This window comes from Babylonia areolata, chromosome 18, assembly GCF_041734735.1.
Source record: "Babylonia areolata isolate BAREFJ2019XMU chromosome 18, ASM4173473v1, whole genome shotgun sequence".
NCBI classification, from domain to species: Eukaryota; Metazoa; Mollusca; class Gastropoda; order Neogastropoda; family Buccinidae; genus Babylonia; species Babylonia areolata.
In genome coordinates this window covers 64,678,667-64,750,755 of record NC_134893.1, presented here as the reverse complement: position 1 = coordinate 64,750,755, position 72,089 = coordinate 64,678,667, and the positions used below count along the sequence as shown (strand labels likewise).

The 72,089-nt window shown below is 40.6% G+C and overlaps 5 protein-coding genes across 5 annotated transcripts in view; 2 read left to right on the top strand and 3 right to left on the bottom strand.

Annotated features, from left to right (window-relative positions):
- Positions 1–21,083: 21,083 nt before the first annotated feature.
- On the bottom strand, positions 21,084–29,136 carry LOC143292120 (ras-related protein Rab-40C-like). The gene is made up of 6 exons (XM_076602309.1): positions 28,904–29,136; positions 27,590–27,650; positions 25,672–25,732; positions 25,093–25,170; positions 22,801–23,023; positions 21,084–21,322 (listed from the first exon to the last, which is right to left on the bottom strand). The coding sequence occupies exons 1-6, from the start codon at positions 29,070–29,072 to the stop codon at positions 21,084–21,086; spliced, it is 831 nt and encodes a 276-aa protein (XP_076458424.1). The 5' UTR covers positions 29,073–29,136.
- A 182-nt stretch (positions 29,137–29,318) lies between these two features.
- On the top strand, positions 29,319–50,752 carry LOC143293007 (uncharacterized). The gene is made up of 10 exons (XM_076603787.1): positions 29,319–29,406; positions 30,095–30,159; positions 31,112–31,171; positions 31,836–34,388; positions 35,046–35,207; positions 36,230–36,420; positions 38,272–38,496; positions 41,648–41,738; positions 47,337–47,467; positions 49,984–50,752. The coding sequence occupies exons 2-10, from the start codon at positions 30,145–30,147 to the stop codon at positions 50,210–50,212; spliced, it is 3,657 nt and encodes a 1,218-aa protein (XP_076459902.1). The 5' UTR covers positions 29,319–29,406; positions 30,095–30,144; the 3' UTR covers positions 50,213–50,752.
- Positions 50,753–51,498: 746 nt separating this feature from the next.
- On the bottom strand, positions 51,499–59,006 carry LOC143293009 (uncharacterized). The gene is made up of 4 exons (XM_076603788.1): positions 58,598–59,006; positions 57,416–57,706; positions 55,250–55,399; positions 51,499–54,831 (listed from the first exon to the last, which is right to left on the bottom strand). Exons 2-4 carry the CDS (start codon positions 57,597–57,599, stop codon positions 54,089–54,091), a joined length of 1,077 nt encoding a protein of 358 aa, XP_076459903.1. The 5' UTR covers positions 57,600–57,706; positions 58,598–59,006; the 3' UTR covers positions 51,499–54,088.
- A 1,198-nt stretch (positions 59,007–60,204) lies between these two features.
- On the top strand, positions 60,205–63,348 carry LOC143292119 (NADH dehydrogenase [ubiquinone] 1 beta subcomplex subunit 3-like). The gene is made up of 2 exons (XM_076602308.1): positions 60,205–60,412; positions 62,278–63,348. Exons 1-2 carry the CDS (start codon positions 60,291–60,293, stop codon positions 62,441–62,443), a joined length of 288 nt encoding a protein of 95 aa, XP_076458423.1. The 5' UTR covers positions 60,205–60,290; the 3' UTR covers positions 62,444–63,348.
- Positions 63,349–71,088: 7,740 nt separating this feature from the next.
- Positions 71,089–72,089, bottom strand: part of LOC143292118 (uncharacterized) — a 22,716-nt gene continuing 21,715 nt past the window's right edge. The window contains exons 11-12 of the mRNA XM_076602307.1: positions 71,992–72,067; positions 71,089–71,464 (exon numbers count right to left, since the gene is read on the bottom strand). Coding sequence (XP_076458422.1) covers positions 71,396–71,464; positions 71,992–72,067 — 145 coding nt within the window. The 3' untranslated portion in view covers positions 71,089–71,395. The remainder of the gene's footprint in view (positions 71,465–71,991; positions 72,068–72,089) is intronic.

Here is a 72,089-nt window from a genome sequence, read left to right as displayed (position 1 = left end):
ATAGCCTCCCTCCCCTGCCTCTTCCCTGTCTTCAGTTTCTTCAGTTTTAGAGTTATGCATGCGTGTGAATGACTGGTGTGAAAGCGCTTAGATTTGTCTCTGCACAAAATTCAGCGCTATATAAATCTATCATTATTATTATAATAAGAACCATCCCAACGCCGACTGTCCTTAAACCCCCTTGGCCGAGAGAGTGGCGATGTAATATGGGCAAGACACTCGCCGCTATAATCAAAATCCGACTATGACCACCAGAACAGCAGAGGAGGCAACTGCTGTCCCAACTAACTGGCTGGAATTTGAGTGTAGTGGTGCAGCACTAATAGCCAGTGCAATCTTGCCTCCATGTTTGAGCGTCGTAGACCTTCACAGAAGACTAAGCTGCAAATGGCTTCCCACCGCAATAGAGACTCACTTTGCTGTGGGCACAGTTGTAAGGCTTATAATTATCAATGTGTGATATAAACTGAGCGTTGAACCGTGTTATTTGTGTGCACCTGTCCTAGCCCTTGCTACTGGTACCATGTAACCCAGTACTGCCTGTCGCATGTGAAGTCTCCCAACGACGGACCAGGTGGAGGAAACCTTTCCCAACGGCTGAACATGACAGTAATCCACTGTGTCCTCCAGTTTTTGAGGGGGTTGGGGGAGGTGAGGGGGCACCCCCTCCCCCCCCCCCCACACACACACACCGGGGCATCCCACCCCACCCCCTCTCCTATCCTGTTGTTGTTGTTATTGTTGTTTTTAATCCAGTGGCAGTATGCCCGTATCAGACTAGATATACACCAGTGGCAGACCAGATAAGATAGATGTATGCTATTGACAAGATATATCTACACCAGTGACAGACTAGATGAACGCCAGTGACAGACCAGATAAGATAGATGCATGCTATTGACAAGATATATCTACAGACTAGATGTACGCCAGTGACAGACCAGATAAGATAGATGTATGCTATTGACAAGATATATCTACACCAGTGACAGACTAGATGTACGCCAGTGACAAACAAGATAAGATAGATGTATGCTATTGACAAGATATATCTACAGACTAGATGTACGCCAGTGACAGACCAGATAAGATAGATGTATGCTATTGACAAGATATATCTACACCAGTGACAGACTAGATGTACGCCAGTGACAAACAAGATAAGATAGATGTATGCTATTGACAAGATATATCTACAGACTAGATGTACGCCAGTGACAGACCAGATAAGATAGATGTATGCTATTGACAAGATATATCTACAGACTAGATGCACGCCAGTGACAGACTAGATGCACGCCAGTGACAAACAAGATAAGATAGATGTATGCTATTGACAAGATATATCTACACCAGTGACAGACTAGATGTAGCCAGTGGCAGACTAGATAAGATAGATGTACGCTATTGACAAGATATATCTACACCAGTACAGGCTAGATGTACGCCAGTGACAAACAAGATAAGATAGATGTATGCTATTGACAAGATATATCTACACCAGTGACAGACTAGATGTAGCCAGTGGCAGACTAGATAAGATAGATGTACGCTATTGACAAGATATATCTACACCAGTACAGGCTAGATGTACGCCAGTGACAGACTAGATTAGGCCAGTGACAAGACAGATGTACGCTCTCCCCTCCCACCCCCCTCCAACCCATGCAAAGGTAAAAAGAAGAAAACACATGGTGGCTTGAGACGACAAGTGTCTGTTCGTCTTTATGGTATGGGTCATTTCTCTTCGAATTATGTGCCTTGCTCTGAATTAGAAGGATCGATTACACACACTTGGCATTTCTCATAGGCCTACGTTGCAAACAACACAATTTTTCTTTCTTTCTTTCTTTCTTTCTTTCTTCTTGTTCTTCGTTCGTGGGCTGCAACTCCCACGATCACTAGTATATACACGAGTGGGCTTTTAAGTGACCGTATGACCGTATTTACCCCCCCACCATGTAGGCAGCCATACTCCATTTTCTTTTTTCTTTTTTTTTTTTCTTTTTTTTGTGCTGCTCCATCGTCTTCACCGTTTCAGTGGCATTACTCCCACGCCGCTCATTTAGATTCCTCCATACACGGCCACAACCGGGTTCGTCCGTCACAGTTCCAGCATCGGCAGTCCGCAGGTCCGTTAGGTCGCCAGGAGGCCACACACCAGGGAAGACCCTGCACTGCTGCTGAGTGACTTCGGTGGTGTTCAGTGGTGTCTGTTCTGATTTAACGTACTTAGGACACCACCTACTAAGCCCCCTACTAACGACAACAATGGCTTAGTCGCGGAGCCAGACTGAGTGAGCGTCCCTCCCAGAGTGGAGACCGCCACCACGTCCCTCAACCAACAGCCCCCCATGAATCTGCCGACACTGAAGACATTGACAGGACTCACCCCAAGCACGGAAGTGGAAGGATATCGAAACTGAGGTCACCATAATAGCAGGACATGAGAGGCCACCCATACTCTGTTTTCGGGGGTAATTTTATTAATTTTGGTTCAAAATCGGTCGCAGACTGAAAATTATCTAATCATTGTGTCTGTTGGTTTGTTTGTTTGTTTTTAGCAGCCATACTCCGTTTTCGGGGGTGAATTTTTGGGGGTTAAAATCGGTCCCAGATTGTACGGGATTATTGACTCACTTGTGTAAACAAAGTGAGTCTATGTTTTAACCCGGTGTTCGGTTGTCTGTGTGTGTGTGTGTGTGTGTGTGTGTGTGTGTGTGTGTCTGTGTGTGTGTCTGTGTGTCTGTGTGTGTCTGTGTGTCCGTGATAAACTTTAACATTGACATTTTCTCTGCAAATACTTTGTCAGCTGACACGAAATTAGGCATAAAAATAGGAAAAATTCAGTTCTTTCCAGTCATCTTGTTTAAAACAATATTGCACCTCTGGGATGGGCACAAAAAAATTAAATATGAAGCCTAATTATATGAAAACTGCATTTACTGTTATATTTAGTATTTTTTGTATTCTGTAAACTTGGCACTTTGATCTGATATTCTGACCCAACAACAAGAGCAGTCATTATTATCATTTTTTGTTCAAACAGAAACTTCTTTTGCTAAGCATGGACGTTTTATTTATTTTGCAAACGTTTTGGTGCAGATAGTAAAAAAGGGAAAGTACTCTGTAATTAATGCTAGGGGACTTAATTCGAATCTGGTTGGGACTTTTTTTTCTTCTTTTTTTTTCTTTTATTTTTTTTTTAACGCGAAGCTTTATAATAACAAATACAGAACACATTTTAACGATTAGATTTTTTTTTTTTAAAGTGTATCACAAGTGAGTCTTGAAGGCCTTGCCTCTCTTGTTTTAATCATTGTGTCTGTCTGTTTTTTTCTCTCTGTTACAGCATCTGTTCTCTGACGTAACTGACCTACGCTATGACTCTAACGACTGTGGTCAACTGCCCGGTGTGACCTCAACCTTGCCAGAAGATGCCAGGCGGACGTGGACTCTGGACCCTGTTCGAGAGTCAGACGGACTTTACGTACAGAACTAGCCATGCATCGACGGGCTGTGACTGTGTCTTGAAGGATTGTAACAACATGTAAGCTATGATTCTGGCGGCTTCAGTGGTTCTCAGTCAGTTGAACGTGGTTATCTATTGACGTGTTCTGTGGTGGTCCGGAGGGTGGGTGGGGGTGGGTGGGGGGTTTGGTTTGTGTGTGTGTGTGTGTGTGTGTGTGTGTGTGTGTGTGTGTGTGTGTGTGTGTGTGAAAGAGAGAGAGAGAGAAAAGACAAGACAAAACAAGACAAAATCTTTATTATCGAGCGTAATAGATAAGCAAGTAACATGCTTTTTTATATCCAGCCCTCGCCCTAAAGAGGGAGAGAGAGACAGACAGACAGAGAGAGACACAGAGAGAGAGACAAGACAAGACAAGACGAGACAAAATCTTTATTATCGAGAGTAACAGATAAGCAAGTAACATGCTTTTTTTTATATCCAGCCCTCGCTCTAAAGAGAGAGAGAGAGAGAGAGAGAGAGAGAGAGAGAGAGAGAGAGAGCATGTTTATCGATTCCGGTTTGTTTGGCGTCAGAGCGTGCGTACAGATAAATTTGTGTACACGACATCTGCTGTTTAAAACAAAGTGAATAAGAAAAATAAAACAAAAATAAAAAGAAGCAGCAGGACCTGCCTGACCTTCGCATAAACCCGATAAATCGATTCAACAAGATTTATATTTGTATTTCTCTCTGTGAAATTCGGGCTGCTCACCCCAGGGAGAGTGCTTCGCTACACTACTGCGTCACCCTTGTTTTTGTTTTTTTTTCCTGCGTGCAGTTCTGTTTGTTTTTCCTATCGAAGTAGATTTTTTTTTTTTTTTTTTTTTTTTTTAACAGAATTTTGCCAGGAACAACCCTTTTGTTGCCGTGGGTTCTTTTACGTGCGCTAAGTGCATGCTGCACACGGGACCTCGGTTTATCGTCTCATCCGAATGACTAGTGAAATACGTGTGTGGACTGTCCACTGAGTGATATCCAAAGAAGCCTACACCACTCCCCATCCCCGCACCTCCCTTGTCAAATGCCGGTGGTGCCAAACTTTTCGCTGACGATTTGTTAATTAAAACCGGCCTCATTTTCCGCCGCCGAGTCAGCTAGGTCGTTTCGCCTACACACTCATATTCGTTTCAACTCATAATTTTTATGAATAAAATGGACCGACCCTTCCTGTAGTATGACTGCGTGTTAGCTTGAGGCGAGCGTGTGGCGAGCGTGGCAGCCATTGTACTCCCCAACTGCAGTGAACGAGAAAGCCGAAAGAGCATCATGCTGTATTGATAAGCGCTGACACAGACTTTGCATCTCTCCTTCATACACCTGTTGGAAAGTTTGGATGAAATCGTAATGGCCCAGAGGTAACGCGTCTGCCTAGGAAGCGAGAGAATCTGAGCGCGCTGGTTCGAATCACGGCTCAGGCGCCGATATTTTCTCCCCTTCCACTAGACCTTGAGTGGTGGTCTGGACGCTATTCATTTGGATGAGACGATAAAACGAGGACCCGTGTGCAGCATGCACTTAGCGCACGTAAAAGAACCCACGGCAACAAAACGGTTGTTCCTGGCAAAATTCTGTAGAAAAATCCACTTCGACAGGAAAAACAATTCTTTTCTGCCACGGTGCTTTACCTTAGCTATAAGCATGGAACAAATCATAATATTATATAATGTAATAACCCTCAGCTGTTGATGCTGTATGTATGTGTCGAGTGAAAGGTATGTAAACAGAGTTATTTTTTTGTAATTATGTGTTATGTGGTGATTATCTTCATTCCCATACCATTGTCATTTGTTGGATGTGGTAGTTGGTATTTTGTATATTTGTTCAGGGATGTGTGGGAAGAAGCTTTAAGGACATGCTGGGCAAGCATATCTGTGCTTTCTCATGTTATATATAAACTGGAAACTAAAAAAAAGGGCCACTGAAGTGCATGCGTCGGCATTCCTTCCGTCATTGGTTTTTCTGATTTGGTCCCAGTGTACCCTAACTGTTTTTTGTTGTTGTTTCCTCCATTAGTTTTTCTCTGTATCAGTATCCATCTCCTCTGTGTGTTTGTTTTCCCATGTAGTCTTGTCAGTATGTGCTGTATGTGTTTCCCCTTCTCTTTGTTAGTCTCCCTGTCTCCTCTTATCTCTCCCCTGTGTCTGTGGACGTCTCAGCTTCTCCCTGTCTCCTCTTTTCTCTCCCCTGTGTCTGTGGACGTCTCAGCGTCTCCCTGTCTCCTCTTATCTCTCCCCTGTGTCTGTGGACGTCTCAGCTTCTCCCTGTCGCCAACAGTCCCCCTCTGTCACATCAGTGTGTAGACTGTGTCTCTCGTTGTCTTTCTCAGTACCTTTTGTCTTTGCTTTCCACGTGTAGCCTGTCTCAGTCTGCCACAGTGTGTCTCAGTGTCTCCCGAAGTTCTCGTGTTGGTCTGTCACCTCACCTGTCTGAGTCTTCCTTGCCTCCTTCTTTTGCTGTGTGTGTGAGTCTGTGTACGTCTTTCTTGTCTTCCGTCTCTGCTTGTCTGTTTCTCGAAGTTCTCGTGTTTGTCTGTGTCACATGTCCTTTTCTCTGTCTTTCTCCCGAAGTTTTGTTTGTGTCTCCTGTCTCAGTCTCTTCTTGTCTGACGTGTCTGTCTGACTGTCTCAGTCTCCTGGTGTCTCCAGTCTTTCCCTGCGTGTGTTAGTGTGTGTGAACGTCTTGTGTCTAGTGCCTGTCTGTCTCTCGAAATTCTCATGTTTGTCTGTCACCTGTCTGAGTCTTCCTTGCCTCCGTCTTTTGCTGTGTGTGTGTCAGTGTCTGTACATCTTTCTTGTCTCCCGTATGTGTCTGCTCTCTCCTGTCTCAGTCTCCCGTTGTTCCCGTCTTTCCCTGTGTGTGTCAGTCTGTGAACGACTTTCTTAATTGTCTCCAGTGTCCGTCTTCTGGTGTTTCTCCCGAAGTTCTGTTTGTTTGTGTATCTTGTCTCAGTCCCCGTCTTTCCCTGTGTGTGTGTCAGTGTCCGTACGACTTTCTTGTCTCCAGCATCTGTCTGCTTGTGTGTTTTTGGAAGTTTGTGTGTGTCACCTGTGTCAGTCTTCGTTTTGTCTGTCTTTTTCTGTGTCAGTGTGTGTACGACTTCCTTGATTCGTGTGTCTGTGTGCTTGTCTGTCTATCTGAGTTCTCGTGTTTGTCTGTGTCACCAGTCTCAGTCTCTCGTTGTTCCCGTCCTTCCCTGTGTGGGTCAGTGTGTGTACGACTTTCTTAATTATCTCCCGTGTCTGTGTGTCTCCCGAAGTTATGTTTGTCTGTGTCACCTGTCTCAGTCTCCTGTTGTTTCCGTCTTTCCCCTGTGTGTGTCAGTCTGAATACAACTTAATTCCTCGTCCGCCGTTTCCTCTACTGCCCCTGAGGTTTCTGTCTCTCTGTCTACCCTCGATCCCAGTGTTTCCCCAGTCGCCGTCCCTGTCCACCATGTCTATCCCTGTCTCTGTATCCACGTTTTTTTCCCCCCTCTCAGTCCCTTTATTCGCCCATTTTTCCAGATGTGCATTTGTATAAGAGCATTTCTACTCGGTTTTTTGTTTTTTTGTTTTTGTTGTTGTTTGTTTTTTTGTTTTCACCCATTTGGGGGCTGGAATCGAACCCACAACTTTTTGATTGCGAACTCGGCGCTCAACCAACTGAGCCACGCAGACACCCTGTACGGTACAACCGGAAAAAAAAATTATATCTTCATGAACTGTGCTCACCAAAACTTGCAGTCACTGAAAACTTCCTTCCCTGAAACAGTACAGTGAAAAGGAAGAAGGTTTGGTGAAAATGCGAAAGAACAGAGAGAGAGAGGGTTAGAAGAGAGATAAATCAGAAGAAGAAGACTCGATGAATGACGACGAGGAGGATCAGGAGAAAGAAAAGAATGACTGAGAGACAGATCTCTGATGCGGATCTGCAGAAAAAAAAAGGGGTGGTGGTGGTGGTGGTGGTAAAGAAATGGAAGAGAAGTAAAGAACGAAAAAAAAAGAAAAAAGAAAAGAAATTGAAATGAGGGAAAGAAAACGATATCCGAGGTCATGATGATTTATGGGGATAGAGCTCCTCCCTCACCCCACCCTCCTCACCCCCACCCACCCACCCCTTCCTCTGCACCTATTTCAACGGAAGGGAGCAAACCAAGTTAGCGTCACTTTTTTTTGGTGGGATAGCCTCCCCTATGTACACTTCAGATGGATCATGCTTTGGTTTTCCCTCTCGATCTCTCTCCACAACACACACACACACACACACACACACACACACACACGACACATACACACACACACACACACACACACACACACACACGATCGCACGCACGCACACGCACACACACACTGACACACACACACACACACACCCACACACCCACACACACACACACACTGGCACACACACACACACACACACACACACACACACACACACACGCACGATCGCACGCACGCACACGCACACACACACGGCACACACACACACACACACACACACACACACACGGCACACACACACACACACACACACACACACACACACCACACGCACCGACGACGCGGCACGCACGCACGCACACACACATGCACGCACGATCGCACTGACGCACGCACACACACGCACACACACACAAGCGAGCGCGCGTGCGCGCATACACACACGTACACACACACGTACACACACACACACACACACACACACACACACACACCACACGCACTGACGACGCGGCACGCACGCACGCACACACACATGCATGCACGATCGCACTGACGCACGCACACACACACACACACACACACATACACTGACACGGCACACACATTCCCCCACCCTTACACACACACACACACACACACACACACACAAACTGACACGGCACACACATTCCCCCACCCTTACACACACACACACACACACACACACACACACACACACAAACTGACACTGCACACACATTCCCCCACCCTTACACACACACACACACACACACACACACACACACACACACACACACACACACACACAAACTGACACTGCACACACATTCCCCCACCCTTACACACACACACACACACACACACACACACACAAACTGACACTGCACACACATTCCCCCACCCTTACACACACACACACACACACACACACACACACACAAACTGACACTGCACACACATTCCCCCACCCTTACACACACACACACACACACACACACACACACAAACTGACACTGCACACACATTCCCCCACCCTTACACACACACACACACACATACCATCCCCACCGTTCTTCAAGCTCCTCATGCCTCCTCCCCCTCCTTAAGGTCGTCGCCCACGGCCGGGGGCGTCAGCGTCGGCCGCGCATCATTTTTTGACGCCTCGCTACATTGTGGCGCGGACGCCTGAAACCTGCAGCGAGGCGTCTCAATCGCACACGCGGTGCGACAAACCTCCCCAGACATCACAATCATTGACGTATATCTATTTATAGGTTCGTGCATACAACGTGACCCGGCCCCCTCCGTCCCATCAGAAATCAGTACACTGGCACACTTTTGGTATAGTTATGTTGTGTAATATCGTGCTGTGTATCTATATGCATGAAATATCATTGATATCGCGTGTGTGTGTGTGTGTGTGTGTGTGTGTGTGTGTGCGAGTGTGTGCGTGTGAGTGTGTGTGTGTGTGTGCGTGTGCCAGTGTGTGTGTGTGGGTGTGTGTGTGCCTGTCTGTCTGTCTGTGAGTGTTTTGCCGTGTGTTGGGGCGCGTGTTTGTATGCATCTGTTTTTAATTATGCTTTTTTTTCTTTTTTCTATTTGATGGATTACTGCATTTTGGTAATACATTAAAGATGCCTCTGCATGCTCAACAATCAAAAAGTACCTCAGAACACACACAGCTCTAATCTGAACGGTCATTGGGGAAAAAGTCTGTACGCTGACACCCGAAGGCCTTCTATGGCATGTATATGAACGCATGCTTGTAGATACATATATATGGATATTATATATGTTTGTGTTCGGGCAATATGTCAGTTAATTTGCTTTCTTCCGTTTTTTATATTCCTTTCTCAATATTGTTGACTGTGCGATGATAGCCACTCCTTTTTTTTTTTTTTTTTTTGCCAGTTTTTGTTTGTATGTATTTCTGCCTTAATTCTCCCCCCCCCTCCCCCCCCTCTACACTGTCGTTGTTTTTCTGATTGAAAATGTGTTTTCTTTTTGTTTGCTTTTCTTCTTCTTTGATGATCATCATTACCATTAAGCTTACCACTCTGTCCATGAGCTTACTTTGTGATTGTTGTTATGTTTCTCATGCTTCTGCTGTGCACTTATTTATGTGTGTGAAAATTTACACACACACAAACTTATATTTAAGTGTGTGTGTGAGGTATAATACACACACACACACACACATATGTGTGTATATATATGTGTGTGTGTGTGTGTGTGTGTGTGTGTGTTGCTGTCCTCTCACAAAAGTATAACTGTCTCAGACAGGAATTTGAAAAATATCAATAATAATACATATATATATATAGATATACATATCTTTTTTATGTGTGTGAGTGGGTGTGTGCACATGTGCGGATAAAGCTTGATAAGAACAGCAGTGTTGGCCTTGAGGTAACACATCCACATAGTAAGCGACTGAGCGTACAGAATCGAATCCCACAGTCACCAGTATTTTCTCCACATCCACTCGACTCTGGATGCTATCGTTCAGATGAGAAAATAAACTAGGTCCTGTGTATAGCATGCACTTTGCGCATGTAAAAGAACCCACGGCAACAAAAAGGTCGTGCCTAGCAAAAGTTTGTTGAAAAATCCACTCTGATAGGAAATGACATTTGCAGGCAGAAAAAAAAAAGTGGTGGCACTGCACTGTAATGACATGCTCCTTTTGGCGAGATCAGCCAGAACCTCACACAGATAAATCTGTTGTGACAAAATATAACACAATTAAATTCCTGGAATCATTTCAGTGCTTCTTTGGTTGTTAAACCCCCTTGTCAATGATATCTGCCTGACTACTGTGACTGTGACTCAAAGCAAAAAACATGTGAAGAAAAATCAACTGAGTTTTCAATAATATCCAAATCATATTACATAGACTCTTAATTCAATTTTTTTTTAAATAAATAAATCATTAAAAAAAAAACTTGCATTGAAATCGACCCAGTTTTCCACAAATCTCATGCAAGGCAAACAGGCGAAAGCGTTTTTGTTTTTGTTGTTGTTGCTTTGTGAAATACAGTTGAGTTCACAAGCAGAAGTGATTTTTTTTTTTATCTCCAACCATCTGAATCATCTTTTTTTTCCCTTCTAGATACAGAATGCTTGTTCACACACACACACACACAGAGGTGCAAACACACATGTATACATTAATCTCCAAACCAAGGGAGATAAAAAGGTGTGCTGCTAGAAGCAAAACTCTTCAATCAACCCACTCATGAGTTCACTTGTTTTATTGCTCACTATAACATCACACAAAAGCCTGAAAGTGTGGCATTTGTGAAAGCACAACATACATGTTTATGTATACAGTTATTCATGACAATGCACAACATTTTCCATGTACAAGAATCACTCCAGAACATCAATACATCCTCCACTTAGCTACCCGGAGAGAAGAACACACCAACATAATGCATGCACACCAAGAGGCAAGAATGTGCTCGCATATGTGTGTGCGGCACACGAACACATACATACACGCATGCCATCTCACACACACATACCACACACACATCACATAACAACACACACTCATAAACAGTTTACACACACACAACACAAAAGGTAAGAGAGATTCCAAAAGTCAGTCATACAGTTCACCTGCTCTCTCCCCCCTCTCTCCCCGAAGACAACCAAAGAAATCAAAACCTAAAATTAAATAAGCCTTCAAAGAAGATGCTAAAGCAGAAAAAAAACAGCGTTCATTCAATCAGTGTGTTCAGAATGACAAAGGAAATTTTCTATTGACAATTAAATCACCACAGTACAGTAAGAAAGAAGCCAAATGCAGCAGTTCCATAAACAAATGCAAACCACACACACACACACACAAACACTGGATACCTACTACTAAATTCAGTCATTCTGAAACTCTAACAGATGAATCTAGTGTTTGGAGATGCAAACTGGTTGCTCACAACGTTTTTCTGTGTTTCATATACATGTCCTATTTCCCCTCTCCCTGGCATAGCAAACTATGTAGTATAATATAAATGCTGCATTCAGTTTTCTTATAATAATAATAATCATCACAATGTATTTATTGTTGTTGTTGTCTTTTTCTAATAGTTTGGTACACAAGCTGATGAAGACTGCTTTTCTTTTCTTTTTCTTTTTTTTAAATGCTGTAATTAGTTCTTGTTTTGGTGGGGGGCGAGTCTTTTCCCCCCCCCCCTAATGAAAACATACAATTTAAAATTTCCATACACACAAAAAGAATATCCAAAAATTTCCCTACCTCAAACAAGGAGAGACAGACAGGCGAGCAAAGAAAGAGGCAGACCACACAGGAGGGGGAAAGGGGTCAAAAGACAGGCAGATGTGAGTGCAAATACAAGAAATATCCAATACTTTCTTATAGTGTGATCAAGTAACTGGTCAGTTTCAAACCAGAATGCTTCGGACAATGAAATAGTATCCATACATCTCCACAGCTTGAACAGACTGGGATGGGTGGAGAGGGAGGAGGTAAGAGACCAGTTTGTGAACAAAAACCCATAAGCAAACCAAGAATATGTGTCTGGGCTTGTGTTGCTGACTTTGGTTGTGAGCATACGACCGATTTGTGGTCTTCACACTACATGCTGTAGAAATATAAGATGATGACTGATCTTACACAAACCAACTGAGGACTGATTATAAATGACTGATTATCTATACCACTCAACACACAGAGGCAAATGAAAGATCTACTTACTACAGACACACAACAGATAGGTTATACTGAACTATTGACTACAGAGATGAACTTTCACTACAGAGATGAACCTCGTCATCGAATCTATCATCATATCAACTACAAGCACCATCTGAACGATACATGTTTCAGCTAAATGTTATTGTCTTTTCTATGACAACAACAAACAAAAAAACACATCAATTATCTATGCTTACAGAACACAATTCACTACTCAAGAAAATATGCCTGAGTCTGATAGCTACAAGCCAGTGAAAACACGGGAGCTATTTTGGCACAAAAAGTCTTGAATGCAATAATGCTCTTGAAGACAGGGTTTAATCATACATTTACCTTGATTTTAGCAGCTTAAAGTCTGTTACTCAAATTTGATGCACAAACATGCACAAAGCATAATAATACTCATTTTGTTAAAAAAACAACAACAACAAAAAAACAAACATCAAACAACCAACCAAACATATACACAAGATACAATACTCAAAAGAGGCTGAGTTGAGCTAAGTTCCTATCATATGTATGAAATATCACTGATATGTTATATGTACGAAACACTCTGAAACTAATGACCACATGGCTTTGATTTCTGGTCTACCAGACAGAACGTCCATACATGTAACTCAATACAATTCCACGAAACTCACTGTAGCAAGTCTCTTGTCTATGATAGTTTAAAAAATAAAAATAAAAAAGAGAGAGAGAGAGAGAGAGAGAGAGAGAGAGAGAGAGAGAAAGAAATTTCTATGACAACTAGCATGTCAGCTTATAATATCTACTACCATGCATTCATACACAGTTTACTTTCTCTCATGATGTTTACAGCTGACATTTCTTGAGAACCTGTTAATGGATGGTTTTTTTGTTTTTTGTTGTTTTTTTTGTTTTGCTTTTTCAGTCCAACCTATTATTATGCAACTACTTTGTTTGCCTTCTGTAAAAGTAAAGGTAAGTAGGCTACAAAATATAACAAAGTGCCTGTCATCATTATCAGTCTCTTTCTTCTTCAGTATCATTCATATCATAGGAAAAGATAGTGCAGAACTGAAAGCAGACAGTAAAACTATGAACTGATTAAAAAAAAAGTTAACAAGAAAAAACATTGGAGAAAGACTGAAGAGAAAGTAAAGTGGAAAGCTATATTCACATAATTTCAAGGAGCAAACAACGTATATCTCAGCTATGATGGCACTGCTGCCGAAAAACTGGACCTGAACTTGGTTGCTTTTGCGATCTCAGCAGCGTTCAGTTTGCTTTGCAATGAGAATTTTCTAACGCCAACACAAACTTCACGGACTTAGGAACAGTCTTAACAATGAGCAAACTTAGCACTGCTAGAATCACTCACACAACCAAGTCCCAAACGGATGGGAAACCCAAACCACTCAACTGCCACAAAATGTGAATCAGTCAAGAGCAGTTTGTGCAAAAAAACCCAACAAACACAAAAAGCATGGTGAATGAGCATCCTCCACCACACTCCATCCTCCACCCACCCCCTTCCTTCCACAGGTCTTATAATTTCAGACAGAAAGCTGTAAAAAAAACCACCCTACTATCTATAGATACAGCAATGTACAGCAAGGAGTACATCACTGGCATCCCTATTCCCTCAACAGCACAAAGAAAAAAATAAATGCTAAATGCTGTCCTATCCGTGGGTGCAAGACACATATACCTAAACATCACACAATTCAACACAATTTCAAAGGAGGAAAAAGCAAACAAGTGCTGAACTAGCGATACTTTGCTGGGAGAATATCAACATACAGAAAGTCATGAACACATTTTGTATTTGTATTTGTATTTCTTTTTCATCACAACAGATTTCTCTGTGTGAAATTCAGGCTGCTCTCCCCAGGGACAGCGCGTCACTACACAACAGCGCCACCCATTTTTTTGTACTTTTTCCTGTGTGCAGTTGTTTTTTGATCTGTTTTTCCTATCGAAGTGGATTTTTCTACAGAATTTTGCCAGGAACAACCCTTTTGTTGCCGTGGGTTCTTTTACGTGCGCTAAGTGCATGTTGCATACAGGACCTCGGTTTATCGTCTCATCCGAATGAATAGCGTCCAGACCACCACTCAAGGTCTAGTGGAGAGGGAGAAAATATCGGCGGCTGAGCCGTGATTCGAACCAGCACGCTCACATTCTCTCGCTTCCTAGGCGGACGCGTTACCTCTAAGCTATCACACACTTTAAGGATAACTATAAGCACCAGCTAGTTTTGAGTTCATGACAACAGTTCTACTGCTGATGAGACAGGCAAAATGTAGGCGCAAGGGCTGTGGCTCTACAGCAATCAATGTGCTGATAGTGTTTTTATTTTCTTTCTTTTTTTGTTCACAATACATATGTATCTGGCTCAAATTTCAAGTTCGTTTTGTTGGGAAAACTACTGATGTTTTTGAGTTACGACAAGCATTATATTTCTGAAAACAAAACAAAACGGAAAAAAAAGAAAGGAAAAAGGTCAACACGTTTTACAAAACAAGTTCTAGTTTTAGAGAATGAATGTTCGAAAACAAGGGCTGTTGTTGTATATTTAAATATAATCATCGGTTCTAAGAATGCCGCTCAGGGAAATATTCTGAAAGAGAGATTACAGCTTTATCTGCCATCAGTGACTAGGAAGATACGGTAGCGACATAAACACAGTCAGTCAAGCTCGCCTATTTCACATTCACCAGCTATGTTACAGCAACATCATTCAGCTGATAGTTCACACACACAGCCACACACACACACACACACATGCAAATATCCCCCTCCACTACACACACACATTCTTCTTTCAAATTTCAAGATAAAGCCTTATAAGTTAACTGCATGAGTCAACTAACTTATGTGAGCAAGCTGTCTCAGTTCAGATCATTCACCTGACAAAAACCATCATTTTCACAGGTAGTGAAGCCTAAGGGCTTACAGTTGCACTCAGAATTTAGGAATATATATATCAAAAGATAATCCATATGAGTAACCACAACAATGTATCCACACAAGTACACAATCCATCCTGACAGCACTGCTTTCTCACAAGGTACGTGATAGTGGTAGAATACAATATGCACAGCATAATTCATTAATTACAGTACTTTACTGAGCCATGGTACAACAATGTTCACATTACTATGTTTGTTAATTAATGATCGAAGACAAAAAAAAACAACAAACAAATAAACAAACAAACAAAAAAACCACCAACACAAATTCACAAAAGAAAAATTGCATTCATATCAAAAATCAAATCTATCATTACAATAATCAAACATGCTTGTAATGAGTTACGGACCATTCACAAAAGAAGCAACATGTATCAAGCACACTGTGACTGTGCTACCATCCATGCCACTCACACACTATTTTGGCAAAAAGATTCCAACTGCTGTTAATGTCAATACTGCAAAGAAAACTACAAGAGAAACTAAGAAAAAAAAAAGTATCAAAAAAGGTAAATAAACATTCCAACCTCATGCCACACCCAGGAAAAAAACAAAAAGAATTAAAAAAAACAAAAAAAAAACCAAAAAAAAACCCACCACCACCACACCAGACTACACATAGTACTTCTCACAATTTCCCTGCACATACACTGACACTTTTCAAACACACAAATTATGACATTGGCATATTTTTCAACACACCACTAATTGCAAACTGGCCTTTTTGTCACCATTATTGTTAATTTAATTGGAACACCACTGCCCATGTTTTGAATGGCAGCAACAACAAAAAAAAAAAAAAGAAAAAAAAGTGACACTGGCCCAGGAATATGGCATAGCACGAACAGACTGACAAACTCACTGACACATCACAGGCTAGTTATCAAAGTGCTCAAATCTGAAAAAAAAAAAAAAAAAAAATGTCAGTGTTACAGACACTGTTTCTAAATTTGGAATATGAAAAGAAAGGTAATTATCGATACTGTGATATGGCAGAAATCCTTTCTTCATTTCATACAAAATGTACAAAGTGTTCTAACTTTGCAAAGTTCATTGATTAGTGTCATGTGATAGATTGGTACACAAACAATAATCATGTCAGGTTTCATGTAAACATGCCACTACATCAAAGAGTGGAAATTCACCAATGAAAAGCTGACACGTTTGCAGAGAGTTTTATCTTGATGATTTTTTCAGCTGCAAAAATTTGTGTTGAAAAAGCCACACTACAGCAGTATTCATGGACAAAAAAAAGAAAAAGAAATAGAGAGACTATAAGTTGAAGACTAATGTAAAACAATACTGATTTGGTACTACAACACAGATCTATGTTGTCAGAAAAAGACTACCACAGGTGAATGCAAATTCAACACTGGCTTTCTCTTACTACTTGCTGCTCAGTCCAATGCATCATTCTGTTGACAGGCAGCAAGAGAGAAAAAGTGTGTGTGTGTGTGTGTGTGTGTGTGTGTGTGTACAAATGAGCAATTTCAAGAGTATGCATACAGCTTTATATAAGAGACAAAAACTGAAAGTATGTGTGTTTCTTCTTCTCACAATCCTTGCCACTAAGAATTACAGAAAAGTGCTTTTTTTTTTTTAACACAAGCAAAGCCCATCATGTAAAAACACCCCCCACTGAGTCTTACAAAATATGCACCACACACACACACACACACATACTTCATGTCAGTATCTTTCAAAGATATAGTAGAGAGGCATGCAAACACCCACCCACCCCTCCCATCCACTCCACACATACATGCCTTCAAGCAGTGGCAATGTCACAACCCTCCCCCTCCCTCACACATCCCCTCTCCCACAAACATGTCTTCAAGCAGTAGCTATGTCATATCAGTCTGCAGTCACTCGCTTTAGCAATGCTGATATTTGTTTTTTTTCCCCGGAGTGAGCAATGCATGCACTTGATGTTTGGGAGGAACCGCATGAAAAAGTATGTCTCCTGACAAGTTAATCAGTAGACCGTTGGAGAGTTCCATGGCCGTCGTGGATCTTGTGCAAGCGCATGATCTAACTTCTGCTCAAAATTCAAGCAATGCCAAAAGCAATCAACACAGACAAAATCAGCAAACATGTGCTGTCCTTCATTTCTTCAGTTGATAGTCTCCATGGCTACAACCTAACTCTGGTCAATGAAGTGCCATCATGTCGACACACAAAAAAGAGTAAAAAATCGAAAAAAGAAGCCTGCTGTTTCGCACATTCTGCCTCTCTGAGTCTGAGTCTCTCAATCGCCTTTGTTGCTCAAAATTTCGGAGAGCCAATCAACTTTGAGAGCACAGATCATGTGACGCACCTCTTTTGTAAGCAAGGAACTCTCCAGCGGTCTATTGATGCAAGAGCTCTATCTCAGTACCTGACAGAGCTGCATGCATTGTTGGTCAGAACAGATGAGTATACAGTTCAAGCTACCTATAGTAATGGCCAACTGTCAACGAACACTTTTGCTGAACGTGACAGAATGTAAATGGTTGAAGTCACTGATAATTATGGCAGTAAACAGTTGATGTTACTGATATTCATACTGATGTTTAGAGCCATCTGTCAGCTAACACTGTAGCTGAACATAAGTGTAGAAGAAGAAGAAGTTATTTTCCTTACAAAATGTTGGCATTTTTTTTACGTAAAGTAAACTGACTTTATCTACCCCCTCCTGAAATTCACAATCCCATAATGTGTGACATACATGCAGCTGGGCAACAAACAAACAGTTGCATTTTTGTGTGTGGATTAACATAAAAAAGCAACTGCAGGTTTCAGATAAGGTTCAACAGATGTTTGTTAATGATGACAACTAAACAATACATCTGAGCTTCACATTGTTCAGCGAGTCCCTGTAGAACACGGTTTCAAAATGACATTTACAGGAAGAAATTCCTTTTAAAAATATTGAAACATCTCCCTGCTTCATCATGTTTAAAAAAAAAAAGAAAAAAAAAGATGCAACTGGGGGAGTCTTACAGGACTGTTATAAATTAATATATAAAATGAAAGCAAACAAAATATCCAACACTGAAGTTAGTAAAAATAAACTAAAACCATCTTTTCCACTCACACAAAATACCTGTGAAATGAGCAAATAACTTCTCATCAAAGCACCACCAAGAAGGTCAGTAACTGTACATACAATTAAGCAGTTCAACTGTATAATTTGCAAAATATGAAAACACACCCAGCACAAGATCTCTATCCAGGAAGTACTCACACACAGAATAAAGAAGGAAAAAAAAAATTAAAAAGCCAATCACGAACAACAACAGTGGAGGGGGGGCGGGGAGTGATAATAAAAGGACTGACAGACAGACAGACAGACAAAAACACAGACATACAGAGCAAACAACAGAAATACAGGTGAGAATGTGTAATCTCTGTGAGGGGGCAGGGGCTAGAGGGGGTGAGGAAGGGAGAAGGGGAGGAGGGAGAAGGGGGCAGGAGAGAGAGAGAGAGAGAGAGAGAGAGAGAGAGAGAGAGAGAGAGAGAGACTGGGGATCACCAGCAGAAACAGAAAAATATGTCTCTGCAGTCAAAGGGGACTGAAGTCCACAAGGTAACACCAACAGCAGCTGTTCCATGGATAATCTGAAACGTCAAACGAAATTAACTGCCTTGTCAATGAAACACCAACATCTCCCAATAATTAACACACAATGAGGAATCACAAGGGATTCTATAAAAATTCCATACATCACAAAGTACTGAAGTAGAACATTTAAGAAATCAAGTGATATACAAATTTATAACCACAATGTTACATATTTGACAGAAAATGTTTCAAGTATAAAAAGCCAATGCCAAAACACCATTATAACAACAACAACAAAACACACACAAAAAAAAAACAACAGTCATGTTCACTTCTGAATTTCAATCATGCCTATGTATTAAACAAATCTGTGCTTATTCCTATATTTCCTTGTAAAAAAAAAAAAAGAAAAGAAAAAAAAAGAGGAAATAACAGTCAAGACATAAGTCAGTTAAAGAAACACAAACTCAAGTCTGATATAATTCAACTGTGAGCAATCTGGCATACACTTACTTACACTGAAACATCACTGTTGTATCAAAATTAAACCTGTTCTAAAAGTTTTTCCTCTGCTGAAACTCGGGCCCTATCCCATGACTGCCAGAGATGGAGAAAGTTTGTCAAATATACTGAGAGGGGTAGACTTGTCCATCTGTAATCTAAACACCACGAGGAAAATTGTCTGCTGGACTCAGTTTGAGGCTTGACTGATACTAGTGATAGGTCTTTCATTCAGATGAATTCATAGCCAGCCACAGCTTGCATGCATCCATATTTTGCTGGCTGATGAACAGATGTTAATGTTGGGCCAACACCACTGTTGTGATGTTGCAGCACAAAATAGCAATGCCAACTTTTCCTTTGAAAACAAGGGGGAATATATATAATTATCATAGAGAAAGTGAGAGAAGACAAAAGCACAAATCATCTCCAATCATTGCTATACATGATGTCCATAATGGATGAGCACATCATGTGGTTTTTCTCGTTCAGCCACCGCACTTTGGTTTGCTCTTTTTGTTTGTTTGTTTTTCTCCTGAGCTTCGCAAGCCAGATTTTGACTGCATCTAACAGACCACAATGCGCCTTTTTCTTACCATTTTTTCAGTTAAAAAGAAGGATGCACCTCATGCATGGCAGTGCCTTACAGATCAGAAATTAAGGTGTAGGAAGGAAACAATGTCTTGTGCCATGTTCCTTGCTTGTCAGACATGACATGAAGAGGAAAAAACAACAAGAAACCACATAAAAACTGTGACCAAAAAAAAAAAAAAAAGTCAATTTTATGTACACGGCAGTGATCAATGCAGGAAGCCAGTTCAGGAAGCCAGTTCACGTATGAGCAAAAGGCTGCATACTGATCACACTGAATATACACACCCTATGGCAGCTAATGCTATCCCCTCAAACTAGTGATCAAGGCACTCCCCATACCCCTTCCCTTTCCTCAACAACTGCTGAGCCCCCAAAACATGCCCTCTCCTAAGATCCTAACCTCCCTCCGCACGCATGACGCATAATGAGCATAGACTCTCTGATTCCAGATACTTTTAGAAGAAAGTTTCCATACTCACAATCAAAGGTTTCAACTTAATGGCCATGCAAACCACTCGTGATGTAAACTTAGTTCTCTGACTGCCTATCCAATCTCCTTTATCAATTCTGAAGAGGAAGGTAGTGTGAAACCACTGAAATAATACACGAGAACAGGTCATGACTTTCAATCCTGAGTGAGGAAACTTTCTTCTTCACGATAAATCCCACACACCCGTAACACAGCACCACCCACAGAGGACAACCTCTCCACAAAAAAGTATGCTACAAACTACACCCATCACCTCACCTTCTCCTTCCAGTTTCTTCAGAACCACAGAGAACAACCTCCATCCATCACATGCTGTCTGCACAAATGAGACTTTTCAAAAACGCCCCTGCCCAAAAATTTCTTTTCACTTATCGTTCAAAGACATACAGTCAGTTCAGTTTCCATTTCAAGGAGGCGTCAGAGCATGTGAACAGATCCACAAACACTACACCACATCTGCTGAAAAAAAAAAAAAAGAAAAAAGAAAAAAAAAAGGTAGCAGATGCCTGACCTTCGCATAATCCCAACACTTGGTCAGTCCTTGAGACACACAAGTTTTTGATTGTAGTACTGCTGCTAGCTGACGACGCAGCTCTTTCGACAGTTTATCGGCGGGGAGTCCTGCGGGTTGAGGTACTTGGCCTTCTTGTGCTTGTCGCGGTGCATGAAACTCAGCATGCGTGCCCGCGTCTTGTTGGTGAGCGCGTATGACTTGAGGTGGGACTTGAGGGTGGGCGGGAGGGGGAGGTGGTCGATGCCGTAGATGGTGGTCTGGGACACGATGGTGCGGCAGGCCAGCTCCTGCAGACTCAGTACTGGAACCAAGACATCATCACACTTGACTTGAGAAAATTATGAATTGAGATGATGGCAACATTTTCTTCAGCAGACATCACACTTGACTTGAGAAAATTATGAATTATGATGACAACATTTTCTTAATTTCTCACAAAGTCTCTCCAGGCCAGCTCTTGCCAACTCAGCACCGCACAACCAGACATCACACGGACTGTGAGGAAATTATGAATTATGATGACATTTTCTTTATCACACACACTCTCTCTAGGCCAGCTCTTGCATAATCAGCACTGGAACCAGCCATGACACTGACTAGAGAAAATTATGAATTATGATGATGAAAACATTTTTTTTTTTTTATTACACTCTCTCTCTCTCTTGAGGAAAGCTGTTACAAACTGATCACTGAAAGCACAGACATTACACTGACACTGAAAAAATTATGAATAATGATGATGACAAGATCTTCTTCATCTTACACACACTCTCAAGGCCAGCTCTTGCTGAGCTCCTGCAGACTCAGTGCTGGAACCGAACATCTCACGCACTGTGAGAAAATTATGATGATGACAACAATGTCTTTATCACATTCTCTCTCTCTCTCTCACAGTGACACACACATACACATACACTCGCACACACACACGTGCATGTACACAAGCACACGCACATTTATGCACACAAAACAGACATCACACTAAGAAGATTAACAAATTATGATGACAATATTTTCTTTATCACACACTAATGAATTAAGATGTCATTTTCATTATCACACACACACACTCTCTCTCTTCCACCCAAACACACATGCATACACGCAAGCACATGCACACACATGCAAACACACGCACACAAGTGCAAACACACAGACATGAGGTTAACGCTCAGATAGATCATTTTGAAGGGAAGCCAAGAGAGCAGCCTTGTCACATAGTCCAAAGCCTTAAAAGGACCTCCATAACAACATCCTCCTCCTTCATAGTCAATAAAATAAATAAAAAAGTCCCACATTTTATGGCTTTTCATGGTGACTTTAGTTGAAATCTCCTACACTTCCAAGCTTGTGGCGAGTCCTGTCAAAGTCTTCAGTGTTGGCGGATTCAGATTCATGGGGGGACTGTCACTGCAGGTCTCTACTCTGCAGGGGGTCAGGGGGGGGGGGGGGGGGGGGACACTCACTGGCTCCGTGACTAAGCAGTAATTGTCATCAATCGAGTGGTGTCCTAATTATGTTAATTCAGAACAAGCACTACTCAACACCATCAAAGTGACTCAGCAGCAGTGCAGAGTCTCCTCTGGTGTGTGGCCTCCTGATAAGCAATCACTGATGGTTCCCTGTGGACTGTTGATACTGGGAATGCAACAAATAAACCTTGATGTGGTTGTGTATGGGGGACTTGGAAACGAGCGGTGTGGGAGTAATGCTAGTGAAACTGTGCAGATGACAGTGTGAGCAAATAAATAAATAAAAGAAGCAAACAGTCTCCCTCACCTTTATGATGCCCCAGTGCCCGACTCATGCCGTTCCTCTTCAAGGCAAGACGGGACAGCTCAGCGAAAGACTCTGTCACGTTGAAGTCACACAGGGGGCTGACCTCAAAGAAGGCCATGTCGTTCTTCAAAGCATACAACTCTGCACATGATTCGCTGATCTGGCGCCGGAAGGCCAGATGCAGTCTGTTTCCCACCAGAATCTTGGGGACACCAGGGGCATGCTGAACAACACATCAATGTATTATTCATCAATAGATTTAGAGAGAAAAAAAAAATCTGTTTCTTGAGAATTTTCAACAGTACTCCAGTCTGGTGATCTTGAAAACTTTGTCAGGAATTTGACTTGCCTGTAAGTACTCCATCCAAAACATTTTATTTATTTGTTGCTTTACTTTATTTGCACAATCTGAACTTATACTATTATTAGCAACAAAAAAACAACAACAATAACAACAACAAAAAACAACAACAACAAAAAACAACCACTACTGAGCTTTTGTAAAGGGGAAACCAATAAAAAGGTAATATGCTGCATTTACTACTGAAGTTGAGAATAACAGGAATCAATCCACAGCCAGAGATTGTGCCTAAAGTATCAATTACTGCGTGGCAAAGGAGGGCTGACATGAATCACGACACTGATCATTTAATATCGTTTTATAATCATTTAATATCATTTAAAGGAAATTTTCTATCCAAAATTACGATTAAATAACATACTTACCGTGACCCAACTAGTGCAGACTCCGGCAGGGGTCTGACATTCCTGCCCTGTGCAAACTACTATCCGCCTATGCGGAGAAAACGAAACTACGGCCGATAACCCCCCCGGAAGTAGGTAACCTCCCCTTTGTCCTGCTGGCTAGCGCCCTCTTTTTCCGATATTTTGATAGCAAGGAAAGGAAAACCATCACAGTACTTCTGAGGATGGACAAACACAATATGGTAAAGCTCAATGGGACACAGAACATGAAAATATAGTTCTATCAGGTTGTTTTTTTTTCGTTTGTTTTTAGTGAGGGGAGGGGGGTGTATGTTTATAATAATAATAAAAATTATAGTTCATTTAGTTGTTGTTGTTTTTTTATCACTGCAATGCCTCCTAAAACTCAACCAACATTTCAAGAGCAAAACAAACAAACAAACAAAAAAGTGATGATGGTATTGATACTGGAAAAAATTGCAGAGCTATACAGTATACTTGTGGAGACTGAGTATCTCTTCAGGCTTTGTTAATAAACCCTTTCGCTGCCAGGAAAATAAGATTTAAGTGAAATCTGTTTGCCAGGGTTTTTTTCACAAAAAACTGGTATAAATTTTCAAAAAATTCTGTGCTCTTTGTTATTGGAGAAAGACCCATAAAAGTATATATTTTCTGAAAGGGAAATGAATAAAGAATACAAAACACATGATGTTTTCCCATTTTATATATTTTTAGTGACATGCTGTTGTTTTGAAATCACTGTTTTGTTTTTTTTCACATTTTCAACTTGTTCATTTCAAACATTAGTCAGGTAATTTGCACTAAAATATCATAATTTCTGGACAAATGGATATCTGCACACACAAAATCATACTAGAACAACCACAATATAAAAAAAACTGAAAAAGAAATAGATACATAATGCATTGTGACTTCTGCAAGTGATAATATGGATGTGAGGCCACGCCCCCTCAGTCTCCACCCCCCTCCTCTTCACCCCTCTCACATAGTCACTTTATCCAGTTCTCATCAGACCACGTTGGCTGAAAATTCGGTGACTTCTGTCGTCTGCTAGAGCTGAACAGCTGGCATCACTCACTGATAGTCGTATCTTGGCCACTCTCTTGATAGCTCCCTTTATTTTCTATCAAATCGTCCTATAAATGTTCACCACTGTCTTCTCCTTAGAATTTATGCTTCAATTCTTTCTGAGCATCAGCTAAAGAAAGTAATCTTGGTTGATCTAGTTCGTCATGATCGAATGTCTTGAGCACGGAGTCAGTCCGACATTTTGTTGAGCGAGAGAGGAGAGGAGCCAGGCAAAGACTGCGGCCAGTAACCCAACCAAAACGTTCAAATAAATGACTACCTTATGACGCAGATGGTGTTTCTAGCTATGAATAGAATCTAGAAAGATTCCCCAAGCTAAAGCTACCAGCATTTTTGTCAACGAACTGAATGCAAAGCAGGGAAAAGTCAGAATATTTCGATGACAAGTTATCTCGTCATTGTGGCAGCGAAGCATACATGCTTTCCACGACAAGTTATCTCGTCATATAGGCAGCCTAGGGGTTAAATGGCACTGACCTCGTTGACCTCTTTGATCCAGCGATCAATCCCATCGAAGGACCACTTGTTGGTGATGTCATACACCAACAGAATACCCTGAAACATTTCACAACTAAAGTAAATGGTAAAAATAAAGCTGGTGTTGTTTTTTTCATTTAAAAAAAAAATAATAATAATAAAAAAAAATGATCATATTAACAGGATATTTTAAGCAATGTTATTATACACTAAAAAAAAACAACTACAAAAAAACCCATTCTATCAAAATAAAAAAACAAATAACTAACCATAAAAAATAACATCATAATTCATTTTAACATAAAACAGTCACTACAGTACAGTACAGCTTGTAAGAGAGTGTGAGTGTGAACTTGTGCAAGTGTATGTCACTGTGTGTGTGTGTGTGTGTGTGTGTGTGTGTGTGTGTACTCTGTGGTGTGTGTGTGTGTGTGTGTGTGTGTAAACTTGTGCATGCCGCATGCATGTGCAAAACATAGAAATTCCAGCACCATCAACAACAAATTTTCTACAAGTACAATACAACAAAACAAACAAGACAAGAGAAGTGGCAATGAATAAGAATGAAAAACAATATACCTGGGCACCCCGGGAGTATGACCTTAAAATTGTGCAAAACCTGCCTTGTCCCGATGTGTCCCTGAAAATGAAAAATAATATCATATATATTGCCAAGGCTGCAGACAAACTGGTGCAAGATGGTTTGTGGGCACATCTGCCTAAAGCCTCATGAAACAGCTGTCAATTTCTGAGAGGACACAGACTCTCAAGGCAATGGCAGAAGCAGCGAAAAGAGTTCCAGCTGCATCTGGTCAAATTTCCCTGCTCGAACTAAGTGTACGATGGCTCAGTGGTTAAAACGTCTGCCAGAAAAGGTGACTCAGTCCTGAAGTGGCGACCACCCTGGAGGCGTGGGTTCAAACCTGCTGAGGACCAGGAAAAGAAAAAAAAAGAAAAGGTGGCAATACAAGGGCATCCAGGAGTCATGACCTGGGTGCGGCCTGGCCCCCTTAGAGTGAAAGGCGTTAAGGGCCAAAACACTTGACTGAAGGGGGCTTCTTCTCTGAAGATCTTGTACTGTCCAGCTCTCCCTAGAGTTTCTTTTCACTGTCATATATTATAACAATGCATACTGTTAATGTTATATGATAACAGTATTAACAAAATTTGTTTTGAAAATGTTCTATCATAAGGATACATTAAGAATCAGAGAAATGAAGTTTGATGACAGGGTGGCAGGTGGGGTGGGCAGGCTATTCTGCACGCTTGTCTACATCAAGTACATGTCCTAATAGTAATATAATAAAATTTTTAAGTCATTCAATGGTGTTGTTGCTGGTGGTATAGTTGAAAGATTATACGCGCATCATTCCAAATAAACATAATACTGCCAATAACTACAGTGTATCACAAGTTTAAAACAAGGATGAACAGAACTGAAGAAATAGTGAATTAAAAACATGCATGCACATTAGTTCATTGAGTTGATCCACATCCATGTACACAAGGTGTGAAAGACACACATCAACTTAATAAAGTAAACAGATAATTTACATGGCTGTATCAGTGTGTGGACCCCTCTCAAACCCCAACAAAAGTTTGATACATGTACACTGAATTGATGTTGTTGGAAGCTGTGTCTTTTCTTCATTTATTATTATATCGGCGAATCAAGATACATAGTTTTTACACATTTTTAAATGTAATTTTCTAGGACTGATGGAAGCTACTGACCATATAATGATGTTTTTCACATGAGCAAAACTTCTTTCTGCTGGTGTACAACTACAAGTACAATGAATTCTGAAATATTCTGAAGTTCAAAATTCAGATAGTCCTATCTGACACTATGAGTGGAAAGTGGAAGAATGGTTAAGATGCACATCTGCCAATACAGTGTCTTTGAGGGTCTGGGTTCGAATCCCCTTCTCGCCCTTTCTCCCAATGTTGACTGGAAAATCAAAGTAAACATCCACTCATTCAAATGAAAATTATAAACTGAGCTCCTGTGTGCAGCAAGCACTTGGCACATTGAAAAAGAACCCATGGCAATGCAAGTTTTGTGCTCTGGCTAAATTTTGGAGAAGAAATACCCTCTGATAAAAGTGATATGTACACAAAAACATAAGGCCTGATGAAGCACACTGGGTCATGCTGCTATGCAGGCATCAGCCAAGCAGAAAGAGGAGTAGCATATACATGTGGAGCGATGCCTTATTCAGAAACTGAAAATAACACCAATACTCATGCTGATACAGTAACAGTCATATTCAAAGTCTTGATACAGCAGATTGACACAGAAATCACTAACCAACAGTCAGATCCATGGACAAAGATGCCGAGGCTACAGACAAATTTTAATTCAAATTATTATAAATGATAACTGTCAACAAAACATTTACAGCCATGAAGTATTTAAGCTGACTGGTTGACAGGCAAAGTTAAATGCATTGCAATATAAAGTTCTGGGGATGATAAGAAAAGGCATTCTACTTACCACAACTGCAGTTTGACTCTCTTGCCATCAAGTAAAATAGTTGTTGTTTTATAATCAATGCCTGTGGAATAAATGCAAAACATGATTGTCTTTTGTCATACAGTATACTGTATAAAGTTTACTAACTAAAAATATTTAACTGAGAAGAAATAACAGAAACAATCAAAAGCAGCATTCCATCTAAATTTTGCAAAAATAAAACAGTGCCAAGATTCACAGTTAATTATCATCATATAAAGCAGAATAATGAAATTTATAATTCAAGTTCATTTTACTAATGACCATTTACTGAATTAGTTGATAAATCATTAATCTTCGACATATTTAAATTATTTTATAACAATGTAAGCATCCACTGTTCACAATAACACACACACACACACACTCACGTGCACACACACAAGTTCACACTCTCACACACACACACACACAAATTCCACAAAAACATAACCATATGACATGTGGAAAGATCTTAAGTTAAATCTAAAAGAAAGAAATAACACACAAGCTGACATAGTAAACACACACATGCATGTACATAAATGATAAAATGTATAATTATGGTTGCATTATTTGGTAGTTAATAAGTTATTCAGATTATATGGAAACATTATACACGTGTGTGTGTGTGTGTGTGTGTGTGTGTACGTGTTTGTGTGTGTGTGTGTGTGTGTGTGTGTGTGTGTGGTTTTCTTTCGTTATTTTTTGATGATTGTTTTCATTATGCCCAGAATTTTCAAACTGGGAGTGAAGTGGGAGGGGATGTGTGTGTGTGTATGTGTCTCACTCAGTCACTGTATCATGTGTGTGTATGTTTTCAATGTGACTTTTTTGTGAGTGTATTTATTTCATCACCTTATCAATGAGAGGAGAAGTTCTGTGATCCAGCTAAAAGTAAAACAGTCAAACCTCTGAATGAAACTTTTAATGTGAAACAGATTTTTTTTAAATTTCAATGGACTGTTGTCAGACCTGAATTTACATGCCAAAACAAAACAAAAATGTTGATGCAGTCATGTACAATACATTCTCGGACCATAATTTACAGATGACAATGGGTATTTTATAAAACATATGACTCAGAGTGCGGTGTTTCTTGCGCTGATCATTTTCACAATGATGAAACCTGTTTCCAGTGTATAGGTTGGAACAGCCTGAAAAGTAACATGAGGACAGAAGTCAGACCCGTGCCGTTGTCTGCACCAGTGGATCACGGTATGGTGATGAAAAACAAAAGAAAGCGTAAAGACCCGTGTGTTTGTCACTGTGCGTGTGTCTTCATCAATTCATCACACTTTCATTGTCTCAACCTACCACTGCTGGAGTATCCATATGGAGACTCAGAGGCACCATCATCCATCTCCTTGAGCAGCTCTTCTTTACCAACATCGCTGTCCCCGACGAGCAAGAATTTTAGTAAATAATCATACTGTTTGGAACTGGGCAATCTCGGAGATTGCGTTGAACTGTTCGTCTCGCTCATTGTGATTTCCAGACATGCCAGATTTCACATGATCATGCACCACCACAGGCAGGTGTTCGCCTGATTCTTAAGAAATCCCCTTCCACTATGAATGACAACAAAATTGAATCAACAATCACACACAAGCGCAGTTGATCAACGATGTCAATTTTCAGGTGTTTTTCATTTCGTTTCACAGGAGGTTCATAATGCGCATGTCGGATGTTGATATTGGATGAAAGAACGCATGCGCAGATAGCGGCGGGAAGTTGTAAAGCACGTGCATGTTGTTATGATGTAAACGTGTGAATTTGATGAAGTTCTGTGATATCTTTTTCCTGTCCAGTCTACAAAGGTTTGTGTTTGATATTTAAAGCGTGGAAACAGAGATTAACTGGATCAACCATCACAACCGCATCGCATGGCTGAGTCAGTGACTGGAAGAAATGATAATTCGTCCACCGTCACTCAATAAATATTATTTATTATTTATAGTCATTAGGCCCTAATGTGACGTTTGCCATTATACACACACACACACACAACACACACACACACACACACACACACACACACACATCTTGCCAACCCACAAAACAAGAAATCACACACACACACACACACACACACACACACACACACAACCTGTTTGGAATATTAACTGCTACAATTGCAGAGGCTCAATAACCCGCTGTCATGAGGGCAATGTGCAGTTTCATGGAAATGGATTCGCTTTGTGCTCTATAATATGTTACACCATAATGAAATTTTCAGTCAGTTTCTCTCTCAGTTTCTGTTTCAATTTTAATTCAATTTCTTATAAATTCTTCATAATAATGATAATTTCAATTGATTTGTCTGAAAGGAACTTATTATTTTTATTTGTCCTTTTCAGCCCAGTACTTGGTATTGTCTGATCACACAAAAATGTCGGATTTCATTTTTACAGAGCATTATCAGAAAAGCAGTAAATCCATACTGTTGTACATTGTAGATAAAGTTATGTCTGCAGCCAAGTATCAGATTGGTGCATGAAATTGCAGGGCTTCTACATGTTACCAGAACCTTTGAAGCTCACCAGATAACAGGAAAGATGGAAAGAAAACAAGTCAGTATACAATTTTCTTTCTTTATATATATATATATATATTCAGTGCAAAGATTATGTGTACAAGATATTTTCTATCATGGGGACAGATTGTGTACATCTTACAGAAAAATGATGAGACAGATCAAGATACTGTATTGACATAATGTTGGTTTTGCAAAAAGGGGAAGGTGGAAAAAGAAAAGCTCATCTCATACTAACATGTTTTAAATGGAAAAAAAAAAGTCATTACCTCTCATTGGTATGTGCATACTTGTGCCTTCATAGAGAGGAAAATTGTCAGTTGCATAAGTTGATAGTAGTAGTTGTATTTTTTCTGCATCATTGAATGATTGATTGTTAACTATTTAAGACATGACTACGCAACATCTTACATTGTTCTATTTTGTTTACAGTCAATGTTTATTAGCTTTTCTCTAATTTCAGTTCAACTTTAAAAGCAGAAATTTGAGCAGAAACGTTCCACGTGGGTCTGTTCATGTTTGTTTTCAGTGCCATATTTTGCATATAATTGATTTCAGTGTAACAGCATTGAATATACTGTCAGTGTCGATTCAAAAAGGGGTTCATCACTTTGACTTAGATTGGTAATGCGTGTGTATGACTGCATTCTGTTTTCATTTTCAGTGAAGGCTGAACAGTATGACACTGTCACTGTCATTCAATGATTCATTCTTTGTTAACAGTTTTGTCTTGTTCTTGGGCATTTTTCTGTTTTAAAAATTGCTAAACCTTCCAAACCAATGGGGTTAAATTCTCTTTTTTTATTTTTGCTTATTTTTCATTTTCTTTCATTGTTCATTTGCAGGAAAATTGAACTCTTTTTTTATCTCTCCCTGTCCCTGCCTCCTCTCTCTCTCTTTCTGTCAAAGAACAGAAAGTTATGGATATGTACATGTATGACTGACTAACTAATAATAATATGTTGTTGCTTTTTCTATGTTGTTCACAGCTGATCGAGAGACTTGAGTCAATGAAGAAAGAGTTAGCCAGAAAACAAAGGAAACTTGAGGTACTGTGTTTGAAGAAAGGGGTTATGTTTTATGTCCTATCACATTTATTGGTGATTGTGCATGTGGACAGTTGGTTAGAATATTCAGATCATTTTCACATTTCAATGTCATCATGCAGAACTATTATTTTATTTTGTATTGTGTTTGTTTCCGATAAAAGTGAACATATTAATAGGATTTTGTAAACACAAAGGTAATATTGTGTGCAATACAATGCAATAAACATTAGACATTCACATATTTCACAGTGAAAAAATTGCTTAACTAAGATTCTATTTTTCTCTGTTTCCATTGGGAAAGTCCCTGTCATAATCTTAACTTGACTATAACATCATTTGTGACCCATTCATTTTTTGTGTGTGTTTTATACAAAATTAATGATATAATGATAGCAGTCATAAAAAAAAGAAACAAATGTGTAGAAAACAGTCATGAATCAAAAAATATTTTTATCTGAAAGTGTAAGTAAAACTGAAGACCCCGTTTCCTGTATCTTGCCATTCTTGGCCTGATTTTCCATCACTCTCTTGGTTGATTTCTGACACTTTTTTGTGCTTGTTTTGTTTTTGATATTATTTTGAGTCTATAAAGGCTGTTAATGCTTTGATGTATTTTTGCCCAAATGCTGCATGTTACAACAACAGCTTGGTTTCTTACACACAGAAGGCCAACAGAGCAGCCAGAGTGAAAGCCCATGTCAGAAAGAAGATACAGGAACTGAACCAGCAGGCTGAACATGATCAGCCTCGTGAGCCACCAGTATTAACTGGCAGTCAGAATGCTCTGCCAGCTGCAGGACAGGCTACGTCTTCATCTGTTGTCATTGGAGTTCAGCAGCAGCCTCCAACTTGTCAACATTCATCATCTGAAAAAGTGTCTTTGGAGTCGGGTTGCATAGGTATCAGAAATCATGTTTCATTGTCTGGAAGACATCTCTCTGAATGTGCAAACAGCAAAACGGAAGATCTGTTAACTAAGCAATTCACCAGCACTGTGCAGAATATCAGTGGATCTGATTCAAAGACTGATGCAAAAGAAACTTTACTGCATGTGAAGCATTCCTCTGTTCAAAACCGTGATGAATCTTGTGAAGATTCCATTGCTGGCCACTATTTTGCTGCGATAACAGATGTTCAAGATTCTTTAGCAATCACTCCAACATTTAAAAGCTTGAGAGATATGGATGCTGACCTTCCAGACAGTCCAGGTGAACAACCGGTGTTGCATAGTTTTTCAGACATTGATTCATGTGCCGATACTTTTACTTTGAACTTGGATTCAGAAGCCAGTTTACTTGACAGCAAAGCAGATGCAAAGTTAGCCCAGGATTCTTCGACTTACGAAAATGCAAACAACCTTTTGGACAAGAACAAGAGTAATGTTGCAGTGGTATCCACACATGAGTGTGAAAATCTATTCCCAGTGAAGGCAAGGATGCATCAAGATAAAGCAGAATGTCAGACTGTTAGTACACCTCTTGATAACATTGAAATGGTCAGCAGTGAACATGCTAGAAATTGTTCAAAAAAACGTGCAACACAAAATACAAAACAACCACCAATGAATTCATCTGCCACAGATTCAAAACCAGAATCAACAAGTTCACCTCTTCAAATTCCGGAATCAAATCATGCTGACAGAGCCTTATTGAGACTTCAAGACATCTCCAGTGAAGACGATGCAGCTGCTGTCCCCAGAAGTGACCTCCCAAAGTCGTCATCGCCATCATCATCAGAAAAAGAACATCATGACAGTTTCTTGGATTATACTGAACTTGATGCGATCCCTTTCTCACAGTTTGAACTGACTGAGGATTTTCTGTCCGAGTGTTCTCAACATATTCCTGATGGAAGTCAGGGTAGGAAAAGAAAGAAAGGCATCTTATCCCTTATTCAGCGCAGGTCGCCCCGTTTGTCCTCATTTGAGTTTGACAGCTGTGATACTGCATCAGAAAAACAGCAAGGAGGTTGCCTCAGACGCCAGCAGACAGCGTTATATAGGATGGCCAGAAAACAAAGAAAATCAAAACAGGCCCTGTTCCTGTCATCCTTGTTTCAGTACTTAATTGATGAAGCAAAGAGGGATACATCTTTTGTGGAATTTAAGCTTCCAGTGGATATTGCCAATCTGGCTTCATGGTCTTTGAAAGAAAGACTGTCTGAGAAACAGTCTGTTGGTGCTTTGCCACAGTACGGCAGTGGTGAACACTGCACACCAGATTCACAGGACACGGACGTTATCCCAGAGACAGAGCTCATCCCTGACTGCCTGAGCCAGAGAATCTCTGATGACACTGACACTGAAGACAGACAGCATGATCGTGGACAGTCTCAATCAGACATCAAAGCATCTTTGATAAAAGCTGAAACAAGTGTTAATGAGGTGGTTGATCATAGTCAGAACAGGACTGAGTCTGCTTTGGTGAAAGTTGAAAGGACCAGTACAGGGATCACTCAGCATGTCCAAGACAAGGTTCAGCCTTCATTTGTGAACGCTAAAATGAATGCTGCAGGAGTGGCTCAGTATGTCAGACATAAAGATGAAACTTCTCCCATAATGGTTGAAACAAGTGTTTTAGAGACAACTCATGATGATCAAGTTAGAACGCAGACAAGATCGGACAGAAAAATCAGATCACCTGGGGCAGCTGAGACTGTTTCACCATTGTCCAAGCAATCTGAAAAATTGACCAGCCATTCCAGCACAGTTTGTGCTGTGAATGAGAATCAGAAGTCTGACACAGAAACAGAAAATCAAGAAACAGAAAATGAAGTGGAGGCAGAATCAGCAGAGCCTACCACACATGTCCAAGAAACAATGTCAGATACACCGGAAGATTTAGACATGAAGACAAAGCATTCTGAAGTTTATCCTGACCGGATGATGACACATGCGCATAGTGCACACACTGAAAGCAGGCAGATTAATACTGAAACAGCATCAGCTGGCTGTACACAGAAATGTTCTGTTGGAAAACAGACACCGAAAAAAGATAAGTGCACGCCAAGTGTCACCATGGGCCCTCTCTCTTCTCCTATTCTGTTTGATGCCTGGCCCCAACATGAAAGGGTGAAGGAAGATGAAGACCCACAGAGAGGATTGAAGAAGTCTGTTTTCTCACCCTCCAGAAGCAAGAATGGAGATGAGCCAACAGAAACAGTTGACCAGAATAGCTCTCTGAATGAAGGTTGGGTCACATTTGCTGGCTGCCTAAAGGTGAGATCATTACTTTCTCCACAGAAATTGATTTCAGATTCAGTACTTAGTGACATCAAAATTTGTGTTGACCACACATTGAAAATTTGTGTTTTATTTTGTAAGCACTATTTTAGTATTTATCATTATTATTATAGATTTGTTAAAGACTATCAAAATATCATATTCAGCAGCAGTATAAATTTCCAGATGTCAGTATTCCAAGACCCCTGAAAGAAAAAGCGGCAATTAGAATCTCCAGTGTGCCCATGTTTATTACCAATGTATGATTCATTTAGTTTCTTATTGCACTATTATTTCCGCAGTTCAGTTATGCACATTGTTTAACTTAGTTAAAGCAGTCTATGATTTATGTCTCACACAAAAATGCCAGACTTTTGTATGATCAGTCAAGCTGCACAAGGTGTTGACCAGTTAAGGTAACCATCTTTTCCACAATCTTATTTGTCATAATACAACTGCATGGGCAACTGTGTGGACTTAAGAAGCAAAAGAAACTGAAACAAAGACAGATCGTATACTTGTAAGTTCTTAGTTATTGTCTAATACAGTGGCTGTGAGTATTTGACAAACTCACAAATGGATTTAAAGTGGATGCATGTATGATACTAGTTGTGTGTCAATAATTTGTTAATACATAGCGCTTGTGTTTTGCAGTCCTACTGTACGGATGCTGTTGTGGACACAGTTGTTGGTGCAACAGTCATTGACAGTGAAGAAACGCCTTTCATCTTGTGTGTGCAAGCAACTGCCCTCACGCTCTGGACCCTGGGAAACAGCCAGCAGTGGGCAGAAGAATTTCATTGGTACTTGCAAAAGGTATTTGTATTTGTATTTCTCATTTTTGTCACAACAGATTTCTCTGTGTGAAATTCAGGCTGCTCTCCCCAGGGAGAGCGCATCGCTACACTGAGAGCGCCACCCATTTTTTTGGTATTTTTTCCTGTGTGCAGTTTTTTCCTTTTGAAGTGGATTTTTCTACAGAATTTAACCAGAAACAACCCTTTCGTTGACGTGGGTTCTTTTACAGTTTTAGGTGCGCTAAGTGCATGCTTCACATGGGACCTCAGTTTATCATCTCATCGGAATGACTAGCATCCAGACCACCACTGGAGCTCCAATGGAGGGGAAGAAAATACCAGTGACTGAGCCGTGAATCGAACCAGCGCGCTCAGATTCTCTTGCTGCCTAGGTGGACGCGTTACCTCTAGGCCATCGCTCCACATAACTTCACACATGACTTGTACAGATTGGCATTTGAGAGAACTCTGTTAAACTTTTTTTTTTTGTTTTTGCTACTCATTCATTCTTACCTCCTCGGTAGCACTGTTCTTGAACCAATTATCCAGAATTTTTCTGGCATAGCCACATAAAAAATTATTTTGTCGCAGTTTGAGCTCCATCAGTCCACAGGGAACTTTCATTGTCAGGTTATTACGTTTGCTATGTATAACAGCGATTGCTTTGTCGTGGCAAACGACTGTGACAAATTTAGATGACAGTGATAGAAAATGCCCATAGTGCACTCCTTTAGTGCAGCTTAGAGCTGCATGTGCTGCATAAGTAGCATTGTAATGATGGAAAGGAACATGGCAATAAATTTACATGAATACATGCAACAAAGCATGTGTACACACGCATGCACGCACACACACACACACACACACACACACACACACACACACACACATGCACACACACACACACACACACACACACACACACACACACACACAAACACACACATATCAAATGAAGATTCGTGCTCAGTGTCCAGATCATGTGTGACTTGTCTTGCAGTAGTGACGTCCAACTTTTGTTTTCACTGCGTGTACTTGCAGACCAGCAAAGCAGAAGGAGCGTGCAGAGTGTACACGGCAGACAGTCAGCTGGCAGTGTTGGTGTGGGGCTTTGATGTGCAGTCAGTTGTTGCCTCCCCACGCCTCACTCTCACCGTCTTCGTCTATCACTGGGACACCCATCACACCCAGCGCTTTGACCTTCCCCTTCCATCCCCAGTTCACCCTGCCAGGTGAGATGTTGTTTAAAAAGTACTGTAAATACTTTGTAAACTCTCCCCCATCTGTCATGTAAAAAAAGTCATGTAAACTACCTTGTAAGCGCATACCCCCTGTTTCGTTTAAAAAGTACTGTAAAACATAAGTGCACACCCCCTCTTCCATTTAGAATGTACAGTAAATATTTTGTAAACACACACTTCCTTTGCCTTTTAAAAAGTACTGTAATCTTGTAAGTGCACACCACCTCTGTCATTTAAAATATAATGTAAACGACCTTGTACGTGCGCACCCTGCCTGCCATTTAAAAAAGTACTGTAAAATATCTTGATCCCTCTGTCATTTAGAAAGTACTGTAAAATATCTTGTAAGCGCACACCTACTCTGTTGTTTGAAAAGTACTGTAAACTATCTTGTAAGCACCGCCTCCCCCCCCCCCCCCTGTCATTTAAAAAGTACTGTAAATACTTTGTAAGTGCACACCCCCTCTGTCATTTAAAAAGTACGGTAAAATATCTTGTAAGCACACACCTACTCTGTTGTTTGAAAAGTACTGTAGTTACCTTGTAAGCGCACACCCCCTCTGTCATTAAAAAGTACTGTAAATACTTTGTAAATGCACACCTCCTCTGTCATTTAGAAAGTACTGTAAAATATCTTGTAAGCGCACACCTACTCTGTTGTTTGAAAAGTACTGTAAACTATCTTGTAAGCACCCCCCCCCCCCTCTCCCCTGTAATTTAAAAAGTACTGTAAATACTTTGTAAGTGCACACCCCCTCTGTCATTTAGAAAGTACTGTAAAATATCTTGTAAGCGCACACCTACTCTGTTGTCTGAAAAGTACTGTAAACTACTTTGTAAGCGCACACCCCCTCTGTCATTTAAAAAGTACTGTAAATACTTTGTAAATGCACACCCCTTACTTTGTAAATGCACATCCCTTCTGTCATTTAGAAAGTGCTGTAAAATATCTTGTAAGCGCACACCTACTCTGTTGTCTGAAAAGTACTGTAAACTACCTTGTAAGCACACACCCCCTCTGTCATTTAAAAAGTACTATAAATACCTTGTAAACCTTCCCTCCTGCATTTACCCCAACAGAAAATCCTTTATCTTGTGAAGCAGTGATGAACATATACATGCAGGAGATTCTGTAATAGAGAGTGAGTCCATTGTGGAATTCTTTTTCTGTTCTGAGAGAGGATTACAACCCTATTGATAACTTTACTGTCTACAAACTGCAGATATTAAGACACTGAGATACTAATGTTGTTTTTTTTGTTGTTTTTTAACTGCCTGTAGTAATGATATATATATATATATATATATATATATATATATATTTTTTTTTTTTTTTTTTTTTTTTTTTTTATAAATATATGCCAGTCAAGAAATATTTATGTGCATGTGTGACAGTCAAGAAGTCCTTGGAGTGGAAAGGTAAAGCAATGTAATAATAATAATAATAATAATAATGGTATTTATATAGCGCTGGATCTTGTGCAGAGACAAATCAAAGCGCTTTCGCACCAGTCATTCACACGCATGCATAACTCTAAAACTGTAGAAACTAAAGACAAGGAAGGGCAGGCTTAATGTACTTACTTATAAGTTATAACTGAAAACTTCACACACACACACACACACACACACACACACAGTGACACACACACACACACACGCATGCATGCACGCACGCACGCACTCTTGTATACATTACCCTGCACTCCACTCCCATCCAGCTCTCCACCCTAACTCCACATCTCTCACCCCCACTTACACACACACACACACAAACAAAACGACATAAGGTATTGATCTTTTAAACATGATGACCACATAGAAGTTCTCCTTTGTTTCCAGACTTTTCTGCCATGGACTAGAACAGTCAGCGGACTCGGTGATAGTGGTCAGCACAGCCAAGGGTCTAACGGTGGGCAGAAAGTACATGGTGGACTTGCGTAACAGCCGTGTCGTCATGGAGATGACCTTGGAGGAGGTCAGCGCCCAGCTGACTGACCTCAGCCTGGTGAGCGAGATGACCGGCGCCGTTGTCGGGCTCACTGCAGAGCACACACTTCTCATGTGGTGAGTAATGATGATGATATAATGATAACATACATATTTATATTGCTCCCTTTCTCTCTAAGTGCTGAGGGTACTTTACATGAAAGAGAAAGTTACAAATTACCGTAAAGTTCCGTCTATAAGCCGCGACTTTTTACCCCAGCTTCAACCTCTGCGGCTTATACAATGACGCGGCTTATCTGCGGATTTTAACGATCCCGGGAGTGTCACGTTCTCATCTATTCTTAGCTGCCCTTCAACTCACCAAAATCATGATTTCTGTCCATGAATTTTTGGATGAGCTTCAGGATAGTGTGCTAACTGTTCACGTTTTATAAATCAAATCCGCACACATTGAAGCCTTCAGATCAGCATTCAGTTCTACTCTGCTCAATCATACACACTCATCATGCCGAAAACGTGACGTTATGCCTATGATACAGCCTTCAAATTGAAGGCGATCGACCTAGCAGACGACAGTGCAAGCAACAAACCAGCAGCGACCTCCACCTTCATGTTCATGAAGTGAAAGCGAGGCTGAAGTCAGTGACAAGATGGCGGAGGAAGCTGTGCTGGTTCTCTTCAACTCGGACACTGAAGACGAAGATTTTAGTGGATTCAGTGAGCAGGATGACGTTGAATAAATGTGACTATCCCGAAATTATGGATCTTATTTTCGTTGTGTTTAGTTATTATTTTTTTGTGGCACTAGCAGTATTTTCGCTTGCTTTTCTTTGTGTTGTTCCCGCTTGTGTTTATTTCATAACCTACAGTATCGACAGCTTTTCTGTAGTGTCAGTATGTGTTCCGGTACCGGAAATAAGTGCAGCTTATAAACCAGTGCAGCTTATGTATGTATAAAGTTCAATTTTTTCCAAAATTTAGCGGGTGCAGCTTATCAATAGACCGAACTTTACGGTACATGAATCATTCTTGACCACTTTTTCTCAAAACCCCTCCCTCCCCCCAGACCCCCAAACCCCCGACCCCCTCACTCTCACTTTCTGATTCGTCATGCATCCAAAGTGAGACAATGTTGGTGTTTGAAAAGAAGGAAACTGAGAATGCTTATAGATCGGCTTTAACTCTTTTGTTCCTATTTTTCTATGAACCATTACTCCCCCTTGTTCCGAGATCCCCACCATTCGCATATTCCCTTCATTCCTGGATTTAGGGAAGAGAAAGAAAGTATGAAGCAGGGTACTTATTTTGGAGGCTTACGGTAACGCGGTTCATTACAGTACACTAAGATTGTCATATACTGTTGTGTTCAGAATTGATTTGAGAAGTTGTCTGAGACCCTGTTGATACTATAGGGTGACATCTCTGGTGACACTCAGGTGTAAAACAGGTGACTTTGGGGTCAAACACAATGCATACAACTACGTACTACATGCAGGACAGTGTTTTGCTTGCAGAGTATGCACATCATGCAGGTACTCACCGAATAGTGCCTCATATGTATCTCAGAAAACTGGTCACAATCCGAACTTTCTACACATTCCGTTTTTCTGTGTCCATGTCTCTACACAGCACATCGGCAAGAATATAGCAGCGCCCGCTTTCCCACGGCCTAGGGAGGGGGAGGGGGTGTCTGGCATCCATTCCACTCATAAACACTGCCCCGCTAGTGACCCGGTCAAGGATAGATGACGTGCACTGATGACGCGACTCACAGGAAGTTCAGAGCGCTTACCGCGAGAACCGATTTTTCGGGCTGCAGGAAGGAAAGGGGGAATTTTCTGCTGCACGATTTTCCGGCCTCCAGGAATGAAGGGTAAAAATCCTGTAAACCAGAAAACCGTGCTGCAGGTATGAAAGAGTTAAAAAGATGAGTTGTTAGTGAATAGCGAAAGGTGGAGGAGAGACAGAATCAGATGCATGGATATGAAGAGGAAGGTTGTTCCAGATAATGAGAAGCAGCATAGAGGAAAGGACATTCACAAAAGGTTCTTGTATTGACACGAGGAAGTTTCAGAAGGTAACAGTCAAAGGAAGAGTGGAGAGTACCCTCTGTTTCTCTGTGAAATCATCTGCTCTCTACAGGGAGATCATGTTACAGTACAGTGCCACCCCTCCCCACTTTTTTTTTTTTTTTTTAAACCCTTTTTGTGCCTGGGAATGTATTTGTTTTCCTATCAAAACAGATCTTTCTAAGACTTTTGCCAGGAATAACCCTTTTTTTCTGCCATGGGTTCTTTTATGTGTGTCAAGTGCATGCTACACACGGAACCTTGGTTTATCATCTCACTGGAATGACTAGTAGCATCCAGACCATGAATCAAGGTCTAGTGGAGGGGGATGAAATAGTGGCGAGGGTGGGATTCGATCCTATGTACTCAGATTCTCTTGCTTCCAGGGTGTATGCATTACCACTACTGACTAGGCCCCCTTACTGCTTTTTTAAATATTTTTTTTGATGAACCTTTTTTTTTATTTCATTTATGACATCATTGGAGTGGAGTGATGGCCTAGAGGTAACGCGTCCACCTAGGAAGCGAGAGAATCTGAGCGCACTGGTTCAGATCACGGCTCAGCTGCCGATATTATCTCCCCCTCCACTAGACCTTGAGTGGTGGTCTGGATACTAGTCATTCGGATAAGATGAAAACCGAATCCCGTGTGCAGCATGCACTTACAGCACGTAAAAGAACCCATGGCAACAAAAGGGTTTTTCCTGGCAAAATTCTGTAGAAAAATCCACTTCTATAGGAAAAACAAAATAAAAACTTCACGCAGGAAAAAATACGAAAAAAAGAGTGGCGCTGTAGTGTAGCGACGCACTCTCCCTAGGGAGAACAGCCCGAATTTCACACAGAGAAATCTGTTGTGATAAAAAGAAATATATATATACAAATACAAAATCAGAAAAAGAAATAGCGACATACGACCAGAAAGAAAAGCAAAAAGGCTAAACACCACCATTTCCTTACATAAAGTATATCATTTGATATCCATACCAAAACATATAAACCCACATACATGTACACATACATACACACATACATACACACATTGTTACAAGCATATGGATTTATAGACATGCACACAAACATATCTGCTCCTGTATACACGTATTTTCATCCACTGATGTTTGCCCTCTACTGCTTTGTTGACCGGTTTGCAAGCAGCAGTCAGTTGATGAAAGGTTTAACCAGTTTCTTGGTTTCAGGAACCACATGAACGGGGCCTTGATTTTCTCTTGGTCTTTACCTGACAACTTGCCGCTGTTTTCCAGAATGTTTTCCTGCGTATCTTTAAAGGTAGACATAACCTTGTGTGTGTGTGTGGGTCTGTCTGAACTCTTTTTTTGTTCGTCATTCAGCTCTATACCTGTTTCTCTTTAAATGTAAGTGTTACCCTATTTTCTCCCTTGCACTGAAGCTTATATCTGTGAAGAAAAGCACGCGTAATCAAATTTCACATTGAGGTAATCAAAATCGCAAAAATACATAATCCGTTTCCATCAAAAACCAGTGAAGCATTACACCGTAACATCTACTTCAAGGAGTTTACATAACACTGACAATCACTGCACAGAAGTTATATTATTAACTGCAAGGATTTTTAAATTTTGCATGCCCCCTATCCTAACACACACACACACACACACACACACACACACACACACACACACACACACACATCAGTTCCCCCAAAACAATTTATGCTGACAAACACTTTGAGAGATTAGGGTGTGTCAGTAACACTAAAGTATTAAAATTTTACCTTTTCATGTATGGTTGAATTCCTTAGTTTATTTTTTGTTGCTGTTAAATTCATGGAAAAAATGCTTTCAACATTTGCAGGATGTTTTACTGGAATGATTTGCTGTGTTCAGTTACAGATAGAATTGTTAGGGACACTGGATCAGGGATGTCTTGTATTGTATTGTATTGTATTGTATAACTCTTTTCACAATATTTCTCTGAAATTTGGGTTTTTCACTTTTTCGCTAGAGTAGCATCACCATGGAAGTGTATTTTTTTCCCTGTCAGAATAGATTTTTTCTGGACAATTTTGTCAGGGAAACCTTTTGTTGCTTTGGGTTCTTTTAAGCATGTAAACTGCATGTTACACATGGAACCTCAGTTTATCGTCTCCTCCGAATGGCAAGCATCCAGACTATCACTCAAGGACCAGTGGAGGGGGAGAAAATATAAGCCGGGCCATGGGATTTGATCCTGTGTGCTCAGAGTCCGTCTGGGGATTCCTCTCCACTGGGCCATCATCACTCCACACTTGTGAGAGAAGAGGAAGGCTGTTCAAATGTCATGGGTCATCAGTTCTGTGATGGGATCATCCTGACTTTAGCATCAGAAATGAATCATTTCAAGTATATTCATTGGTTAATGGAGAAATATTCATTTATTTTGCTGCTTTTGTGTGTGTGCTTCTGGCCCCTACACTAACGTAGATGTAATACAAACAGTGCTTTATATGCAAATAATATCCTCCAAATCACACAGAGAACAGTAGATAGGCTGGAACAGCCTTTCAGCCTTATTCAGAGTAAGTGTCTTTCACTTTCATCTTACCACTGATGATGTTTGTCTGTGTCACATATTCAGTCTCACTTCCTTTTGCTCATCACGTCTCTTGATATCTCTTTAGTACGGGATGGTATGGACACACACTCACACATCCACATGTATGCACGCATGTACACACACCTCCTCCCCACAAACATAATCACACTTTTTTTTAAAAACGCCACTTTATTAAATGATAAATGGTATTGATTGCTAGTACACAGTACAGGAAACATAATACTTTGAGTGACGCATGCATAAACAGTTTTAGATTGCGGTTATTATATAAATGTGTAGTAAACTGAAACTATTTTTGATTTGTGATCTACTCTTGTGTGATACAGGCTTTTTTTACACAAATGATTGCCTGCTGCTTAATCTGTACCTCTCGGAGCACCTAAGAAGGCCTTTACATTCTTAGTGAGTTTATTTTCTTTGCAAACAAATATACGACAGTGTATATGCATTAGCACAACATCACAGCTCCTTAGATGTTTTCAAGCTTTGATGTTCAAGTAAAAACATAATTGACCTGAATGTAAGCAGAGGGTGAAATAAATCACAAGTGATGTTGCATGTGCTCGTTCGCACATACACAGGTCAGTCAAGATGTCACAAAGCGGTCAAAGTTTAAACTCCTTTTCCTCCCAACTCCCAAGTTCAGATTGTGATAGATTTTGGTAAAAACGTTTCCAGAATCACTAACTGAATTATACCATCGGACTAGATTGTTACACTTGATGAATTGTCTATTTTGATAGAACACTGCACATGTGTGAGCCCAGAAACAATGCTTCAGATTGAAGATTTTAATTATCCCACACATTATTTGCTTGTCCAGGTTTGTTTTTAATACGACGAAGGGCAAACAGTTCTGGGCAAAAACCCCCACCTTTTTTTCTGTTGGCATTTGTGGAAAAATTAGAACTTCCAATTGTTATAGCTTATTAAATACAAATTATTGATGTTGTAATGCTCTGCATAAGAGGTGCTCCTGGCACAGTCGGTTAGGCGTTGTGCTTCTGATGCAGTGTTCACCAGGGATCGGGGTTCGAGGCCCAGTTTCAGCATGGCGCTGTGTCCTTGGGGAGAGGCACTTTACTCTGATTTTCCTCACCCCACCCAGGTGTGAACAGGTACCTGACTTCAGTTGGGGAAGGTCAAGACATTGGGAGGAAAGGGTTTTTTTTTTTTTTTTTTTTTTTTTTTTTTTTTTTTTTTTTTTTTTTTTTGCTGCCCCATCATCTGCACCGTTTCAGTGGCATTACTCCCACGCCACTCATTTAGATTCCCCCATACACGGCCACACCCGGGTTTGTCTGTTGTAGTTCCAGTGTCGGCAGTCCACAGGGAACCATCAGTGTTAGGTCGCCAGGAGGCCACACACCAGAGGAGACCCTGCACTGCTGCTGAGTCACTTCGGTGGTGTTCAGTGGTGCCTGTTCTGTTTTAACGTACTTAGGACACTACCTACAAAGCCCCCTACTAATGACAATAATGGCTTAGTCGCGGAGCCAGACTGAGTGAGCGTCCCTCCCAGAGTGGAGACTGCCACCTCGCCCCTCAAACAACAGCCCCCCATGAATCTGCCGACATTGACGACATTGACAGGACTCACCCCAAGCACGGATGTGGAGGGGTATCAAAACTGAGGTCACCATGAGAGCAGGGCATGAAAGGCCACAGACTTTGAGACTATTTTGTTTTATATTGATGACGATGGAGGAGGATGACGATGATGATGATGATGTTGCTATGGAGGAAAGGATCTTGCCCTGCCTTACTGTGCCAAGACCTGGATACAGTGGATGTGAATTCACTGCCCTGATGGCTGAAAAAGTGTACAGGACCTTTAAACCTATCTTATTCAGATAGTTTCATGAACATCACAGCATCATAGCAATGGCTTTTTATTGAGACCGGTATTAACAAAAGTAACAGCGCTCATGACAGTACGCATTAAAATTGTAATGGATGAAAACAGTACAGTTTCATGACATTGCGTACAGAGTATCAAGCTGACTTTCATGAAAATCACAGCAGCCTAATATCACCAACTTGTCACATTTTAGTTTTTTTCCTCAGTGAAAGCTGCAACATCAGATTTATTCAAGGTGACGTTGATTAATCAAAAGTTGTTTAAAGTGACATTAATTAAAGGCACAGCTTTACAATTCATTCATACTGATTAACCAATAAATTAAAGGCACAGCTTTATAATGTATTCATACTGATTAACCAGGATCACAGCGTCACCAAAACGTTTTTGAAAGCCACAACATTATAATAAAAGAGATTTTTACTGAAAAAAACAACAACAACAAACAACAAAAACAATACAATAAATTTTTAATCACAGTATTGTAATAACAGTGTATTTTCAAGAAACAAAAGCAAAGAAAATCATCCTCTTCTAGCTTCTGCTGCGCTTACTCCCACCTCTTACACTCCCTCTTGGAGCCATTTAGTCGTTTTCATTATTTCACAAGGGGCAAGCAATTTACAGAAAAAAAATATTTTTAAAGTTGCAGTTCATGGCAGGTGAGAATGTACACACCCAAAAGATTATTTTGTTAATAATAATAATAATCATGATAATAATAATGTACATTTATATAGCGCCCTTTCTGACTAAGAGCTCAGGGCGCTTTACATGAAAGAAAAATATTACAAGTAACATAAAACATTCATGACCACTCTTTCTCAAAAAAATCCCTCCCCCCACTCACACTCCCCCACTCCACATACATCCAAAGTGAGTTGACACGGGTGGTGTTGGAGAAAAGGAATATGATAGTACTTATAGATAGGTTTTAAAAAGATGAGTCTTTAGTGATGAGCAAAAAGCAGAAACAGAATCAGATGCACGGATATGATGAGGAAGGTTGTTCCAGATGTGAGGAGCAGCAAAGAAGAAAGAACGTTCTTGTATTGACACGAGGAAGTTTGAAAAGGTAACAGTCAGAGGAAGTTATCAAGAGAAGTTTATGAAGTATGTTCCCATGGTGACATGATATTTTGATCTGTACTGAAAGCTGACCGGAGAAAGACTGAATAGCACATTAGGTTTTTTGCGAAGGTCAAGCATCTTTTTTTTCTTTTCTTTCAGCAGATATGGGTCAGCCTGCACACTGTGACACCTCCATAAAACTGAAACAGATAAATGAGATGTCATTGTGTTTTCTGGTGGACTGAATCAAAGTTAGAGCATTGCAATAAGTATTCTCAGGTTTATAAAAGCGGCAGCGATGCAGTCTCATTTTATACCATTGTTTCAAAGTGGCTACGATTAATGGTTCAGCCTTGTGTACAAGGTATTCAGACTTACTATGAAGTTCGACTCAAAATTACAACACATTTGATAAACAGTATCGTGTAATCAAATTGACTTTATAAAAGCCAGAGTGTAATGTAACAATACATATTCATGTTGACTTTAACAATGGTCAAAACAGTTTAACAACACTATCAGTTTACAAACTGATGAATGAATATTATTGCACAGTAATAACATATATTCAGCTTGATAATAATGAGAGTTACAGCATTGGCATAACAATAATATTATTATCAATATTGAAGTATAAGCGATATTTATTTGAGGCATACTGTGGGGAAGGTCACACCATTGTGAAAAAAAACCAAAAAAAACACCCCCCCAAAAAATCAGTGTCATCACACCATTGTGGGGGGGAAAAAAAGCAAACACCCCCCCAAAAAAAAAATCAGTGTCACTGTATATTACACAGCACTGACTGTTTCACATTTCTCTCATTCTCTCTCGCCTTGACTACTGTAACTCTCTATTGTCTGGTCTGCCTGCTTCATCCATTCAGTCCCTTCAGCGCATACAAAACTCTGGTGCCCGACTCGTCCTCAGAAAGAAAAGATCTGAGCACATCACTCCTCTTTTGCAATATCTCCACTGGCTCCCCGTCTCACACCGAATAAAGTACAAGATCAGCACTCTATGTTATAGATGCATTCACAAAACTGCCCCTTCCTATCTCTGCGGCTGCCTTCACCTCTACACTCCATCTCGCTCACTACGATCGGCTTCGGATCCACTCTGTTTACGCATACCCAGATTCAAACACTCGACTGTTGGCCGCCGTTCTTTCTCTGTTTCTGGACCTTGCGATTGGAATGAACTTCCTTTTTCGCTTCATCAAGTGCGTTGGGTTATGCTGCTGGTCAGGCATCTGCTTAGCAGGTGTCATGTCACGTATATGGATTTGTCCAAACGCAGTTACGCCTCCTTGAGTTACTGATGCTGATTCTGGCTGAAAATTTGACGTCTCATTTCCGCTCTGTTGTTTATTTCTGCAGGGCTTCCTGCTCTTTCACATGACAGAGGGAGACACCAGCGACAAGATGTACCTGGTTGCCGTGAACCCTGCCACCAATTCCGGAAAAATCGTCAAAGAATTCGCAACACATGATGGACAGCCCACAAACTGGCAAGTCACTGTTATGGCCTTGTACTGTATGGTATTGTATTGTATTGTATTACTCTGAAGTTACAGCAGATTCCTCAGCATGAAATAATTCAGGCTGCTCTCCTCAAGGAGATCGCATTGCTTCGGTGCAGTGCCACCCGGTTTTTTGTTGTTGTTTGTTTGTCGTTGTTTTTTTCGGGTTTTTTTTGCCTGTGAGTGTATTTGTTTTTCAGTCAGAGTGGATTTTTTTTTTCTTTTTTTACAGAATATTGCCAGAGAAAACCTTTTCTTTGGCATGGGTTCTTTTACATGTGCTAAATGCATGCTTCACAGGGGATCTCCATTTATTTTCTCATCCAAATGAAGAGTTACTGTTTGCAAAATTGTCAGATATTATGCAGAACTGAATACTTCCCACGTCTAAGAAAGTTAGCTAAGATCAGCACAGATTACAGCACAACTAGACAGCAATCTGTGTCTTGTTTGAAATGTCAGGGAAAGTATACTGACTTGCGGTCATTGTAAAAAAATAAGGACATGGCACTCAGTTGTTGTTTTTTTTAAATGGCACGGTTTTTAGCACCTGATGGAGGGAGTTTTAAACATAGCTTTATATTCTTAACACAGTGACACAAGTTTCCGTCCTCTTAACCATATTTCAAGATTATGGCGCACCCATGAAAACATGCTTAATGAATCAGGAAATATGTCTGAGTCCAGTATTCTACATGAGCAGGTTTCAAAATAGCTTAATCCTTTTTTGTTTTGATATTGAATCAGTTGGCCATTGAATCAATTAGCCAAACTGTTAGCATTCATTCCTATTGAGATTTAACAAGAGTAGGAAGTGTCTAGTTATTATCCAGTGGATTATAATGATGTCTGTTGTGCTTTCACCAGTGTTTTGAAATTATATTATGAATTGGAAAACTTAGATGCATAATGTCTATTGTGCATTCACCAGTGTTTTGAAATGTTTTGAAATGATATCATGAATGGGAAAACTTAGATGTATAATGCTTTCCTTTTTTTTTTTTCAGTACTTATTTCATCACTTTATTGAACAGATGGATTTTTCTGTTTTGTTTTAGGGGCACGGCTGCTCAGCCGAGCACAAAATCCGGCTCTTTAGTTAGCCGAGCAGCGTCTAGCGTCTTAGGTCAAAAATTTTTTAATGCCAGACTTTCCCACCGCACTCTGTACTGACCGGCACATTCGCCGCGGTATTTCTGGCCCCGCGCGCCAAACTGGGACACTGCCTTCTTTGTTTCACTCGGCCCCGCGGCCCCCGCCCCACTTTTCCCACCTTTTCACAGCATCCACACATTTCCTGCAGCGATTACAGAAAGTTGAATTATTGCTATTCCTGCTTGTATTATTGGAGTGCAGTTTGATTTGATTTACACAATTTCATTATTTTATCAACATCATCGTTTCATTTTTTTTTTTTTTTTCTTACCTTAAAAATCTTCGTCTTTCTCGTGGAATGAAGGGTAAGGCAGTGCCATAAGCCGACAGACACTCACCCCGCTCTCCATCCCCCTGCTGCTCGCACTCACCATGATACAGTGTGTTCATTTAAACGTTTGTTGTGCTGCCAAGAAAAATCGCACAACTCAAAAGGTAAGCTGATCTGCATGCAGGTATGCTATATATTCTGTGTGTATTTACGATGTTACTGTTCTAAACGCCTGTTTTCTTAGAGAGGGATTTAAACTTAACGATTTTTGCGATCATGTTTCTGCTTATCCTTCTCTTCTCTTTCTTCATTTATGTTTCAGCCGTTGCCGCAACAACCGCTATGTAAGAAAACATATTGTGTTTGGAGTCAATGGAAAGCTTATTTTGTGTTCTTTTTAGAAAACCACTTCTTTAGTCGTTATTTCCGATCCATCCGAGGAGATGATGCGCGAAAAAACAAAGCAGATTTACCGCCGAACAAGCGTACAGCGAGTACCGCTGGCGCGGCCTGTTTGTCAGCCGCGTTTATTTATATCCATGCCCTACTTCCTGGGTTCACGAACTTTCGCAGGGCCAACTAAAGTGCCAGCACTGAACACCCGTGGGGGATGAAAGTAAAGAATAGCACTTGGATGAACACAGTATCAGTGTCACCAAAACCTAATATAATATAAAACTGAAGACCACAGCGGTATCAACCTTTTGTTATTTACAAGATCATGGTTTTATTGTGGCAATGTTTTCAGTTTGAATTTCAGGATTTATACTTCCAGTAGCAAGTTACTCCCCCTACACATGTCAGTGTGTGTGTCTGTATGTGTGTGTGTGTGTGATTGTGTCTATGTGTGTGAATCAGAATCAGAATCAATTTTAATGTCAATTAAGCGATAACAAGGTTTATAAGACATGCAATCACAGTCGCATACACCACACACTAAAAGTAAGCATGCGGGTGTGTGTGTGTGCTTTGAGTGTATCTCTGTGGCTGTGTGTGTGTTTCTTTTCTTTTCTTTTTCTTTCTTTCTTTTTTTTTTTCAACATGTTTTATAATATAAATACACTGTCCTTCCTGCCAGGCTGAGCACTTCCACCTTCCAAGACAGCCTGCTGACGGTAAGTTCCGGAGGGACGGCACACCTGTGGGACCCCTGCCTAGGAGAGCTCCTCTCCCTCCACACCCCGTCCAGCAAGGCACAGACGGTGGCCATGCTCCGTGTCAGAGGCCAGTGCATCTGGCTGACGGGCCAGGACAACGGCTGTGTGCATCTCTTTTCTGTTCTCTGTCGAGGGAATCCTCCTACCTGACAGAAATGGGTCAGCTCCGGAGTTGCCGCCCGTGAAAACAGAAGGAGGAAACCTTGTTAAGAAGCAGGATTTTGAGAGATACATCAAAAGCAGAATGAGTGGAATGGTGGCCCTGGTGATGGTTTTTCTTAGTTGTTATTTAGTAAGACATGTTTTGTTGTTGTTGTTTTTATATCTCAGAATTTGGGACATTTTGTTTCCTGTAAATGAATGATGATGGAGGAGGGGAGTGCAGGGGGTGGGGGGTGATATGGAGATGCTGCTGTTTAGGTTTCTGACTCCTTGACAAGGCTGTACTCTCATAATAATGTATCCTGGTCTCAACCATGCTGAGAGATACACTCTTGACAAGGCTGTACTCTCATAAGAATATAGCCTGGTGTCAACCATGGTGAGAGATCTATACAGATACTTGACATTTGTACTCTCATAATAATGTATCCTGGTCTCAACCATGTTGAGAGATACACTCTTGACAAGGCTGTACTCTCATAAGAATATAGCCCAGTGTCGGCCATGGTGAGCGATCTATACAGACACTTGACATGGCTGTACTCTCATAATAATGTATTCTGGTCTCAACCATGCTGAGAGATACACTCTTGACAAGGCTGTACTCTCATAAGAATATAGCCCGGTGTCGGCCATGGTGAGCGATCTATACAGACACTTGACATGGCTGTACTCTCATAATAATGTATCCTGGTCTCAACCTTGCTGAGAGATACACTCTTGACAAGGTTGTACTCTCATAAGAATATAGCCTGGTGTGAACCATATTGAGAGATACAGACACTTGAACAGGCTGAACTCTCATAATAATGTGTCCTTGTGTCAACCTTGTTGAGAGATACAGACGCTTGAAGAGACTGAACTCTCATAATAATGTGTCCTGGTGTCAGCCCAACTGAGAGATTCAGACACCTGCAATGTTGGTCAGGAAATGTTTTCAGCACTGCCCCAACGACGACACATCCATGAAGTGGATGTTGCTTGACTGTGTGGCCCTAGTCTTCCTGTTTGGGCCCACAGCACACTCAGATTTCGGGAGCAGGCCAAAAAACAAAACAAACAACATTTCTGTGATGGAACTTGAACCTGTGTCCTCCCAGTCTTTGGTCTGCAACACTGACTACAGCGGCTTGTTAGTCTTTTTTTGTTTTGTTTGTGTTTTTTGTCCTGCTTTTGTCCCTGCAAACTGATGAATTATGCTGCTTTGATAACATGCACAATTACTAGAAACAGTCTGTGATGAATGGGTGGGTGGGTGGGTGTTAATAGTATGTATGTGGGTGTGCATGTGTGCAATTTGTGTGTATGCGCGTGTGTACATAGGTAGGGCATATTTTGTGCCTTGTGTGCGTGACTGTGTGTGTGTGTGTGTGTGTGTGTGTGTGATTGTTCATATCTGCAGTTTGTAGTATTTTCTTGGTGTGTATATAATAATATGTGTTGCTTTCTCATGTGCAGAGGTGTGTTAACACGCACTATTGTATATGTATTGTTTTAAGTGAGGCGCTTAAAGCCCATTATATGGGGAGTTTGTGCTGTATACAAGTCCTATATTCTTCTTCTTCTTCTCATTATTAGTCTTAGTATTATAATTATAATATAATCATTATTATTATCATTATATTATTATTATTATTATTATTATTATTATCATAATAATCATTATTATTACTATTATGAATGACCTGGCAGGAGAAAATCAGCAGGCACAAATGTCCTGACAGCAACAGTATGGAAAAACTTGAAATTTTAATGGAGGGTTTTTAGACAGTCATGGAAGTCCGGAAAAGTCTCGGAAAATTATGTTTTGCCCCTGAGGGCCTGGTAAAGTTTTGGAATCTTAGTTAATAAATCCCTTGACAAATACTCTTCAACAGAGAGCTTCATGCACTTAACAAGCAATCAAACAAACAAACAGACAGTTATGAAAGTTGAATATCAGTACAAGGACATCCGCCAGTTCCTTGTTATTTTCAGTGCTCTAGCAGTCAGATTTTGACACAGTTTAAGCTTTGTCTTTCATTCTGGTCTGGAAAAGGTCCAGAAAAACTCTGGATTTTTTTGTCCCACGTACGTGGGAACCCTGTCAATGTGAATAAACCAAACGACAGTCACCTGAACGCATGTGTATGGGCAGAGCCCTGTGTAGGATGTTGGGAATGTGTTGTGACGTTGAATAAAAGGTTTCTGATTCTAGCTGATTCGTCACCACTAGTCCAATAGACTCTGCTGAACATGAAGATTTCTTTTATTTCTTTTTCTGGAAGTTGGAATATTGGATGAAAATGGTGGTGTATTTGTTGCATGGAAAGGTCTAGAATGTGTGCATTGTGTCGCAACACAGGAGAATGGTTGGAAAATAACCATACCAACATTTAAAAAAAAAGTTTTTTTTAAATAAATAGAGTTTGTGTGTATGTTTGTCTGTTTTGCTGTTGTTTTTCATGGGTGATCAGATTGCATTCCTTGAAAAGATTATCTCTGTTGTTTTTTGTTTGTGTTTTTTCATTTTAACTGTTTCAAATTTCAGAGATTACATAAAAATGTATACAGGACAGACTGCATTTGAAAATTATTTTTTTGTCTATGGTCTTCCATCCTTTTAACTTGAATTGGCCTATGGGAATCCATCATCATGGGGGTGTGTGTGTTTGTGTGTTGTTTTCGCTTATACCTTCCCTGTTTTGAATGACACTAGATCTGGTGCAATGAGATATTCTGTTCACAAAGATTTTTTCCAGGCATACTCTTGTGTTTGACTGGCAAGTGTGTGTGTTGTTGTTTTTTTGTTGTTGTTTTTCCAATTCAGTGCTGGAAATTCTGTTAATCTTTTAAAATAAATAAAAAGAAGAAAAAGAAACATTACAAATTCCAAAATGCCAATCTGATGCTACGGATTGACAGTATGGAGAAAGTGTTAGACTTTTCTAGACATATTCTTTCAAAGAGCCATTCTAAATGAAAGGAAATTGTCACTATTTTGTTGTTAAAGAAATGACTGGGTTTTCTTTTTCCACTGATGATTCTTGAGATGTTCCCCATGCCTCTTCCTTTGATATATGTGCAATGCATGCACACAAATTTTAAAAAAATTATTGTCATGTAATAATTTAGAAAATGGGCAAACTTATCCTTGCTGTCAGCATACAAAAAAAAGAGAAAAAAAAGGGGGAGTTTGAAGTTGTGCAAAAATAGTGAAGCCATGAGCTTAACTGGACACCAGAACAAAGGGTTATCTAAAGTGTCATTCCAAGCTAGCTGCAAACCAGTGCTAAGAAAATGGATGCAGACTGGGTGACAATCACAAAACCTGATTGGGGTACAATAAAGCATACATTCAGTTGTAGATTTTTGTGAAAACCTATCTTTGCAAAAGGAATTATTATCCCATAAAGTAAATTTTGACATGAGGAAATAGTGACCTATAGTGCATCTGTTAGATTCTGTAAATCTGACACTTCAGGATGACCTTAATTAACAATTGTTAGGGATGCCAACCCTTAGAATTAATTGGCTTCTTCAATATGATGAAATCGAATGTCAAGGGCTGTGCAGGAATAAAGGACAGAAAAGTCTGGCGTTTAAGTCAGCAGCACTAACAGGACTAACGGAAGCATCAGAATTAATAGAAAGAACGCAAAACAAAGAGATCAACTACTACAGACTGAAAAGAAAAACCTGAATAAGGGCAGTCTAAATAGGATGCTTGAAAGCTGAAACAATGTTTGCGTTACTGTGATGACAAACAAAATGAATATTTTTTAGCTTCAACATAACAGTCGGCCTCACATGCAATGTCATGTGTGTGTGTGTGTGTGTGTGTGTGCAAACAATTTTGACACCAGCAGCTGAGAAATACTAACGTCAAAAATGGCTGAAGGGACTGGGTAGCCCAGAGCTGTTTTGAGCCGAAGGCGTGATCTCTATCTGACTGTCTCCATCACAGGTTTTGATGAAGAGAGGCCGCATGACTAGCCGAGGTTTGTTCTGGATGCATAGCGTGGACGTGGATGAAATAAAACTTTGGGGTGGGGGAGCGGCTAGAGCCCTGTCGGCACTGGCCACAGACAACGATTGGTCTGCAGCGTTCGTCACCTGAGACTGCCCACCCACAGAAGTAGTGTCACTGGTCGGAGCCACCATGGAAGAGTTTGCTATAGGCAGGAAGAAATCACAGGAGGAAGGGTAAGGGTAGGGGGGAGGGAGGGCATAAGGCGGAGGGTCGGACCTCTGGTCATTCCTCTGGGGCCTGGAGGGGGTGTCGACGAAGTGGGAGGCAGGAACCAGCATCATGGAGGAAGTGTCTGGATCCTGAAAGTGCCGGAAAGTAGTCCCCTCATCAATGAAATCGATCCGTCCGGCTTTGGGACCTGACGTATATTTGGTGGATGACGTTGCTTGCATATGCTTGCAGCGAACGACGCAAATAGCAACGACTGAAAGTAGAATGATGATGGAGGCTGTGATGACCATTCCGAAGCCCCAGTGCAGGGTTGATGTGGGGTGGTCACTTTGTACAGAGTGTGAGCCAGCAGCAGTCAGCACAGTCTGGCCGATGTTGGACCACCAGATTCCAAACACTGTAGCACCTGTGAGGCTTGTAACACCTGTTGACAAAATAACGTCTGTTGTTATCCACTTACACAATGCAGTAAAAAAGAAAACATTCATCAAAAAAAGAAAAGGTTGTCTTCAGCAAACATGTTTCTGAGATTAAAAGTACCTATCACAGATTGTTGTGCATTAATGTCTCATTTAATTACAAAGAAGTATGTATACTTATATGGAATGTGTTTTTCAGGAAATAAATATGATGTTTCCACAGAAAAGTTGGGTTTTTTTGTGTGTATAAAACACACACACACAACACACACACACACACACACACACACACACACACACACACACCCTCATGTATGTATACTGATCCACACAAAAAGATGCAGATAAACATCAACAAAATTCAAATATTGTCAGCTTATTTTCAAGTGAATTGAAAACGTAAGCTAATGTAACTTCCTGTACCTGCAATACCACCCAGGATTTCGACAGCTCTGTCATAAGGTGAATGAAGGTTGTAGTGGAAACAGTCTTGCAGGATCTCCATCACACAGCACAGAACATAGGCCAGCAGGGCTATACACTCCATCACACGTACTGTCGTCATCCACCCATCTGAAATTTCAAGTTCAGAGAGAGAGAAAAAAAAGTGTTATCCATTTATTCCAATCATGAGCTTGATTTTGAAAGGAAATAATTACTGGTACAATAGTATAACTTGTGATTAAGAAAGTTTGTATTTATTTATTTTATTTATTTATTAATTTATTTCTTCTTTTTGTTATTTTTTTTTCTTTTTTTTTTCTTTTTTTTTTTCTCAAGGCCTGACTAAGCACGTTGGGTTACGCTGCTGGTCAGGCATCTACTTGGCAGATGTGGTGTAGCGTATATGAATTTGAGATACTGATACTGATACTGTAAAAAAAAAAATAGTTTGCAAGAAAAAGAAGCGACCTTGGCTTCTCTGAAGAACTGAATGTTTCTGGATACAAAGGACAATTTGTTATTGTCTGCTGCAAAAAAAACCAACAAAAAAAAAGCCCAGAAATGTGTGTGTGTGTGTAAACTAAAAATATTCCCCTCAACTTACAAATAATCCCCTCTGTTGCTAAAAATATTCCTCTCGCATCTGTTGTGATGTTGGCAGTTTATGTAAGGTGTAGTATTATATACTGATTTTTTTTTTTCAAAGCACATGTGAAAACATCACACCCAGAGAAAATAAAAAAATATATGAACAGTATGTAGGATTATGTACGAACAAATGGCATAAATTACCATAATCTCAGGTGCAAGCAGTCAGTCTATATTATATTATAGAAAATATAATAAGATAAAAAGCTCTGATTAAATATACTGTTGTCATATCACAAAAAAGAAAGTGGTCTACCTTGAGAAAGCTGTTTGAAAATGATGATTCTCTTGGTAAATCACAGATTTTTTACAAATCAAACAATTCTACAGTGTTGATGGGATAAGTATAGGTGCAATGAAAATTTTATGGTTTTTGTTTTATAATTAAGTCACTCTGCATCACACAAAACACTATTTAGTGGACTTATGATTGGCAAAACAAAAAACCCCAAAAATAATAATAGTAAAATTATTATTAAAAAATAAAAAAATTTATATATATATAATAGTTATGAGGAAAAAAAATTGTATAAATATTTTAATGAACAGAAGCAGTCGACCTCACTCGCAAAGTTGGGGTGCCTGGGGTCTTTCAGTATAAATAGCATCCCTGCCTTCTGGAAATTCAGTGCTAGAAATTTCCTCTTTTCTATTGCTATCTTTGTTTCCGCCTTATTTTTTCTTCCTTCATTGTTGGCCTCCCCTCCCCCCTTTTTTTCTTCTTCTTTTTTTTTTTTTTTTTTTTTTTTCCCCCTTCGATCCCAGTTCATTTCCTTTTCAAGCAAGCCTTGACACTTTTTTCTTCCTCTTTTCCACAGTCTATGATGTACTATCTGTGCTGTTTTGCTCTGGCGACTAGGCAGTGACAGTGTTTGTATACACTGGGATGTGGTCTAGCTGTCCATTATGAAGCATTATTTGCCCATAGATTATGGCCTTTTTATGTATTTTATGTTCAAATTGAAGTATTGGTTTTTTGGGGTTTTTTTTGTTGTTGTTGTTGTTTTTTTTTGTGTTTTTTTTTTGGTCTGTTTGTTTGTTTGGTGGTTTTGTTGTTGTTGTTTTGAGGGGGGTGGGGGGGGTGTTTTTTGTTTGTTTTTTTACGATTTTTTGTAATCTGGGGATGATAGATTTAGCAGACAGGCTGACATCCTCAAAAACAGCTTCATCTTATTTGCCCTGAGGAGCTAAGTGATTAGGATAATGTGTCATGAACTGTATTTCGTAGGTTTAATGTTTTGTTTGTTTGTTGTTTTGTGTGTGTGTGTGTGTGACAGTTTTGTGTTCGATGCAGTTGAACACTTGTGTAGATGGGCAGTCCTGATAAATATATGACTCTGTGCTGTCAGCTGAACTATAAGCAATAATAATAATAATGATAATGATGATAACAATAATAAATTAATGACACTGATAATTATGATAATAATATCAATCATAACGATGATGATCATATTCATAATAATAATGATAATGATAATAAAAAGTCAACCTGACCTGCAGGACTGTGAAGATTGGCCATGCATGACGATGGTGAACACGTCATCCACAGTCCGGACCCAGTGGTCCAGGCTGGCACAGAGAAGCCCAAGAGGAAGAGAAAGGTGGCCAGCAGAACCCCCATTGCCCCCAGTCTGTGTAGCATATGGTGTGATCGCCACCATGTCACTAACGATGCCATCTTTAATTCACTGCCACCCACCGTCAGGTCCAGGGAAGCTTTATTCTCGAGAGTAAAGTTCAGATGGTCTGTGGTTCTTTGTGGAGGGCGTGGTATCAGTACTGTTTCTGAAAATGTAAAACTTGTTATCGGCTTTGGCATTGAGAATCATTCAGCTTTGGCATTGAGAAATAGTCTTAGAATCATAGAATAATGGTTTGTATGTGTCTTGACAGTTGACAATGATCAGCCAGGCAAAGGAAGACTGTAAATATCAATAGTAGCTTGACAATAAGAAGGAATATGCATTATGTTTGTCATGCAATGAACAAGAACTACATCTGTTGCTTTTCATAAGACAAAACTTCAAACATTGTTTATCCTGCAGTCAAGACATGTCTCATTGATGTTGCCCCATTTGTCATGAAAAGAGAAGAAATGAATGCATCTAAAGAGTCAGCTCCCAGTCAGTTTTGTTTCTCACCAAGACATTTGAATTCATGCAGATAGTTCTGGTCAGAATTCCACTTTCAGATCCAAAATATTCAGTATTCAACAAATAGTTCTCCTCTTTATAGTTTGCATTATTCGTAACTTGAGAAAACACAAAGACATGTACACTTCTGCATACATTGCATTCTTAAAATCTGATAAAAATCAACTACTTTGTTTCATTGAATTTGTTTTTTTAAGGTTATATACACACACATATACATATACACACACCTGCACATGCCCACACCCATACATTCACACATGCACAGAGTCTACATTCTAAAAGAGTGACAAAAATAACATTTTACTGCACTGAAGTTGTATATAAACACACACACACACACACACACACACACACACACACACACACACATTATGATAAAGACAGCTGTTGAAAATTATATTTATAACCACTTAATTTTCTGCACTACACTGATATGCTGGCACAAACACACACACAAACACCTCTCTCTCTCTCTCTCTCTCTCTCTCTCTCTCTCTCGCAGAGCTTCATGAAAACTTACCTCAATACCTTCTTCATCCACATCGACAACAAATCTTTTTCAATCAATCAATCGATCTAGACAGGCCAGCTGTCGTGTTGTGGATCCAACATTCATAGCATCCATCTCCAAGCTTCACAACCTCGATCATCACAGCATCCAAACTTCACAACATCAAACTTCAAAACACCAAACTTCATAGCATCCAGACTTCACAGCATCCAAATTTCGTGGCAACGTCAAACATAATAGTGCCTAAACTTCACCGCATCTAAACTTCACAACGTCAAACATAATAGGCCCTAAACTTCACCTCATCTAAAATTAACAAAGTTCCGCACAAACTTGTTTTTGTGTGTGTGCAGTGTGCTGACATGCGCGTGTTCTCTGAATCACCCCCACCCACTACAAATGGACTCTGCATCAACATCGTGTAAGCAACGGCAGCAAAATAAAAAGCCACTGCATACATGTGTGAGAGGGGGAAAAAAAAAAGCAGCGCGCAGTGGCAGACACCATCAGCGTTGCGATATGTGATGGCTCTGGTTCGCTCTTTTTCTCACTCTGCAAAGGGCAAAGATCAGCGAACCAACGGTGGTGTACTCCACGGAATGTGCTGCGGAGTGGCTGCCAGACAGAGACAGGCAGACAGAGGGGTGTGTGGAATGGGGGAACGGGAGGAGAGGGGTACGTGGGGGGTGAGGGGGATGGGTGGGGGAGAGGGCAGAATAGGAGTGTGTGTGTGTGTGTGTGTGTGTGTGTGTGTGTGTGTTGATAATGCGATAGCTTGCCATCTGAGCATCGGCTGGCGTTGCCAATGAGCCTTGACGTAGGCTATAGCCTGTAGAAACCATATTAATGCAGGTGCTCGGGTGCGCGTGCGCACACACACACACACACACACACACATCGAAAACAGTACGGAATTTGTACAGATACTTGTTAGCAAATCTTCCTTGCTCCCTGTGTGTGTGTGTGTGTGTGTGTGTGTGTGTGTGTGTGTGATTATTTCGGAAAATGCCACTAATACATAACCCACTGTCCGCATTATATATACACCACCCGGCATATGTATATATCGTTGATCAACTGAGTTATGTTTATTTATAGTTTCGAGCTGGTCATTTACTGCTGACTGTGGTACAAAAACGTCTTGTTGTGCAATATGCCTAAAACATAATAGTATTATATAACTAAAGTTAGTTAGGTTTATTCTTTCTTTTTTTCTTCTTTTAATTATGTCCAATCCCTGTCGACTGGCAAAATCGATCGGTGTTTGATATCAGCCCTAATCAATGATATATTTGTCATTCGTTTATACTGTATCTGGTGGAGTTATCATCAGTCACATGGGGTGGGCGGTTAAAGGGAAGCAATCCGACTTATGTGTTTGTCACTTTCTGGTACGATTTCTCTCCCGTATAATATCGCTGCTTTTCCGCCTTCTTTCATTGCAGCGCATATTTCGTCAGACTCTCACAACAAATGTTAATGATACATTAATAGCCCACACAGTGTCTGACTGATTTTACACGGTTACAGTTTTGCTTCTTTTCATCTTTCAAATCCTGAACTTTTGTACACAAAATTTGCGCATTTGTTCCAGCAGAATGCGCTTCGCAGAGTAACCGCCCTTCTATCATTTCCGCTTGTGGAGGTGATCTGGCCCAAGGTTAGCGACCCAAACACCATCAATAGTTGTGGACACAACACCATGGGAGGCGGAGAGAAATTTCAAGTGCCTGACTGGAGAAGCTACAAGATTGATGGAATCCCTGAACTGGAACAGACCCAGAGAATGCTTGCGTCCAGGGGCCTGAAGGATCCATGGCTGAGGTTGGCACTGTCGCAGCACATTGCAGAATCCAGGGATTCTCTGTCATTAGTTTCAAATTCAAACTCTCAGAAACTCTTAACATTACACTCAGTTTACAGAATGCCAGCATTTGCTAGCACTTCCTTTTCCTGACCTCTTACTTCATGTGTGTTTGCATTTGTACACACGTGCGTGCATGTGTATACACGTGCGTGTTTACGCGCGTGCGAGGACGTGTTCGCTTTTGAACGCCACATGCATAGGTGTGTGTGTGTGTGCGTGTGTGTGTGTGTTTGTAAACAAACAGGCTACCACTCGATCAAAAATAGTTTGTCACCTCATCAGTCTGTCTCTGTTCTGCTTCACATACTTCATACTTGTCTGCTCCATTTTCCACATCAGCGTAAATGAGGCATCTCCATGATGTCACCAGCCCCAGGGATGATAAAACCAATGGCCAACAGGCCTCCGTATATACGCATAACATGTAGCTCCTACCATCTGTGCCATGGCAGAAGTGAATGATATTGTTCTTCTGATCCAGTGTTTACCAGTGATCAGGCTGCATTGTGTCCTTTGGAAAGACACTGCACTCTGATTCCCTGACTCCACCCAGGTGTAAATGGGTGCCTTTGGGAAGCTTAGAGTGTGGGAGAGATTGGGCCGTGCCTTCCTATGCAGAGTCCTAGACGCAGTGATGAATTCAATGGCCAGATACTGTGATAGGCCATTGGACCTGTAGTTGTTGGTTTTTTGTGTGTGTTTTTTGTTGTTGTTTGTTTGTTGTTGTTGTTGTTGTTTTTAACCCTCTGGAACATACTGTCTAATGTCACCAGGGAGAATGATTTGATTAGATTTAAAGGCTAGAAATAGTTCAACTTTGCTTTAATAATTAATGAATTAGATATTCACCTCTCACGCAGACCGCAGCAGTGTGTTGTGCGTGTGTGGCGCAGAGTGTCACTATGATTCACATTCCTTTGTTTGTTTGTTTGTGTGTTGTTGTTGATGTGTGTATTGTGTTTTTGTTTGTTTGTTTTTTACAGCTTAAGTAATAAGTTGCATCTGTTTCAGATTTTGTTTACTACAGTTTGATGCTGTAATGTAAATGTTCTTTTCTTTTCTTGGGGCTGTGAGTTTGAATGTGCCTGAACTGGTGTATCATTATGAACTGGTGCAGACCTATATGAGTAAACCATACAAGTTTGTATGTGAGTTCATTGAGCAGTATTTTAGGATTGAAACTGTGATTTATTATCATTGAAAAAAAAATCAATAGTGAAATTTCTCTATCACTATACAAATAACAATTTTACATTTATTATGTCTAAAACAATAGTATCTATAAAAATGGTATAATTTCTTTTTCTTCTTCTCTTTGATACACAGGGTTGATTATTATGGGCATGGGCATTTTGGCAGTATGTACCAGTTTGGAAAAAAAGGGGAGGTGGATAGGTGGGTCTGTTAGACTTAGAGGGCAGTAGGTCAGCCAGAATGACACCTGAATAAAAGTTATTGGAATTAATAATTGATGGTAGTTATTCCTTTCTCTGTCCTTAGTAAGTGCAAAACAATACTATCTTGATAATTGCATTTATAATGATTTCTTTCCCAATTACTAGTATGAATTATTGGAATAATGATTTTATGAATCCTAACATTGATAAACCCCCATGGTCTACCGACAATGGGACTGCAATAGACAAACCCGGGTGTAGCCGTGTATAGGGGACTTGGAATGAGCAGTGTGATAGTGATGCCACTGAAATGGTGCAGATAATGGGGCAGCGATAAAAACAAAAACAAAAACAAAAAAAAAAAAAAGAAATACATGTTCATGAATAATGACATATTGATAAATTCTCTGTTCCATTGTTTCCAGAAACGAAGTGTGGCGCTACCAGAAGCAGAACTATGGGGGCCAGTGGAGGAACGCAGGCATCAGTTTGGGCCGGGGTTTGAAGTGGGCAGTCGCGGCCGTGGCAATCACCATTGCTGTGGAAAAATTTGTCTTCAAGAAAGACGATGGACATGGTGGACACCATTGACGGACCTGCGGACATGAAGTAGTCGTCAGAGCTGGAGTTTTCCGGCATGTCCTGACTGTGCAGTTGTTAGCCTGTATGAGAAAAAAGGGTGTGCATGTTTTGAAGGACATTTTTGGGTGGGGGGGTTTCAAGTGTTTTTTTTTTTTAGAAAGAGTACCAGTCCAGTGTACATGATTTTTTTTTCCAGGTTCTTTGCTTCTCAGATATTTAATGTGCTTCAGAAAAAGGGTGTGTGTTTTGAAGAACTTTTTGTTGTTGTTTTTTTAGAAAGTGTAGCAGTATACATGGTTCTCTGCTTTAAAGATGTAATTTCATGTGCTTTTCATGTTGATCTGATCATGAAATAATTACAGCACTAAGTTTTGAGGATTATGTTTCGTCTGATTTCTGAATCATTTTAACGATTGGATTGACAAACCAGCCTGCCATTGTGTCAACAAGTCATTTAAAGGAAAAAATTAACAAGTCATTAAGGAAAAAATAACTTCACTGGCATCTTTGCATTGTTTCCTCATGTTATACATGACAATTGCTTTTTGTCAGTCAACATGCAGTTTTTACACAGTTGCTATATACAGTACAGCAAGTTATATACATGGATGTATTCCTGTATAGTTGATCTATGCCCTGTTTTCACTGTGATCTTTATACTGGTTTTCTGTCAGACTTAGTTAAAGTATTTTGAAGAACATTTAAGAAACGGGACTGGCCATTAGATCGAATCTGTCTGTTCATGATTCTAGTGACCAGGAAGATTATGTGATTCTTTTGTTCAAAGCTCAAGGAGACTTTTGATTTTCAGAGCTGTGCTCTTTAAGTGTTGGTAATCATGTGTTTTGAACAGTTTCTTGAAAGATCCATGATCATGGACAAGTGAAGGTAACATATTACATATTTGAAACAGACTTCTGTTCAGCTGTCTATGACTTGTGTGTGTGTGTGTGTGTGTGTGTGTGTGTGTGAGTTGATCAGTGTTTTGTGTTTTTGATTAATTGATTGATATGGGTATTTTCATAGCATGTATCCTCGGTTAGAGACCAGACTCAAAGCACTTTGCAACCATGGATTCGTTTGTACAACAGTCTGCTGCTTACCTGAGAAGAGCTGAGACCTGCCTTTAGGCACTGATCATTTATTTCTTGTGTCATTCTGTCAGGCTTCAATCACACACACACACACACACACACACACACACACACACACACACACATGAAAATTAATATGGACCTCTGTTTATCATCTCATCCGAATGATTAGCATCCAGACTACCACTCAAGGTATAGTGGAGGGGATAGAGATTCTGGCAAGTGTGGGATTCAATTCCATATACTCAGATTCTCTTGCATCTAAGATGAATGTATTAGCACTTGGCCCATATTCTACACTGTCTTCTTGCACTCTGTGATTCTACTGTCCTGCATGCATAAAATCCCCCATGTACAGCTACATCAGGACTCGTGTTTCAATGTCAGCAGTCCACACTGAGCAACTATAGATCTGCACTGTTGGTCAGGGAATCTGAGCAACACAATCCCCAAAATGTATCCTGGAAATGATGCCTGGCTGTGTGGTGCCATTCTTCCTATTTGAGCTCACTGCACTGCTGCTGAGTCACCAGTAGTATTCAGTGGTGCCTGTTCCGATTCAGTATAAACAAGTACCTCCTGCGAAGCCCCTCGCTGATGACGATAATTGCTCACTTTAATGCAGACCCAGACTGTGAGTGTACCTCATAGAATGGAGGTCAACTCCCTGTCCCTCAGTTGACAGTTTCAGTGAATTTGCTAACTGCAAACACATCTACACAACTCACCACAGGCATGGAAATGAAACTGAAATGATGATAGTAGTGTACAACTCTTGCCACAACAAATTTCTCTGTGTGAAGTTTATGAGAGTGTGTCACTACAGTGCAGCATCATCCATATATTTCTATTTTTAATTTTTTCTGCTATCAAAGTGGATTTTCCTACAGAATTTGCCAGGGGACACTTTTTTGTTGCCGTGGGTTCTTTTACATGCACAAAGTGCATTCTCAATATGAAACCTCAGTTTGTTGTCTCATCTAAATGACCGAAACTGAGGTCACCATTAGATCAGGGCATAAAGGGCTTCAAAATAGTTTTTTCTGGATTTTGTAACGAGTAATGTGTCAGCTGAGGTGCATGATGATTAGGATCAGCTATGAAAATAGATTAATTTGCTTTGAGACTATCCAAAAGAAAGTCTGCTGTCATCAGTAATTTACCTCTTTCTTTCTTTTTTTTTTTCTTTCCCCTCATGTCAAACAGTGAATTTCAGTCAGTACATGTGCATAGACTAAACCAATTGAGCTGACAGAACTAGAAGTCCCAGTCTTTCCTACCCCTGCAACTTCCATCTGAAAGCAGGAATGGAAACCAGCCATGGCCCTGAAAATCCCTTTAATGATATATATATATATATGTCTCTGAGTTTCAACCCACAACATATTTCCAGTGCGTGCAGCAGAAGTCTCTGACACTGACCACTTCACCATGTTGTGTGGTCTGCCGGTTGTTGTTTTGTAAGTAACATGAATGATGAATTGTCCAGTGAAACTTGATACAACATTGTTTATTTACTGCTTTGTTCAAACAGAACAACAACAACATATTTGGTAGGGATGTGCATAAATAATGTATGAACAAAGACATTGTTTCAATTCAATACTAGTAAAACAGACTGAATTATGAAGATCTAAATGAGTGTGGGTAATTATCAAGTTTCAATTAAATAATAGCAAAACAGAGTTATGAAGATTTAAATGAGAGTGTGGGTAATTTTTTTTTCACCCAGCTAATACTGCAAAGGTTAAATGATCTGCTATTGTGTGTTTCCTTCCAGCTCTCACAGTCTCAGGGAAAGCAATGATTGTGAGATGAAACTTTATAGTCATTGCAGATCAAACTTTATCAGTAATACCGTTTCATCTGAAAATGCTTTTTTCTTTTGTTTTTAACATAAGCTTAGTTTGAATTTAAATGAGGCATCAAAGAGTGCAGACTGTTCCATATACGCAATACCACATCTGCTTTAATACACACACACACACACACACACAATTTGCGTGCGCATTGAAACAAACCCCCCATGCACTCTTGGCAAGGGAGCAAAATCAGTACAAAACACGTGTACAGTTGCTTCCCTTCGATCGCAACACCTTTGGTGATTTCCTTGCGCTGGCTGGCTGGCTCAAACCACTACCACTTTCTATGTCTATCATGGCTCGACCACCATTGTGGCTCTAACCCAGAGTGATATGTATGGTATTGTATTGCACTGTTTTACTCTCTGTCACAACAGATTTCTCGGTGTGAAATTCAGGCTAAGTTACCCAGGAAGAGCGATTCGCTACAGTGCAGAGCTAACCTCTCTCTCTCTCTCCCCCTAGCCCCCCCCCCTCTCTCTCTCTCTCTTCTACCCCCGTAAGTGTATTTGTTTTCCTGTCCTTGGCTTTTGTTGCCGTGGATGATTTTACGTGCGTTGAGCACATGCTATACATTTGTATTTCTTTTTAAAACAACAGATTTCTCTGTGTGGAATTCGGGCTGCTCTCCCCAGGGAGAGCGCGTCGCTATACTACAGCGCCACCCATTTTTGTTGTTGTTGTTGTTGTTGTTGTTGTGTGTGTGTGTGTGTGTGTGTGTGTGTGTGTGTGTGCAGTTATATTTGTTTTTCCTATCGAAGTGGATTTTTCTACAGAATTTTGCCAGGAACAGAATGTTGCCGTGGGTTCACTTACGTGCGCTAAGTGCATGCTGCACACGGGACCTCGGTTTATCGTCTCATACGAATGACTAGCGTCCAGACCACCACTCAAGGTCTAGTGGAGGGGGAGAAAATATCGGCGGCTGATCCGTGATTCGAACCAGCACGCACAAATTCTCAGTCTCGCTTCCTAGGCGCACACGTTACCTCTAGGCGATCACTCCACACATGTGGCGGAATCTCCGTTTATCATCCTATCCAAATGACTTAGTGCCCATACTACAGTTCAAGTTTAGTTTGACTCTTCCATGTGTGTTTCTTTGTTTGTTTTGTGTTGCTTTAAGGTTTTCAGCCGCGTTATATATCTCTATGAGGCCCCCTGGGTTATAAGCATCAAAAGATGAAGGAAATATTTTTATGCGCTGTACTCACTTAACACGTGCAGTATTGCTGGTCACACAGACGGTATTAGTGCGTGGATATTTTAAGTTATTTGTTGTAGTATATTTGCCATGTCTGTTATACTAATTTCAGCCATCTGTTCGAACTGGTTTTGCATTTCATGAACTTGAGACCTTGCAAGTGAAATCAGTTCATGTTAGTTCAGGGTTTTTATCAATATAGGTATATTACTGAATCGGCACACACAACACACACACACGCGCGCGCACGCACACACACATGCACAGAGAGAGAGAGAGAGAGGGAGAGAGAGAGAATCGCACACACAGATATATATATATGTTGTGTGTGTGTGTGTGTGTGTGTGTGCACAAAGAGAGAGAGAGAGAGAGAGAGAGAGAGAGAGAGAGAGAGAGAGAAACAGCCATACATACATACAAGCATGCCCTCACAGACTATAAACACCAACACGTTATGCCGCAAGTCTTCCCGCTTTTGATGTATTATGAATTGGCACATTCATATAATATTATCATAGCAAGCTGTACATGAACAAAACATAAATATAGCTTCTGCAATATCATCATACAGTCTTTCTCTCTACATCAACATACACACGACAATCTTTTTAACTCATGGATCATTATTATAATTATTATCATATAATTATTATATGATTATTGCATCACTCAGAAGACGACCAGCGCCTTTGAAACAGAAAAAAGATAGGAGATATTGTATTGTATTGTATCACACTCTAGCTGTATTGTATTACTTTTGTCACAACAGATTTCTCTTGTATTATATTGTACTGTATTACCTTTGTCACAACAGATTTCTCTATGTGAAATTCGGGCTGCTTTCCCCAGGGGGAGAGCATGTTGCCACAACGCAGCGCCAACCGGCCCCATTTCTTTCTCTCTTTCTTTTTTACTGTCTATAAGTGTATTTGTTTTACTGACAATCAAAGTGGACTTTTCTACAGAATAAAGCAAGGTTCAACCCCTTTTCTTGCCGTGAATTCTTTTACGTGCGCTGAGCGCAAGCCGCACACTGACGGGACTCGGTTTATCGCCTCATCCGAATGACTAGCGTCCAGACCACCATTCAAGGTCAAGAGGGGAAAAAAATGGAGAAAATACATATCTGTATTCTCAAATTATCTCGGCGCTTCCTACGTGGACGCGTGTGAACTTTTTCTTGTTGTCTGTTTTTACCTGTTATTTCTCAGTTCAGCAATGAACAGACTTCGAATGATCTGAATAAAAGACAAAGACACCATTAAACGTGCAAGAAATGTCCGCACATTATATTAGCCTGTGGGAGTTTCATGTTTCGCTGTAGAGTTTAGCGCGAGGCCTCGAACACATACATGGACATGGCAACTTGACGATACTCTCTCTCTCTCTCTCTCTCATACACACACACACACACACACACACACCACACACACACCACACACACACAGAGGCTCACTGCACTCAAATGATCCAGTGGGTCTTTAAAGAAGTAGGGCATCATAACAAAAGCAACGCTCATTCGGTTTTTAAACAGGTACATTTCGAACATGGTTCGCGACCAGCGCAAACAGCGACAGAACGGCCGCAAGCACCCATGATTACAGGCAGCTGTAACAGGTTCAAATCGTCAAGGTAATAATGACGATGATGATGATGATGATGATGAATACTAATAAAAATGTATTAAAAAAAACATTGATAATAAAAATGTATCTACCCGTGGAAATACAGAGCTACAAATCTATGTTATAACGAAGGATCATATAAAAGATGAATAGCCACCCCCCCACCCCCCACCCCCCAACATAAAAAACAACAAAAAACAAATAAAAAACCAAAAAACAAATAAGCATCAAACACCAAAAGTAGCACACAAATAAACGAATGGATAAATGAATAAATGAATATAAATAAATAAATAACTTGAAATGAATAAGCATACAAAAATAAGTAATTGAATCAATAAGCAGAAAAACACCTAGAAACAGCAAAGTTAGCAAATAAATAAACAACAAAAAATAAATAAAGTCTGTATCACAAAACTAACAACATTATACAAGGGAAACTAAACCAATGAGAATGCTAACGATAATGTGGCGATCATGATGTCGACGACTATGACGAAGACGACGATAATGAACCATGATGATAACAATCAGTGATTATAACAATTACCTAAAAGAGTGTTTATAATGTATACATACCCATACACATGCTTATCCTTAGCCTACATCGTGTCTATTTGAACCATTAATCTGGGCTTGACCATCTTGTTACAACTGACCCGTAAAGTCACATAAATCACAGGACACAATCTTATGCGTCACGATAGCCTTTTATTGTGGGTCACAAAACGCACTGTGCGCAATGGGAAACCCGATTTCTATTCAAACGAAACAAAATAGTGACAACTAAACAAACAAAACAAAGCGTACGATTTCGAAATAAGGGAATGTGCAAAATCTATATCGTCCCAATATACCTTTTACTTTCACCGAAAAAAAATAAAGTAAATAAAGCGAAGATGAAAATGATAAAATTACAGCCAAACATAAACGAATGACACTAACAACAATGAGACAGCTGTTGAAAATGCTTACAAAATTCCCACGTATCGGCCAACATACCATGCATTGCATCCAGCAGTTTTGTTTGTTTTTTTTTTACACATGAGGTATAACGAAAATGGAAGCCCGGGTTTCAATTAAAAAAAAAAAAAAATGATTGTGTCTGGCTATAAATATCACAACGTCACTTATAGACCATTGTCCACATTCACTTGCGTACAACGTCCTTTTCTTGGACAAGACATCACAAGAAGTGATAACGTCATGTTTACACACACACACGCACACACACACACACACGCATCAATTCCACACTTAGGAAATCGACCATTAATCAGCAAGAGCTCAATCCATCGCAGAAAAAATAAAATAAAATAAAAATAAAAAGTACACGTTTGAGCTGTGAGCAGTTCTATAACCTGCCACATCAGTCTTGTTCTCTATATATTGTTTTCAGCCGCGAAGGAACTCAGCACCAATGTCGGTTCATGACGCCGACAAGACAAGGCTCCAACGCAATCAACCGTAGTGTCGAAAAACAAAAGTCCTCAGTTCGTAGACAAAGGATCGGTGCACTGAACAGTATAACTCTTCATCACATCGGGCTGATTATAAAAATAATAAAAATAAAAAAAGAAGAAAAGAAAAAAGTCTTCGTCATTATTTTCAACAACAGTTTGTCCATTGTTGTTCTAACTTGTCAACTACAAGACTGCCATTTCGAGGTCCAACGTTTTTACAGTCAAGTCAGACGTCCCTGAAGACAGTCCTATATGCTACTCTTTCCATCACCAAGCAGTAAGAACCACGGGGGTGGTGGAGGGTAGGGGGAGGGAGAGGGTCTGTTCCATCATCCCCATCCCCAACCACCCCTTGCCCAATGCTGATGACAGAAAGCTACAAATCAGTTAAACGAATAAACAAAACGTTTGAAATAAACAACTTTTGTTGTTGCTGTTGTTGTTATACACCCATATCTACTTTTGCAACTACATTGTATTAAAGCTCTTCAAGAACTGTGGAGGGAACAGATGGCAAGGGAGACAAAAGGGAATGGTGTGGGGGCAGGGATGTTTATAGGACGTCCACTGGCTTTGTCGAGACGTTGCCCAGTGGAGGTGGCCGGGCCACGTCCTGAGGATGAATAACATCTGACATCCTTACACTGCCCTCAGATGGGCACCGCCAGGGAAAAGAAAGAGAGGCAGACCACTGGGCACAGGGAGAACTGCGGAAGGGGAGATGAAAACATCAGGCCAAAGCAATCCGCTTGCTCGCTCAAGACCGAAATGGCCGGAGAAGATTTATCGGCGCCTTAATTAAGCTCCAGCCGGAACGAGATTAAGTACTTTAGTAAGTACTGGCTTTGTCAAAAACTGTATGAAGGGATGCGCAAAGTAATGTCGCCTCTCTCAGCATGCTGGGGTTTGCACCCTCCCCCCGCCCACCACGTCCCCCACCCCTCCCATTCTGTCATATCCCAGAGATCCGCGAAAGGAGCAGTCGTTTTCCCCCCGAAATGAAGCAGGTGAAAGTCCTTCTCTGTCCGCCTGCCCCAACACCCGTCAGCTAGCTGGGGACATCCATCTTCCAGTGAACAACTTTCCAAGCTGGTGTTGACGAAGGTCTAGGGAGTTTATGCCGGTGTTCGCCGAGGTTTTCTGCCCTGGGTATCTCACAGCAGTTTACGTACCCTAGGTACCCCAAAGAAATCTATCCTGAATTTCCCACAGAAATCTGCCCTGGGTATCCCATAGATATCTACCCTGGGTACCCCACAGCAGTTTATGTACCCCGAATATCCCAAAAGAAATATATCCTGAGTATCCCATCAAAATATAACGTAGATATTCCAACGAAAACTATCCTAGGTATCGCAACGAACCTCCCCCCACCCCCCACCCCCCACCAGGCCCCCTGCATAGAAATCTACCCCGGGTATCACCGAGAGAAGTCTATCCCGTGTATCCTACAGAAGTCCACGTACCCTGGGTAGTTCGCACAAGTCTACCCTAGGTCTCCCCACACAAACGTCCACCCTAGACCAAAGAGCTGCACCCTAGGCTAGGGGTGACGACACTCTTTGAATGAATGCGAAGGACGCAATAAGGCTTTCGCGGGAAGGAGCCGGGCGGGGTCGTCTTTGGCGAGTGACCCTCGTGGTTGTGGGAAGGGCACAGGTCACGAGTGGCACGTGTTTTGAGCCAAGAGTCTTGTTGCTCAGGTGCTCAAGGTCATGCTTCGAAGCCTTGTGTGTTGAAAACGGCGATGGGACTGTTGCTGATGATGGGTCTGTTGATAAACTGCAACAAAATGTGGAAGGGAATTAGATATATGACGGTGCGCGCGCGAGCACACACACACACACATGCGCGCGTACACAAATATGCTGACGCGCGAACACACACATACACATGAACAACACACACACACACACACACACACACACACACGTGTAATGACACTTCTAGTGAATAGACGTTAAACTGGACACACACACACACACACACACACTCACCTCGTCTTTGAAATCATATCTTTTATTCAACGATTAAAAAACCTCTGTAGGAAACCATAGGCTACATTTTCCTGGAATTGGTGATGAAAGGCAGATTGCTATGACGACAACGACAACAATGACAACGCATACTGTTGACAATGATTGCTTACAATGATGATACAACGATTGCAATTTCGCACCCTTTCGAGTTCATGTCCCGTTTTAGGTGTTTGTTTTTTGTTTGCTCTCTCTCTCTCTCTCTCTCTCTCTCTCTCTCTCAAGTATTCGTTACAGGAAACGCACACAGGTAAGAGGTGGGAAAATACTCACAAACTCTGCCACACTGACTGGATCAGACATCTGTTCGCCTTCACCTTCGTCTTCGTAATAAGAGAACTCCACGTTGCTGAAAACACACACACACACAG

Coding starts and splice junctions, on each gene's coding strand:
- LOC143293009 (XM_076603788.1), bottom strand. CDS start 57,599: ATGGCATCGTTAGTGACATGGTGGCGATCACACCATATGCTACACAGA. Junction 55,400..57,415: donor CAATCTTCACAGTCCTGCAG/GTCAGGTTGACT, acceptor TTGAAATTTCAG/ATGGGTGGATGACGACAGTA. Junction 54,832..55,249: donor AATCCTGGGTGGTATTGCAG/GTACAGGAAGTT, acceptor TTTTGTCAACAG/GTGTTACAAGCCTCACAGGT.
- LOC143292120 (XM_076602309.1), bottom strand. CDS start 29,072: ATGAGCGAGACGAACAGTTCAACGCAATCTCCGAGATTGCCCAGTTCC. Junction 23,024..25,092: donor GGATCAAAGAGGTCAACGAG/GTCAGTGCCATT, acceptor TGTGTTGTTCAG/CATGCCCCTGGTGTCCCCAA. Junction 21,323..22,800: donor GGCACTGGGGCATCATAAAG/GTGAGGGAGACT, acceptor TCTTGGTTCCAG/TACTGAGTCTGCAGGAGCTG.
- LOC143292119 (XM_076602308.1), top strand. CDS start 60,291: ATGGGAGGCGGAGAGAAATTTCAAGTGCCTGACTGGAGAAGCTACAAG. Junction 60,413..62,277: donor CTGAAGGATCCATGGCTGAG/GTTGGCACTGTC, acceptor CATTGTTTCCAG/AAACGAAGTGTGGCGCTACC.
- LOC143293007 (XM_076603787.1), top strand. Junction 31,172..31,835: donor GAAAACAAAGGAAACTTGAG/GTACTGTGTTTG, acceptor TCTTACACACAG/AAGGCCAACAGAGCAGCCAG. Junction 34,389..35,045: donor CATTTGCTGGCTGCCTAAAG/GTGAGATCATTA, acceptor TGTGTTTTGCAG/TCCTACTGTACGGATGCTGT.